This window comes from Zingiber officinale, chromosome 6B, assembly GCF_018446385.1.
Source record: "Zingiber officinale cultivar Zhangliang chromosome 6B, Zo_v1.1, whole genome shotgun sequence".
NCBI lineage: Eukaryota > Viridiplantae > Streptophyta > Magnoliopsida > Zingiberales > Zingiberaceae > Zingiber > Zingiber officinale.
In genome coordinates this window covers 15,845,418-15,917,506 of record NC_055996.1, presented here as the reverse complement: position 1 = coordinate 15,917,506, position 72,089 = coordinate 15,845,418, and the positions used below count along the sequence as shown (strand labels likewise).

General features: G+C 37.7%; 4 protein-coding genes across 5 annotated transcripts; 2 read left to right on the top strand and 2 right to left on the bottom strand.

Moving 5' to 3' along the window:
* Positions 1-31,917: 31,917 nt before the first annotated feature.
* LOC121992099 (transcription factor MYB61-like) lies at positions 31,918-33,785 on the top strand. Of its 2 annotated transcripts, XR_006114807.1 has the most exons (4): positions 31,918-32,350; positions 32,427-32,556; positions 32,628-33,213; positions 33,767-33,785. XR_006114807.1 is itself a non-coding variant. In XM_042546249.1 (3 exons), exons 1-3 carry the CDS (start codon positions 32,218-32,220, stop codon positions 33,157-33,159), a joined length of 795 nt encoding a protein of 264 aa, XP_042402183.1. In that variant the 5' UTR covers positions 31,918-32,217; the 3' UTR covers positions 33,160-33,360. The 2 variants fall into 2 exon arrangements, 1 of the variants encoding a protein (XP_042402183.1); XM_042546249.1 differs by lacking the exon at positions 33,767-33,785 and having other exon boundaries at positions 32,628-33,360.
* Position 33,786: 1 nt separating this feature from the next.
* LOC121992100 lies at positions 33,787-34,416 on the bottom strand. Its single transcript, XM_042546250.1, has one exon. The coding sequence runs from the start codon at positions 34,278-34,280 to the stop codon at positions 33,843-33,845; it is 438 nt and encodes a 145-aa protein (XP_042402184.1). The 5' UTR covers positions 34,281-34,416; the 3' UTR covers positions 33,787-33,842.
* Positions 34,417-34,723: 307 nt separating this feature from the next.
* Positions 34,724-54,580, top strand: LOC121992097 (cytochrome P450 704C1-like). The gene is made up of 6 exons (XM_042546246.1): positions 34,724-35,060; positions 35,135-35,350; positions 35,437-35,724; positions 35,811-36,158; positions 53,662-53,865; positions 53,948-54,580. The coding sequence occupies exons 1-6, from the start codon at positions 34,767-34,769 to the stop codon at positions 54,176-54,178; spliced, it is 1,581 nt and encodes a 526-aa protein (XP_042402180.1). The 5' UTR covers positions 34,724-34,766; the 3' UTR covers positions 54,179-54,580.
* Positions 54,166-55,313, bottom strand: LOC121992098 (dehydration-responsive element-binding protein 1G-like). The gene has a single exon (XM_042546247.1). The coding sequence runs from the start codon at positions 55,296-55,298 to the stop codon at positions 54,516-54,518; it is 783 nt and encodes a 260-aa protein (XP_042402181.1). The 5' UTR covers positions 55,299-55,313; the 3' UTR covers positions 54,166-54,515.
* Between the last annotated feature and the right edge of the window lie 16,776 nt (positions 55,314-72,089).

Genomic DNA, 72,089 nt, shown 5'->3' with positions numbered 1-72,089 from the left:
ACTAGTGCTAGTGGGAGATTATTAGTTAGAGCTCTAGAGCCAATCATATGATGATTGTTATATGGACTCGTTGTATCATATTCTTGTATATAAATAAAGACATTTCTTTATGGTTATTATACTTACTTGTATTGGTGCCAAATAACTAAGTATAATAGCGTCCTTGAGTAGAAGGTTCTTATCTATATCAATCGATTGGTTTAATCGATAGTGAGATGATATAGAGAACACTACTCTTAATCATTCCTAGTCAAGTATTAACATTCAGGGAAAATGTTAATGCGATGAGATTAGCATGTATGTCAACTCGATGACTTGATCTCACAAGTCATGGATATAGAGATATTAAGTTGACACATGTGTATGCATTGGAGAATATATACTGAATGACCCGCCATGAGAAAGTATCATGGATCGTTATATGAGTGTCATATACTTTCTCATGTGGCTATTAGTATGACTATTAGTCCTTAGACCTGAAGTCACCATGGTTCCCTACATAAGGAGTTGCATACTTTGACTTCGTCAAACGTCACCCGTAACTAGGTGGACTATAAAGGCGATTACTGGGTATGTAACAAATTATGCGGAGGGATGTGAGTGATGTAGATGGGATATATCCCTCCTATATAACGGGAGTGACATCGTCATTCTTGATAGAGTGAGACCACTAAGTGCATAACGATGCCCAAATGAGTCAATATGAGATATTGAGCTTATTTGTTTAGAGTGAGTCTACTTGGAGTTCAAGATATAGATTGATTAGAGGATGACACGGTCTATGCCTCACATTGATCAATCTAGATGTCAATGATAGAAGGATATTGTCATATATTGTGAAGAGTCATAATTAGTAGTCACAAGGTGATGTTGGATCTTAACATTCTTGTAACTTGGGTAGTAATGATGTGTTGCTAGATACCGCTCATTACTTATGCTTCTAAATGGGTTTAGGAGCATTTTCAACGTTACAAGAACCTATAGGGTCACACACAAAGGACAATTAGATGGAGAATGAGTTCATATGATGAACCAAGAGGATTAGGTTCATATGATGAACCAAATTAGAGTAAGAATAATCCAAATTAAACTAATTGAGTTGGACTCAATTTGATTCATGTGTCCAATGAGTCTAATTTAGATTATGACTCATTGAATCAATTTAATTTAATGAATAGAGATTCATTAAATCAAATTGACTTGAATCTATGGTTGGATTTGATCAACCATGGGAGATAAATGAGTCAAGTTTGACTTGACTTGAGAGGGAAGGTGAAGGGTCAAGTTTGACTTGACCAAATGTCACTTCATTGGTCAAGTTTGACTTGACCAAAACCACTTGGCATGGGCCGGCCAATCATGGTGTTCCACATCATCAAGGTGTGCCACCTAATGAGAGAGATCAAGAGCCTTGACTCTTGATATTCCATGGAGGTTTATAACCTTCCAATAAGTGGTCGGCCACTTTTATTGAGGAATCAAGAGCATTGTGTGCTCATTCATTCCTTCTTCTTCCTCCTCGCTTCTCTTCTCTCCCTCTCATCCTCCTTGGCCGAAACATCCAAGAGTGCTAGCACACTCTAGGTGTTTTTCTTCCATCTCTTGTCCCGTGTGGATACTTCTAGAGGTGTGTACACTTGAACACACTTGAGATCCGAAGAACCTTGGACGAGCGGGATTTGCGAAGGGCTTCGCTTCAAAGGTATATCCCTTATCATGTAGATCTAAGGTAGATCTAGGATAACAAACATGTACATGAATTTATTTTAATCTTCGCACGGATCCGGTGGCAAGACTTCGGGGTTTCCGCAACGAAAAAAGTAGTTTTTGTGGCCCGAAAGTCTCAACAAGATGGAGATTCCCTTTCATAGTCTTGCTATTCATTTGTGCACGAATCTCAAAATATTTTTGGAAAATGACATACTATAAAGATGCTTTGATACCTCCCAAAATGGACCCGCAATTTCTACGTTTGACAGAGCAGAAGCTTCTAAAGTACATCTTGCATATGAAATATTCTCTATTATCCATGACACAAAGTGCCAAAAAGTAATGTGAGGTGAGGGACCCTTAATATACTTAGCTGGCAAACTGACCAAGCCCCTTCTATAGTCTAATCAGTTGTCGCTTCAAGGAACGACTAGGTTAGATTTGAGGAATGTTGTCGGGGACTCGTCCTTCGCTCAGTCATCCCGGTTAGACCAAGTGTCCAGTTTGTCCGATCGGACCATAGGTCCAATCCGTTAGATTACTTGGCCAAAAATAGTTAATCGTGCCAAAAATAGTTAATCGCGCTATCCCTAGATGATGAAGAGGACTTGGTTCTGGATGGTAATAACTTATCTTAGACTTTCATCAATACTGAGGGACTCAGTGTCCGACTAGCACAAAGGTTTGGTTGGATAACCTCTTGGCCTAAATGATCAATTGCACTGGCCGCCCAAGTGCTAATTCCTCCTTAACTTTGATTGTATCAGCCAATCTCCTGGACTTTGATTTGATTCAGAGATCCTACCTTATTTGCCGTATCAGTCTCCAACGTCGAGGGAGAAGGAGGAGCTACATTCGAGCAATAGTGTGTAGTCCGGCGAAGGACCACCTTGAAACTCACCCATACTCACCGCGCGACATGAAATACTCTATGAAGGAGTAAAGTTGAAGCCTAATAATCCCACCGAGGAATTCTGCGAGGCAGGGGAGCCTTAGCGGTCTGCAGCTGAGGGAAAAAGACGTCAATGAGAGAGCAAAGGAGTTCATCTCATCGAAGAGGAAGAAGGTGAGAGAGGAGGAGGAGAATAAAAAAGAAGTCTTAATATGTAGAGTAGAGTACTAATTAAAGGGTAAAAATGAAGACATTTCCCTTTAATGTAATCGTCCAACAAAGCTAAGGCATGCCCTATCTCTTAAAAGGAAGTATCGAGCGGGTAAGTGGACGAATTTTGCAGGACCAGTCGGGTACCTCTCAGTCTATCGTGACCATCAGTACTTGGTGGGAATCACGGTTTACCGTTATATCTTGGGAAAATAGACGACCCGAGAAAATTTCGAAGCACAGCCGGAGGTGGGGCGAATCTGTTTCAATAAAACCTCGACTTTCACAAACCTCGATCCCTTCATCTGTTCGGTTGCACGCCCATCCGGCCACAAGCTAGCTCGGACTCTTCATTCGCTCGATTGCAAGTTCGCTCGGTCGCTCACTTGCTCGGACTGTTCGTCTACTCGGCCTTTCTGCCCAGACAGCTGAATACTCACTCGGTCACTCGCTCGCTCGGCCACTCACTCATCCGATCGTACGCTCACTCGGCCATTCTGTCCTCGGACGATCTACTTGGTCGGCCAGTCTTCTTGGTCAGCCACTCTGCTGCTTGCCCGCTCGGCCCTTTAGTCTGCCCAGCTGCTCTGCTCCACTCATCTAGAGACTCGGTACTCGATAGTCTCCACTGCTTGACCTGTCGGCCGTCGGGGATATTAGGCCGCCCAGCTTATTCATCCACTTGCCTGCTTGACACTCGTCCGCTCGGACCTGCTCTCATAGCTTCTTATCAGTACAGACTCGGCCACTCTGACTTTGCTGCTCAGACGCTTTGCTCGCTCAGCCACTTCGCGGTCAGCACTTCGTAAAAGCCAGCCTCTGCCGGTAGCCTGAGATTATCTGCTCAGGTCATCTTGACGAATAAGTGAATTTAATTTGGTATATTTAAATTCTTCTAATTTCTAAAATCTCTAGCAGATTCTTTGTCCAACATCTTTCCTTTCGAATATCTTCCGGAGGTGGGGGAAATTTCTTACAATTCTTTATTCTTTACTAGTAACACAAATAAAAAAATAAAAATAAAGATGAAAAATTAAAAACATTGTAAATAGCAATTTACATAAATGAATATCGTTTTGCTCATTTGTAGTTTCTATAGAATACCTCCTGAAAATCTAGAATGCAACAACACTCTATAAAACCTCTAAGAATGGCGACAAAAACTTTCACAAAACTCTTTTTTTATATCCTTAAGATCAGGTCTTATTTTCACTTTTTAATCGACTACAAGCACTCATCAATACATTGCTTCACTGAATTCGATTGTTGCGCCTATAGAATGGTTCTTTCCAATTCAATTTTAACAACAATAATTGTCTGTTACTATTCATTAATCAACTAATGCTCAATCAGTCAAGTTCAAAATATTTTGTTTACTACAACATTGACAACAGTCGACAGTTCCACTCCATCAATCAACTGATGAGTTGATAGTTTTAAACATTTTATTTGCAACTACAATACCATTGGTTGATTGCTCAAATCCATCATTCAATTAAGATACTCGAGTGATATGTAGTAACTCTTAAATCACTCAAAGTCACTCAAACCCTGAATTTAGGATTTAAGGGTCATTAATCATTGTTACTATCTAGTAATCGATTGATACCTATGATTTCAGTCTTATCAAGATTGAATTCTCACTTTGCTTAGTTTTCAATTGACCTTAATCTACTAAGACTTCTTTGCCTAACATCCAGTCAACCTATTAACTTGTCAGAATTTTTTGTTGTCTAGTATCCTATCAACTTTGACCCGTTGAGATTTCACTATTGCTAGTATCTAGTCTACCTTAACCTGTTGACATTTCACTGTTGTTTAATATTCAGTCACTCTTGACCTGCTAGGACTTCACCATTACCAAACATTCGGTCTTCAACTTATTTGGACTTCTCTTTGCATGTTTAACATTCAGTCCTCTATAACCCGTTAGAACTTCTCTCATTGTCAGTATCTGATCCTCTATGATCTACTTGGACTTCACGTCTCATGTCATATGTCCAGTCCTCCATAACTCACTTAGAATTCACCTTTGCCAACTCTCTATTGGATTTTAAATAGTTAAGTGTTCAATCTTCCTTGATCTACATGGACCTCTCATGCCAACTTTTTGTTGAACTTCCAACCGTCAAGTGTTTGATCAATCGTGACTCACTTGAACTTCTCTTTTGTCAACTCCCTTTTAGATTTTTGATTGTTAAGTGTCAGGTCAATCGTGACTCATTTGGATTTTCCACTGTCAATTATCAAGTGAACCTAGACCTACTTGATTCTTTGCTCAACGATCCACATTCAAGTCAATCTTGATCAACCTGAATCAAGGTAGATTACATCGATAATTTCCCTCTCCAACAAACTATCCTTTCTACTTGACATTATGCTCTAGACAACAAACATATTTATTACATATTGAAACTCAACTCAAGTCAACTCGAACTTGGTCAACTTTAATCCGACAATCTTAATGGTACTTTTATCAAAAGTATGATTATAAAATATAAAAATATAAATTATAAAGCATATTAAAAAATAAAAAATAAAACTGATATGAATTTTAACATAAAATTTAAGAACCACTGCTTATGCTGGTGAGCACCATGCATAACTTTTTTTTTTACTTTTATTAAAATTTCTTTAGCTTTAATATTATAGTTCGAACCCTAAATCATGCTTAAAAAAATAAAGAAAAAAAAATATTGTTTGTGCTAACAAGGTGAGCACATGAGGTAAGTAGGGGAAGATGTTAGAAATAATAAATAATGCTTGTTTTTAAATAAACATGATAACTTAATGTGGAAAAATAAATCAATTGTTACGTCCGGCCATTGATATTTGAAGAACGCTTTGCACCCCTTTTGATGCTTAATGCTTTAGAGCCTTCTAAATACTCCAAACTTCTTCTATAGATAGTGTTATTATTCTTGAAAGGTATGTATGTTTAGGGACCTTAAAGACCACTATTTATAAGCAATCATTACCATCATTGAGTCAATACTTAATATTGTAACAAATCGTGATGAAATAAGCATAGCATATTAAAAGATATGATAAAATAATCATACCATATTAAAAGATATGATATTCATATTAAAGTAAGATTTCAATTAATTATGCACATTTAAATCTTACTATATGACCTTTTTATTAAGACAAAAGATTGTGAATAAATAAAATCTTAACAAATATGTGTCACTTAATAAGGAAAGATTCATAATCAAAATAAAATATTTCCAATATTCACATATGTATTTCATCATTCACTAAATGAGTGTACACGATATATGAATCATGGTGATAGGTCATCTAAACATGAGTATTATCCTCCATGTATTTATTACATTGTGTCATGTTTCTTGACTAATATATCTTAATGAATAAATCTTATATTTATTCAAGGTCCAACTTTAGTGATATTTCTCAAATTAATTAATGTGTACACAAATATGAAAAAAATATCATAATTGAGTTTCATTGATAGCAAATTGTTCTAACAACAAAAATTACATAAGGGAACCAAGTCCCATCCTCACTTCTTGATTCCTAAATTTCAAGGATGGCATACCTTTAGTAAAAGGATCAACAATCATCAATTCAGTGCTAATGTACTCAATAACAACTGTCTTATCTCTAACACGTTCTTTTATGGCTAGATAATTAATATCGATAGGCTTAGTTTGACTCCCACTTTTATTGTTCGTAGCCATAAAAATAGCAGTTGAATCGTCACAATATATCCTCAATGGCTTAGAAATAGAATCCACAATTCTATGCCCCAAAATGAAACTCTTCATCCAAACACCATGCGAGGTCACCTCAAAATAAGATACGAACTCAGTCTCCATAGTGTAGGGTCTTTCGGGCCGCAAAAACCACTTTTTGTGTTACGGAAACCCCGAAATCTCATGCCACCGGATCCGTGCGAATATTAAATTTTTCATGTACATATTTTCTAATCCTAGATCTACTTTAGATCTACATGTTTAGGAGTTTATACCTTTGATGCGAAGCCCTTCGCTTATCCCGCTCGTCCAAGAAGATGCCGAATCTCAAGGGTGTCAAGTGAACACCCCTCTATGTGTATCCACACGAATAATTAGGTGGAGAGGAAACCTTAGAGTGTGCTAGCACTCTTTGAGGGTTTCAGCCAAGGAGGAGGAGAGGGAGAGAAGAAGAAGCAAGGAGGAATAATAATGATCAATCATGAAAATAAGAGTAAAAAATGGCTTAAGTATTTTCATCTAATGAAAATACTTAATGCTCATTAACACCATTAATGAGCCTCATTAATGAGCCTTAATGAATATTTAATGAATATTCATTCTTCATTAAATGACCATTTTAAAACTCATTCGAAATTTGAATCTAAAATTCAAATTGAATTCCATTTATCATTGAATTCAAAATTCAATGAATATCATCATTAAGCCTCACTTGAGTCTAACTCAAGTCTAGCCTCACTTGAGTCTAACTCAAGTCTAACTTAATCGAGTCTTACTCAATTAATCTAATTTGGATTACTCTTAATCCAATTTGGTTCATCACATGAACCTAATCCTCTTGGTTCATCATATGAACCGAATCTCCATCTAATTGCCCTTTGTGTGTGTCCCTATAGGTTCTTGTAACGTTGGCAATGCTCCTAAACTCATTTAGAAGCATAAGTAATGAGCGGTATCTAGCAACACATTATTACTACCCAAGTTACAAGAATGTTGAGATCCAACATCACCTTGTGACTACTAATTATGACTCTTCACAATATATGACAATGTCCTTCTATCCTTGACATCTAGATTGATCAATGTGAGGTATAGACCGTGTCATCCTCTAATCAATCTAAATCTTGAACTCCAAGTAGACTCACTCTAATCAAATGAGCTCAATATCTCATATTGACTCATTTGGGCATGGTCATGCACTTAGTGGTCTCACTCTATCAAGAATAATGATGTCACTCCCGTCATATAGGAGGGATAAATCTCATCTACATCACTCACATCCCTCCGCATAATTTGTTACATACCCAGTAATCGCCTTTATAGTCCACCCAGTTACGGGTGACGTTTGACGAAGCCAAAGTATACAACTCCTTATGTAGAGAACCATGGTGACTTCAGGTCCAAGGACTAGTAGTCATACTAATAGCCACATGAGAAAGTATATGACACTCATATAACGATCCATGATACTTTCTCATGGCGGGTCATTCAGTATACATTCTCCAATGCATACCCATGTGTCAACTTGATATCTCTATATCCATGACTTGTGAGATCAAGTCATCGAGTTGACCTACATGCTAGTCTCATCGCATTAACATTGTCCCTGAATATTAATACTTGACTAGGAATGATTAAGAGTAGTGTTCCCTATATCATCTCACTATCGATTCAACTAATCGATTGATATAGGTAAGAACCTTCTACTCAAGGACGCTATTATACTTAGTTATTTGGCACCAATACAAGTAAGTATAATAACCAAAACAAATGCCTTTATAGATATATAGGAATATGATACAACGAGTCCATACAACAATCATTATATGATTGACTCTAGGGCTCTAACTAACACATAGTATAAGTGATAGTCAACGTCTGTTTTGCACTTCTCCAAGACACAACTCCACCGACTAGCATAAAAATATATCCAGAAGTTGATTTTCATGAATCAATTCAGCCGATATAGTCTAAAGCAAAGTAGCCAATCACTTCTAAATTCTGAGCACTTATAAATACAAGCATGTAGTCTTTTATCCCTTGAAGGTTTCTCATCACCTTTGTAACTTTCCAGTGGTCTATACCTAGATTACTTTGATATTTTCCCAACATACCAACAGCAAATGCAATGTAAGATCTACTGCAAACCTGAGCATATATCAAGCTTCTAACAACAGAAGTATAAGGAATGTTTTTCATTTGCTCTCTTTCAAAGTCATTTTTCGGGCATTGATCCATATTGAATTTGTCACCTCTCACAATGGGAGCTATTTTTGTTGAACAATTTTCCATCCGAAATATCTCTAAAGCTTTATTAATATAGGTTTTTTGAGACAAGCTTAAGATTCCTTGAAATCTTTCTTTGTATATATTAATGCCAATGAAATAAGAAGTATCACCCATATCTTTCATATCAAAGTTCTTAGAGAGAAATTGTTTTACCTAATATAGTAAACTCTTATCATTGGCCACAAGTAAAATATCATCCACATAGAGAATAAGAAAATAAATCTTACTCCCACTAACTTTCTGGCATATACATTGATCTATGACATTCTCCAAAAAACCAAATGAAGATATGACATCATGAAATTTCAAATAATATTGACGGGAAGCTTATTTCAATCCATATATGGATTTCTTGAGGTTGCACACCAAGTGCCCACCATTACTAGAGAAAAAACCTTCTGGTTGTTTCATATAAACCTCTTCCTCTAGATCTCCATTAAGAAACACAGTTTTCACATCTATTTGTTACAATTCTAGGTCAAAATGTTCAACCAATGTCATAATAATGCGAAAAGAATCTTTCTTAGAGACAGGAGAAAATATCTCTTTGTAGTCGATTCCTTCCCTTTGAGTGAATCTTTTAGTCATGAGTCTTGTTTTATATCTCTCAATGTTGCCCAATGAGTCCTTTGTTTTGAAAACCCATTTACATACTATGGTTTTTGCATTATCGGGCAACTCAACAAGATCCCAAACTTCATTAGATGCCATAAAATTCAATTCTTCTTTCATAGCATCATATCAAAATTTTGATTCACTACAACTCATAGCTTGTGAAAATGTTTCAGGGGTCATTTTCAAATCCAACATTCAAATCGATTCTTGTAGATACACAACATAATCACTAGGTATTATTGATTTCTTTATTCTAGTAGATCTTCTTAAGTTATCATCTTGAGGAACTTGTTGTCAAATCGGTTGAGCAATTCCTTGTTGTTCCTCATTAACAATTTGATCGACTAGATTTTCATCAATATTTTATGGAATCTCCTCAATTGGTTGTCTAACACCCATTTGTTCTTGAGGGGTGTGAATGACAGTCTATCCATAACTTAAACAAGATGGTTGATCATTAATGTGATCTTTCTCAAAAACTATGTTTTGAGAATGATCACTCTCACTAGTCAAGTCATTCTCAAGAAATTTTGCATTTCTTGATTTCATAATTCTAGTGCTATGAGATGGACAATAAAATCTATATCCCTTGGACTTTTCAGCATATCCAATGAAATACTCACTTATAGTCCATGGGTCAAGTTTCTTTTCTTGTGGGTTATAAACTCTTACTTCGAATAGACATCCCCAAATACGTATATGTAGCAAACTCAACTTCCAACCTTTTCATAACTCAAATAGGGTCTTTGAAACAACCTTAATTGGAACTCAGTTTAATATATACATTGTTGTTTTAACCGCTTTAGTCTACAAGGATTTAAGAAGTTTAAAGTTATTGTGCATACTCCTAACCATGTTCATTAAAATTTGATTTCTTTTTTCAGCCACACTATTCTGGTCTGGTGAACCATGCATGGTGTATTATGCAACAATCCCATTTTCTTGAAGAAATTTTGCAAATGGACCAAGTGATTATCCACTTTAAGTATATCTACCATAGTATTCTCCACGTCTATCTATTCTCACAATCTTAATTTATTTTTCACATTATTTTTCTACCTCCGCCTTAAATATCTTAAATTCACTTAATGCTTCAATCTTATTATGAAACAAGTAGATATACATATATCGTGAGTAATCATCAATGAAAGAGATGAAGTATTTCAGATCAAGCATATCCATATCTAGACAACATATATCTGAATGTATGATCTTTAATATTGCAGTACTCCTCTTAGCACCGCTTTTGGATTTGTTAGTCTGCTTTCTCTTAATGTAGTCAACACAAGTCTCAAAATTAGCAAAATCTAAAGTATCAAGTACTCCTTCATTTACTAATCTTTTTATCCTCTTTATGGAGATATGCCCTAATCTCCGGTGCCACAAAATAGAGGAATCCTCATTTATAACACATCGTTTAGTACCCAGTCGAATATGCATAGTGGTATTGCTATTATTTTGCAAAGATATAGAATAAACGTTATCAATTATTGTACCATTTCCAACAAGATTGGATTTATAAAATAAACTCATAGAGTTATTTAAAAATTTTAAAAGAGTATCCAAATGGTACAGGATTTGAAATAGAAATTAATTTTCTTACAAAATCAGGAACATAAAATGTTTTACAACTTTAAAACAAAACCACTATCTAAAATTAAAACACATGTTCCAATTTCCTCAATATGTGAGCATATATTGTTTCCAGAATAGATGCTCCGTTCACTTCCTACTAGCTTCCTTAGGTTTTGCATACCCTGTAAGGTATTTGTTATATATATTGTAGAACCAGAATCAATCCGCCAAGCATTATAAATTGTACTAACCATATTAGATTCAGTCAAATGCGATAGAAATACCTTTCTTTTGAAACCAATCCTTAAATTTAGTACAATCCTTCTTCATATGCCCATTCTTTTTACAGAAGAAACACTTGGATTCCTTTTTGACGTCAAGTTGGGATGGAATCTTCCCTTTCCCTTTTCCCTTGACTGTGGCTTATTTTTGGGGCTTCCCTTGTATAGTCATAAGAACATTATCACATATTTCCATCAACAACCTTCCTTTCTCTTGTATGCACATGGTCGGTAACTCATTGATTTACCACTTATCCTTATATGTATTGTAGGAAATTTTGAAAAGACCATATTGATAAGGAAGAGTGCATAAGATGTAGTGCACAAGGAAAGTTTCAGATATTTCCACCTTGAGTGTCTTTAATCGAGCCTCTATATCCCTTATCTTCATGATGTACTCTCGCACACCTTTCATGCTAGTGAGCCTTAATGATGAAAATTCCATTATTAAGGTGTTAGCAAGGGTCTTGTCTGAAGTTGTAAATTGTTCATCAATTTCCTTAAGTAGGTCCTTGACATTTCCATGCTCCCTAATTAAACCACGAATATCAGTAGAGATTTTGGTCTTTATGAACATTATGCAGAGACGATTACATCACTCTCATTTTTTATAAAAGTCAATCTCATCAGGAATGCTAAAATCATTAATAGCAAGTGGTTTATCTTCCTTATACTCAATATCCAACCACCCCAAGTGAAGGAGAATTCTTTCATTCCAAACTTTATAGTTATCACCCTTGAATTTGGGGATATCACAATGCATATTAGAGAAATTTGAAGATTGTGTTGCATAAATGAAATACGCGCTTATTAAAAAATTGAGGAAAATGTCATGTTTACCAATATAAATCATGTTTAGAGAAAAAAATCTAGTGACATAAAACTTTCCTATGAGATAAAGTTTAATTTAATTAGATTTTACTATAACTTTATAATAAAACTATCTAATTATATTTTCTTTGACTCCTGTGAATAAATCTGTTGATGCAGTAAGTACCAATCATTGAACTTAGATTTTAATGAATAACAAATGGATTAAAGTTAGATGTTATATTATCTAACCTTGTTACTAAGTGTGCAGAACTTAACAGATTTAGAGGACCTGACACCAGGCTGAAATCCAGCTAGGTCTATTGGACTTGATAGTTAGTTGGGAGTCTAGATAGATCAAAGAGTGACTCGATATCTGGTGATAAGTCCGGCCAGATCCGTGGGACCTGATAGCTAGTAGAAGTCCAATTAGGTCTGTGGATCTGACAACTGACGGAAAGACCTAGTGGGTCAAAGGAGTCAAGTGATTCTGTATGATAAGTGAAGTAAGTCACTAGAGGAGAGTGATCTAATAAGGAGGAGTCTAATTAGGGATTTCAGGCACTGGTCTAGCTTAGATCCATTTTAGAAGTCTAAGCTGAGACTAAGACTAGGTCCTAGTCTAGAGAACATGATCTAATTAATAATTCTTATACTCATGCTAACTCTATTTTGCAGGTTCTATTATTTTTCTGTGCACTAATATATCTCTGTAGGAGTTAGAAGCAAAAGAAGCCTCGGATACTATTCACCCGAGGCACCTCAGATTGGTTTGGGGGTGCCTCGAAGCAGCTGGCTGAAGCCTCTGCGCTGGAATCACAGAGGCACCTTAGTGGTAAGGAGGCACCTCAGTGCTAGAAGCGCAGAGGAACCTTAGGAGGAAGAAGGCGCCTCCCCACGTAGATAAAAATTGCGGTCGTGAAGGATAGAGCCTCGGTGAATCAAGGCACCTCTAGTGGGAAGGAGGCACCTCCGCGCGGATAAGAACCACAGTCTTCAGTGAAGACTAGATCAACTAGAGGAGCCTCGGATCATCTATAAAAGAAGGTCACGAGTAGCCCTAAATAAAATACCTCTTCTACAAGCTACTACGATCAGTAGCCCTAAATAAAATACCTCTTCTATGAGCTACTATGATCAATCTGTGGCCCCAACTATGTTATACTGCTACTGTGCTACTGCTTTGCGACATCCTATAGTTGTCAACAGAACGACACTAATACACGAGCTCGATCAAGTTCACGTCTTTTAAGTGTTGGTAACAAATTATTTTTATTGTGCATTTCCTTTATATACTTGCAAAAAGAAAAGTGTAAGATTGTTACACTTTTCTTAATTCATGTACTCGATTCTCTTTTCCATCGGTTCCAAAAAGGTTCTTTAGTGGATTTCCCAATGATACGATTCAAGAGATTGTGGGTTTTGGAGTAGGAGTCATCGAAGTCTCTAAACTAAGTAACTGACTGAGTTTTGTGCTTTTCGCTTATATTTAGTTTTTCTGTTGCACTTGTCTTTAAGTTTTAACAAAAGAACTCTATTTTTAAAATACACGTGATTCACCCCCACCCCTCTCACATGCACACCGATCTCACAAGTGGTATCAGAGCTTCGTACGCTATGAATTCGTGCAACCACCAATCGAGCAGGGGGTTCTCTTATTTTCTTTCTTTTTAAGCCTCGTTCTTTTTTGAGCTTTTCGATCTAGTTCAAAGTGGTGCGATCACCTCTTTTGGACAAGTTTTCTCATTGCAAAATACTTTGAATTGGTGCAACACCAATCGAGTCTTCTTATTTCTATCTTCTCCTACACTACTAATCCAAGACCGAGTCTTAGGATTTCTTTGTTAATTTGTTTTTTTTACAAGGTTCTCTTTCTAATGGTCCAAAACGAATGTTATAGTACTGCTCTCCCTCTACTCTTCAGCGGAGATGATTTCCCCTCCTGGAAGACAAGAATGGAAGTATATCTGAAGATTGATATCAATCAATAGTTCACCATTCGATGAGGATACAAGGCGCGAGTGGACAAAGCAACAAAAATACCTCTTGACTTAGAAAGTTGGAACCCAGAGATGAAAAAGAATGTGCAAATTGAATTCAAAGTTGTAAATATGCTTCAATGTGGACTGGCCAAGGAAGAACTTAACTGAGTTAGATCGTTCAAGAATGACAAGGAACTTTGGAAAAAATTGATCGCGCTACATGAAGGCACAAGTAATGCAAAGGTAATAAAGTGTGATTTATTATTAAATAATCTATTTAATATTAAAATACAGGATGGAGAAACAGTAAACCAACTATACACGAGAATCAAGGACATTCTGAATGAGCTCTATCTAATTGACCACATACTAAAGAACAGAGATGTAATAAGGTACCTTGAATTCTTTTCCTCGAAATGCACTATGAGCATATATAGTGAATGCCCATAAAGTTTAAAGGAATTTTAATAAATTAAAATTAGATGAGTTATTTTGTGAATTTGAGCTCCACGAATATACTAACTTAAAATAGGGTGAGAAAGGTATTACTTTTCTTACAGATTCATCAAAAGAAGCAAAGACCAGAACCCAACCTGAACCAAAGACTGAGTTTGACTCATACTTAGATGAAGAAGAGAAACTGGTAAATATGGTAAAGAAAATGTTTACCAGAAGGAAGAAGGATTTCAGCAAAAAGTGTTAGGACTAAGGGGAGCTAGAGGGGGTGTGTGAATGGCTCGCTCGCTTTGATGAAGATGGTTTTACAGTGGAATACTTGAAGTGAAGAACTTTCCAATGATAACACGAGGATTTACTTAGTATCCACCTCCTTGAGATAACTAATCCAAGGATCTGACCCTCTCTCACACATACACTATGAAAGATCTCCTTCTCGGAACCAATCCGGAAGTGGAGAAGCCTCATATAGGCTCACACATGAAGAAATACAAGAAGAAGAGGATGAGAAGCTAATACAAATAAAATCTTACAAAATTACAACAATAAAACCCTAACTTGCACTCTTTTTGCTTGAAACCATCTTTTGATCAACTTGAAAATGCACCAGCACTTCACTCTAAGTCTCCAAGAACTTGCCATGTATGGTTGAGAAACAATGAGTGAGAGTTATTGTGGAGAACGGTCATGAAAAATCCTTTTCTAAGATTACTTCAGGCGCCTTAATCACTTAAGCTTCCCCTTAAGCGATTACCACACTAGCAACATACTTAGAACCTGCATAATAGCTCTTTTTTAGAACTCTAATCAATTGGTGAGTCATCCCGATTCAGAGAGCCTTAATCGATTAAGCATTTTTAATCAATTGTCTCAATTGATTCCCTCTTCTCGTAACAAAACACTATCTAATCTATTGACCCAATCGATTATCAGTGGTTGAATTGATTAGGTCAATCGATTCAACCTTATTTTTCATGAATTCCTTTTTGCGAGTCTCTTAGCCGTAATCGATTGGTCCAATCATTAAGCTAAGCACAATCGATTGACTAATCGATTCAGGCTCTTTCTGAGTTCTAGCAAGAACCTCCTAATTGATTATCTAATCGATTAGCTTAGGGCCAATAGATTTCTCCAATCTATTGGTTAATCCTAACTTGCTTAATCTAAGTTTAGGGTTCCCTTGCCCAAAACTAGGTTAACTGTGACATGTTGGGACTTCTCCACCAAGTGTCTGGTTAATCCTTTGATCCACTTGGGCTTTTTTCTTCATGCCAAGTGTCCGGTCCTCCATGACCCACTTAGACTTCCAAACACCAGGTGTCTAGTCAAACTTTGACCCACCTGGACTTTTTTCTCATGCCAAGTGTCCGGTCCTCCATAACTCACTTGGACTTCTAAACACCAGGTGTCCGGTCAATCTTTGACCCACCTGGATTTTTCAATGTCTGGTTTCACTCACTAAGACTTTTCTCCACCTAGCTTCACTCACTAGGATTTTCCCATATGGCTTCACTCACTAGAGTTTCTCATTGCCTAGTTTCACTCACTAGGACTTCCCAATTGCCTGACTTCACTCACCAGGACTTTCCAATTGCCTGGCTTCACTCACCAAAACTTTTTAGCTGTCTGGCTTCATTCACCAAGAGTTTTCAACTGCCTGACTTCACTCACCAGGACTTTCCAAGTCTGGCTCCACTTACTAGGACTTTCCATCTATCTAGCTTCACTCACCAGGACTTTCCATCTTCCTGACTTCACTCACCAGGACTTTCCTCACCGTCTGACTTCACTCATCAGGACTTCTCACGCCAAGTGGCTAGTCAACATTGACTCACTTGGTTTTTCTTCTTCTTCCAATCATTCCTTTGGTCTTGCCCTTGCTTAACCTCCAGTTAAAACTTTTCTAATCAAGTATTCAGTCAATCTTGACCTACTTGACTACTTTCTTATATAAAATTGGTCAATCTTTGACCAATGGATAATTGCACTTGTAATTTTCATATATTATCAAATATTAAAACTCAAGCTTGAGTCAAACTAGTCAACTTTGACCCAGGTACAAGTGCACCAACAAAAAGGACATTCAAAAGATTATCAAACCTAACCTCAACAAATCAAGCATCACTTGCTACGGATGCACCAAAAAAGGGCACTATAAGAATGAATGTCCAAATCTCAAGGAGAACAAGCTGAAGAAATTCAAGAAAGAAGAAGGCCCTCAAAGGCAACTTGGGACGAGTTGTCCTTAGAGGAATCAGACAATGATGAGCTGAAGCAGAACAACTACCTTGCACTCATGGCAATCAAACTTGAGTCAGAAAGTGAGTCAGAATAAGAACATGAGTCTGAGTATAAGTCAAGCCACGAGTCTGTATTCATTTCCAAAGGTTCTGACGAGGTAAAATCTAACTTAACTGCTAAATTTTTTAAAAATATTTCATGCATGAATAAAAAATTAAGTAAATATGAAAATGAAGTTAACCTGCTCCTTAAGGGAAATCAACACCTTAAGAAACAACAAAACTCCAAAATTGGAAACTCTAACTTAACTCAAGTTGAAAGACTTAAGGAAGAAAATACTAACCTAAAAATTGAAATAACAAATTTCAAAGAACTATTAGAAAAATTCACAACTAGATCTAAGTACCTAGATATGATACTTGGATCCCATCGAGCTATGTATAATAAATCCGGACACGGATATAACTTCAGCTCAACCAACAAAACTTTTATTTTATTAATAAGCCAAAATAAAAATCAAACCAAAGCTTTGGTTCCAAAAGCTTGTCTAACCAAGCATGTAGGGTCAAACCAATATTATATACCCAAAAATGGAATCTACTACCTAAAAACAAATCGAGATAAACCTAATAACTCAAATTCAAAAATTACCTACAAACTCAAATCTAATAAATCAAATCAAAACTTAAGCTCTAACAAATCAAATCAAAACTTAAGCTCTAATAAATCAAATCCAAACTTAAACTACAAATTTAACTCAAATCCAAACTCAAACTACAAATTCAACTCTAACAAAACAAATCTAAACTCAAGTTATAATCAGGTTTACTACAACTATAAAATAAATCGACATAAACCTAAAACTTAAAATAAAACCCAAGATCAATAAATCAGGGGAGGCGCCAAACTAGCTAACACCTCCAAAATAATAATCTACTCAGCTGGGTAATTAGGTTTATATTAAAAAGATAAGTTGACTCTAGTCCAACCATAGTACCAGGGTGGGTGAGATGATAGTACATTAGAAAAACTTGGTATAGGTGTTAGGGTTGAAATATGCTAGAGGAGGGGGGGGGAGGTGAATAACTCGTCGCGCTTGATTGCTTGCTTCTTTGATGATGATATGTAGCGGAATGAACTCAAAGCAAACTTACAACGCTAACACAAAGGATTTACTTGATATCCACCTCAAGAAGAGGTGATTAATCCAAGGATCCACATACGACACGCTCTCCACTAATAAAAATGCTCCTTCTCGATCACAACTGGAGGTGGAGAAGCCTCGTACAAACTCACACAACAATATACAACATCCACAAGAAGAAAATACAAAAGATACAAATGGAAACTCTTTCTTCTTACTTACTTGTTGCTTGTTATGCCTCTTGAACCTTGGAAGTGTAACTACACTTGTCTCCAAGAGCGTTCAAGAACTGGCTGTAAAAGTGTGGAGAGAGCTCGTGAATCGTCGCTAAGATCGCACTGTCATCGCTGGAGCAGAATTCCTGAAGAAGACGCTCGCCAACGGCTATAACCTACGCAACGGTCGGATCCCAATTGATTGAATGACTCTCAATCGATTGGGGAGGTTGTGAATCGATCGGCTGATCGATTTAGAGTGCCTCTATGCTCACTGGAAAATACCTGAATCGATTGCTTGATCGATTCAACCTCTATCGCGTGATTTCCAGCTCCCTAATAGATCGGTCGATCGATTAGAGTTGCCCAATCGATCGGCTAATTGATTGGGAAAGGTTTTGTGCTCGCGACAATTACTCTCAATCGATTGGCCAATCGATTGGGCCAAACCTTTTTCGCAGCACACATCCAATCGATAGACTGATCGATTGGACTATGGTTCAATCGATCAGTTGATCAATTGACCCACCTTTAACTTACTTAAACACAAGTCCAAGGTTCCCAAACCCAACATCCGGTCAATTGTGACCTGTTGGAACCTCATGCCTAGCATCCGGTCAACCTTGACCTGTTAGAACTCCTTCACCAAGTGTCCGGTCCCGATCAACCTAGACCCACTTGGACTTACCGTCTTATGCCAAGTGTCCGGCCCTCCACGACCCACTTGAACTTACACCAGATGTCCGGTCACCCTTGACCTATCTGGATTTCCTTGTGCCAAGTATCCGACTTGGACTTTCCAACACCAGGTGTCTGATCAACCTTGATCCACTTGGATTTCCACGTGCCTGGCTTCACTCACTAGGACTTTCCATCTGCCTATCTTCACTCACTAGGACTTCCCATCTGTCTGGCTTCACTCATCAGTATTTTTACCTAGCTTCACTTACTAGGGTTTTCACATATGTCTGGCTTCACTCACCAAGACTTTCACACTGCCCGACTTCACTCACCGGGACTTTCACCTACTTGACTTCACTCACCAGGACTTTCACCTAGCTTCACTCACTAGGATTTCCCAACTGCCTAGCTTTACTCATTAGGTCTTTCACTTGGCTTCACTCACCAGGATTTTCACAATGTTAGGCTTCACTCACTAGGACTTCCACCTGCCTGGCTTCACTCACCAGGATTTCCAAACTGTCTGGCTTCACTCACCGGGAATTTCAACTGCCTAACCTTCAGTTAGTACTTTCACCTGCCTGACTTCACTCACCAGGACTTTCACAATCAAGTATCTAGTTAACCCTTTGACCTACTTGACTCTTCTTCACATCTAACTGGTCAACCTTGACCAGAGGGGAATTGTATCAATAATCTCCCCAATCAGGCGATTGCATCCGAAATCTCCATGTATTGTCAAACATTGAAACCTAAAACATCAAGACTCAGGCTTGAGCCAACTCAAGCCTAGTCAACCTGGTCAACCTTGACCCAGGGGATATTGCACCAACACTAGGGAGTCAGGTAGGGTAAGGCATACCCTATTTGATCTACTTAGCTAAGTGGAACTAACCAATGCTATCTCGTCACATCCTATACTAGTTAGACTAAGGTTTATCAATAGGAAGACTGAATGTTCAATTTTTCAGAAAGGCTTTGTCTAGAAGTGGTTGTTGCTCCAATATCCAAGTAGGTCCTTGTGTCTCGCTATAGCCTAGAAGCTAATTTTTAAATATACATTTAATTAACTGACGATAAAATCTAGGGGTGTAAATGAAATCGACCCGAACATGAAAAAAAAATCTAAGGCTCAAATTTTGCTTGAATTAGTTATATTCGAGTTCGAGCTCGATTCAAAGCTTGAAAAGTTTACAATTTTTGGCTATGATTCGGCTCGAATCATAGCTCAGGTTCTAGTTCGGCTTGAAAGATTCGAATATGTGCGTGAAATATTCGAACTATTGCTCAAACATACGCACTCGAAAAGCATAAAATTTATTTATTTAATATATAATTATATTATATTAATAAAATATTAAGGCTCGTGAGCGACTCGTGAACTATCAAACTAAATAATTTGGACTTGTGTTTGTTGGTGCAATTTCCAATAGGTCAAGGTTGACCTAGTTGACCAAGAGTAAACCTTGGTCATGGTTTCGATGTTTGACAATACAGGAAGACGTGTAGACATGGACAATGCAGGTGCAGTTGTCCATGCGGAGAGATACTGATCAGGGTCTGATCAGGTTGAATGAAGAAGAGTCAAGTAAGGTCAAGGTTGACCGGATACTTGACTGGGAAGTCCTAACTGGGATGTTAGGCAGTTCGGAAAGTCCTGGTGAGTGAAGCCAGGCAGTCGGGAAGTCCTGGTGAGTGAAACCAAAAGTCCTGGTGAGTGAAGCCAGGCAAGGGAAAGTCCTGGTGAGTGAAGCCAGGCAGTTGGTGAAAGTCCTGGTGAGTGAAGCCGGGCAAGGGAAAATCCAGATGGATCAAGGGTGATCAGACATCTGGTGTTGAGAAGGTCAAGTAGGTCAAGGGAGTGATCGGATACTTGACACGAAGAGAAAAGTCCAAGTGGGTCAAAGGGATTGACCGGACACTTGGTGGGGAGTCTTAGTAGGTCAAGGGAGTGACCGGATGCTAAGCATGATGTACCAACTGGTCAAGGTTGACTGGAGGTTGGTGTGGGAGACTTGGGACTTGGTTTGGGCAGAAACCAAGCTCTGGATCGATCAGTGGATCGATCCAGCGATACGCTGGGTATCTGATCGGTCTGGTGACCGATCAGATAACGATCAGTGGCTTATCGAGGCTCTTCTGATCAGAGACGAGCCAACTCTCACAGAGAGTTGGCTGATCGGTCTGGGGACCGATCAGCCTAGAGCCTGATCGGTCCACAGACCGATCATAGCACGATCAGTGGCTCTGTGAAGATATGGCTGATCGGTCTGGGGACCGATCAGACTAGAGCCTGATCGGTCCCATGACCGATCAGAGAGGCTCTGGACCGATCAGGGTGGAGCCTGATCGGTCCAGGTCCTAGCCGTTGCGACACAACGGCTAGTTCCTGTGTCTTCTTCTTCGCAGGTTATAAAAGGATTGAGGAGCTACTGTTCCAATGTTACTTCTTCTCTTTTTGCTCTTCTTCCTACTGAGCTGCTGCTGTGCTCTTGAGCTTTGTTGAGTTCCGAAGCTTCGTGTGAGCTTCTTCGACTGGGTTCCTGCTGTTGTAGGCATCTCGTGAAGTTGCTGCTTCAACCAGTCGACGAGATGGCAAGCGTGTTTGTTTTACATTCATATTGTCTTGTGCTTCTTTGTATTTTGTGTACTTCTATCTTGCTGTTGCAAGAGTTATTGTGGCGAGGTTTCTCCACCCACAAGGAGTATATATTAGCCGGTTCTCCGGGGACTCATCCACCGACGGATTGATAGGCTTCGTCCACCTTACGGACACGCCGAGGAGTAGGAGTTTCATCTCCGAAACTCGTTACATCGACGCGTATTGAGGTTTGATTTCTTGTCTTCGTTTCTTGTTTTTATTTCCGCTGCGCTAACCCTAGTTTGTAGAAAGAAACGCGACGATTTGGGGTCGGCTATTCACACCCCCCTCTCTAGCCTCCGTACGAAGGATCCTAACAAGTGGTATCAGAGCAAGGTTGCTCTTCGTCGGATTAACACCCGGGGGAGCACAAGCTAGAGAATGGATCGACTCGGAGAAGACATCACGATTCCACCCTTCTACGAGTGCTGCGACTTCGCGTATTGGAAGGTAAGAATGAAGTATTTTCTTATGACTAACCTAGCAAATTGGAATTGTGTACAAGTAGGTTTTATTCCTCCGGTGGATAGAAAGGGAGAACTTCTCAAGAAAAAGAAGTGGACGAAAGAACAAATCCACCAATCCACAACCAACGACGAGGTAACGAAAATCCTTGAATTTTCATTACCTAGTGATATCTTATGTAAGATAGGTGGATACAACAATGCCAAGGAGTTGTGGAACAACTTGGCTAAGTTCCATGAGGAGAGCTCTAATTCAAGTCATGAAGAGGAGTCAAGTGAGCCAAGTAGCTCACATCATGGAGGTAAGGAATTAGAAGTTGAGGGCTACTCAACATCTATGGAAGAAGAGGAGGAGAGTTCTTCTTCAAGATTGGTGCAAGAAGAAGCTTCTACCTCCGAAAGGGATGAAGAAGAGAGATTACATCCATTCTCAACCCTAGGTAACTCAAGCATTTCAATTTCAAATAAATTGCATATATTATGCTTTGAGTGTAGGGAGTATGGACATTACAAGAGTAAGTGTCCAAAGAGGGTTAGAAAGACTCCACCGGCGCCAAAGGTCAAGGAAGCTGGAGTCCCAACACGCAAGGGCAAGGAGCACGTGGTGTGCTTCCAATGCAAGCGAAGGGGACACTATAGGAGCCAATGTCCGAGGGGGAGGCAACCTCACAAGGACAAGAAACCGAGCACATCGATAGGGGGAGCTAAGGCAAACCCTAAGGTAACCTTTAAGGCTCATTATTGCAATTCTAATAAGACACATGCTAGTAGTTTTATTGCAATTGCTAATAATGATAAGCATGATAACATTAGAAATCGATACACATGCTTAGGTGCCAAACATGTGAGCCTAGATAAGGATAACACTAGGAAAGCCAACCCTAGAATTAACCCATCTAAGGCTAAGGAAAACCTAGGTAGGAATCCCAAATCAATTAGACACATGCCTAGGAATACCTCAAAGAAAAATTAAAAATTAAAAATTGAGGTATTAGAGAAGGAGAATCAAGTCTTGAGGTCAAGACTTGATACTTTGGAAAAGGCTCTTAAGAACTTGGAGAAGTCATCTCTAGGGTTTAAGGGTCAAAAACCAATGTCCAAGGACAAGAAAGGTTTGGGTCACAAACCTAAGTCCCAAGTGGTCAAGCCCACTTATCACAATGTTCCATTCGATTATGGAACAAAATCTAGGGCTAGGAAGACCATCACCAAGGTCACAAGGGGAGTCACCCCTAGAGTTGATCTTGATGAGTCCCAAATGACCAAGGCTTTAAAGCCTAAGAGGGTCATTAGGAGGGTTGCTAGGGAAGTCATCCCTAGTGAATACTTAGTGAACCCAATGAGCTCCAATAGGTATTGGGTTCCTAGGAGCGTGATTCCATCACGCTAGATGAGTTAGGGTGTGCCAACCTTACTTGGATAGATAGTTAATCTATTCATAGCAAAAGGTGGCATTTGAGGAATTTTCAAGGGGTAATCAAGCCTTGAAAATGAAATTAACAACTATTCCTAAGGTGATTAGAATGTGCCAATCAAATTTGAGGAGTTTTCTAGAGTCAATCTAATTGGCACATAATGATCTAAAAGTCTTGAGGATATGATTTTAGGTCTATCACACTTAGGAATATAGAAATTATAGCAAAATGATCAAAATTATCAAAAATGGCAACTAAGGCTAGAATTAGGTATTTTCTATACCTTTATATGTTATTTGCCATGTATTGTTTGTCATATGCCATGTCATGACATCATATTTATTTTATGATCATTTAAAATGTCATGATAATGCTTAGGTTAGTTAAATGTCATGCTTTATTTAAGTTTCATACTTTATGCCATGACATCATGACATTGGCACATGTTATTATGTATGATATCATTTTATGCCATGTCATCATTTCTTGAATTTGTAATCAATGAAATTGATTTAAGGTTAAAAACACAATTTGATATGGAGATCAAATTCATGTTTAGAAAAATGCATGAGAACTTAGATTAAGCTAACCTAAACTCATATCTCACACCAAAATTGACTTGGATGTGTTTGATACACCTTAGATGTGTGTGAGATATTAGGATGATGAGTTAGGATCAAGGTGCATAGTTCTTGTGCCTAGATGAGCCTAATTCTAATTGGGGATCATAGGGAAAGCTTGTGTACAAGTCATGTACATTTAGCCCAAAGATTGTGGTCCTAAATTAAAGGGTTTAAAATCATTTCAAAATTGTTTTGAAAAACCTTGATGAAGCTTTTCTAGTGATAGCCTTCATCATTGAATAAGTTGATACAAAGATAAGTTAACTTTGAGCTATTTCAAAGACTTTTGAACTTTGTATCAAGATTGAAAAATGGAAGTTATTTTCATATAAAACTATTTTTCCATGATAGTATATGTTATGAGGGATGTATCCTCAAAATTTCACAATTTTTCGAATTTTCTGTGATTTTCTAGAGGTTTCTGAATTTCGGGAGAAGAAAAATTCAGAAATCAGAAATCAGAGTTGTGGACCGATCAGGAGGTTCCCTGATCGGTCCAGTTCTGTGTGGATCGGTCACTGGACCGATCCAGAGGGAGCCTGATCGGTCTGGTGACCGATCAGCGTGTGCCAACTTGCTGAAATTCGACTGGTTGTCTAAAATTTCAGCTCGGGAAGTGGTGTTTTAGGTTTCTAAAGGTTTGAAACTCACCAAGACATTGTTGGTGCAATGGTCAAGGGGGAGTTACCTTTAGGGGGAGTTTTACCTATTAGTCAAGGGGGAGTTGACTTTTAGGGGGAGTTTTTACTCCTAAAGACTTGAGTGATATGGGATTATCACTAAGTTGATTGTTGAATTTAGTATCAAAGAGGGAAATTAAGGGTTTCAATGAAAGGTATGGGACTTTCATTAGGAAGAAACTCTTGACCTTGATTCACTCCTTTTGATGTGTGTCAAAAAGGAGAAGAATGTCTAGAGAATGTTCAAGGAAGAACATTGGAGTTAGTGGGAGAGTTTGTTGATCATGACGAGTGAAGTCGTGAACAACGATAACTTACTCTTCAGGGGGAGAGTTTATTGATGTGTGCCAATAGGGGGAGAATGAAGGGTTTAAGTTAGGCCTTCATTATCTAAGAAGGAGGTTGCCTTCTTAGAAGGAGAATGTAAGGTTGTAACTTATGTTTCATTACCTAGTGGCATGAGGAAAGTTGAGGCTATTGGATTAGCCTAACTTAAAGGTATTGTCAAACATCAAAAAGGGGGAGATTGTTGGTGCAATTTCCAATAGGTCAAGGTTGACCTAGTTGACCAAGAGTAAACCTCGGTCATGGTTTCGATGTTTGACAATACAGGAAGACGTGTAGACATGGACAATGCAGGTGCAGTTGTCCATGCGGAGAGATACTGATCAGGGTCTGATCAGGTTGAATGAAGAAGAGTCAAGTAAGGTCAAGGTTGACCGGATACTTGACTGGGAAGTCCTAACTGGGATGTTAGGCAGTTCGGAAAGTCCTGGTGAGTGAAGCCAGGCAGTCGGGAAGTCCTGGTGAGTGAAACCAAAAGTCCTGGTGAGTGAAGCCAGGCAGTGGGAAAGTCCTGGTGAGTGAAGCCAGGCAAGGGAAAGTCCTGGTGAGTGAAGCCAGGCAGTTGGTGAAAGTCCTGGTGAGTGAAGCCGGGCAAGGGAAAATCCAGATGGATCAAGGGTGATCGGACATCTGGTGTTGAGAAGGTCAAGTAGGTCAAGGGAGTGATCGGATACTTGACACGAAGAGAAAAGTCCAAGTGGGTCAAAGGGATTGACCGGACACTTGGTGGGGAGTCTTAGCAGGTCAAGGGAGTGACCGGATGCTAAGCATGATGTACCAACTGGTCAAGGTTGACTGGAGGTTGGTGTGGGAGACTTGGGACTTGGTTTGGGCAGAAACCAAGCTCTGGATCGATCAGTGGATCGATCCAGCGATACGCTGGGTATCTGATCGGTCTGGTGACCGATCAGATAACGATCAGTGGCTTACTGAGGCTCTTCTGATCGGTCTGGAGACCAATCTCTCACTGAGGCTCTTCTGATCGGTCCGGAGACCGATCAGAGACGAGCCAACTCTCACAGAGAGATGGCTGATCGGTCTGGGGACCGATCAGACTAGAGCCCGATCGGTCCCATGACCGATCAGAGAGGCTCTGGACCGATCAGGGTGGAGCCTGATCGGTCCAGGTCCTAGCCGTTGCGACACAACGGCTAGTTCCTGTGTCTTCTTCTTCGCAGGTTATAAAAGGATTGAGGAGCTACTGTTCCAATGTTACTTCTTCTCTTTTTGCTCTTCTTCCTACTGAGCTGCTGCTGTGCTCTTGAGCTTTGTTGAGTTCCGAAGCTTCGTGTGAGCTTCTTCGACTGGGTTCCTGCTGTTGTAGGCATCTCGTGAAGTTGCTGCTTCAACCAGTCGACGAGATGGCAAGCGTGTTTGTTTTACATTCATATTGTCTTGTGCTTCTTTGTATTTTGTGTACTTCTATCTTGCTGTTGCAAGAGTTATTGTGGCGAGGTTTCTCCACCCACAAGGAGTATATATTAGCCGGTTCTCCGGGGACTCATCCACCGACGGATTGATAGGCTTCGTCCACCTTACGGACACGCCGAGGAGTAGGAGTTTCATCTCCGAAACTCGTTACATCGACGCGTATTGAGGTTTGATTTCTTGTCTTCGTTTCTTGTTTTTATTTCCGCTGCGCTAACCCTAGTTTGTAGAAAGAAACGCGACGATTTGGGGTCGGCTATTCACACCCCCCTCTCTAGCCTCCGTACGAAGGATCCTAACAGAGTTCACATTGAAAAAAAGTTCGAACATATTCGAGTTCGGATCGAATTCGATAAGTTCGAATACGAATCAAATATTTAACGAGCCGGCTCGAATGGCTCGCGAACCAGCTTGATTCGTTTACACCCTAGTTAAAACTGAATTTAATACAAAGTCAAACGATCTTCAAAAATAAATCTATAATTAATTATCTAACAAATTATAGGATACCCTCGATTGAAAACATAGATCGGGTGAGATAAATAAGGATATTAATTAAACGTTAATTTAGGTACACTTTAAATATTATTGAATATTTTAAAATTAATTAAAAACTCTTTTAAAACTAATTAAACTTTTTTAATTAAACCATTTTAAATTAAAATAATTAATTAACTTAATCAACATTAACTAAATCCTTTAAAATTTTAAATTAATTTATTAAATGTTTAAAATCAATTAAACTTAAGTTAAAAAAAACTTAAATTTTTAAGTTAACGGTTTAAATTAAAACTCAATTTAAAACTTAATCTAAAACTTAATTAAATTAATTTAACACTTAAACTCAAATTTTAATTTAAAAACTTAGATAAAATTAATTAAAAATAACTAAAAACTTATTTTAAAAACTTAATTTAATTACAACGTAATTAAAAACTTAATTATAATATTAAACTTAATATAATTAAAATCTTAAACTTAAACTAAAAATTAATTTAAAGTTAATTAGTTAAACTTTGTTAAAACTTAATTACATTTAACTTAAACTTAGAGCCTAATCACGACTCCTACCTTTTTTAGGAATCTAAGTGAATCTTGAATAGTAGTTACTCCAGACATATGACTGGGGATCACACCAAATTTATGAAACTAAAATCTAAAAGCCTAGAAATAATTACTTTTGGAAACAACGACAAACTTAAGGTAATTAAAATAGGTAATATTGAACTTGAATCTAATTTCTTTATTCACAATGTATTACTTGTTGAAAAGTTTAAATTTAATGTGCTTAGCATTAGTCAATTATGTGACTCTGGCTATAAGGTTATGTTCTTATCATTTGAATGTTTAATTAAACACATAAAAAAATCTTAACACAAAATTAAAAGGATATGCGCATAATAATATTTACACAATCAACCTAGTAGCTTTTCACTTAAATGTCACTTATACAAAAAAGCGAAAACCTGACTATGACATAAAAGATTATCATACACTCACTTTAGGAATATCACAAGATTAAATGACTTAGTTAGAAGTTTACCAAAAGTACCTAACATTGAGCCAACTATTTATAATACTTGCCAACAAGGAAAATAAATCAAATCAACTTACAAACTGACTAATCAAATTCAAACCAATTCTATGCTAGAATTACTACACTTAGATTTATTGACTCACATGGAGTTAGATCAATTAATGGTAGTCTATATTGCTTTTGTAATAATTGATGATTATTCAAGATTTACCTGGATAAAATTCTTAAGAAACAAAGATGAAACATATAGTAATTTTGTAAACAAACTGAAAATGACAAGGAATTAAAAATTAAAAGAATTAGGAGCTATAATGATGGAGAATTTAAAAACCATAAGTTTACAAAATTTTGTTTAGAAAATGGTTATTATCATGAATTTTTATGTCCCAAAACATCTCAATAAAATGGAGTAGTTAAAAGAAAAAATAAGACCATACAAGAAGTCACTAGAATAATGTTTAATGAATATCAACTATCCAAATACCTCTGGGTTGAAGCTGTGAGTACATCTTGCTATGTCCAAAATAGAACAACAATTCACAAAATACATAATAAAACTCCCTATGAAATTTATCAAGATAAAAACCTAACATTAATTATCTTAAAGTATTTGGATATAATGTTTATATCTTAAATACGAGAGAACACTTAGGAAAATTTATATCAAAAATTAAAAATGGAATCTTTGTATGGTACTCACTAAATAGTAGAGTCTACCGAGTTTACAATAAAAGTACCCTAAGAATTGAGGAAACCATAAATATAAAATTTGATGAAACCTCTATTCATCAAATTATTTGATTGATAATTATATCAAGACGAAATTAAAAGTTATTCAGATACCAACTATTAGAACTAATAGATCAAGTTTATTTTTAAATAAACATGATAATTGAATGTAGAAAAATAAAACTATTGTTACCTTCAGCCATTGACATTTGAAGAACCCTTGACACACCCTTTGATGCTTAATGCTTTAGAGGCGTCTAAACATTCCAAACCTCTTATATAGATGATGTTGTTATTTTTGAAAGATGTGTATATTTTGGAACCTAAAGGCTACTATTTATAAGTAATCATTAACATATTGAGTCAATCCTTAATAGGTAAATCATGATGAAATAACCATATCATATTAAAAAAATATAAAATAATAATCATACCATATTAAAAGATATGATATTCATATTAAGGTAAAATTTTAATTAATTATACGTATTTAAATTTTATAATATATAATCTCTTTATTAAGATAAAAAAATTATGTATAAATAAAATTAATATGTGTCAAGATTCATAATCAAAATAAAATATTTCTAATAAAAGATTCTTAACCACTACATAATTTTTAAATTCCATAAAATATTAACATTTTATATTAAAACAACTACATTTATAGGCTCCTTACATCTAATGAAATTATATGTATTTTATCCAAAACTATTTTTACAAATAAAAAACTAAATATAAAGATCTAAAAAATTAAAAAAATCAGTAAAATCTTTAAAAAAAAAACCTAAAATGTTAGAGATAAAAAAATGTAGTAAAATAAAAAAAATTCAAAAGACATAAAATTTTAAAAAATAAACTTCTTTTTTAGAAACCTTAGATAATTTACTGTATTTATAAGGATATTTTATGAATTTCTAAAATTTCCTAAGTTCAATTTGATAATTCTAAAATTAAATTACTCAAAATACTAAACTCTAATTTTCTTTTCCCACCCCTCTCACTAGTTCAAGTCGAATCTAACACGATATATCCTAATTTGGATGGGCCACCATGACACATATAGTTAGAACTTAGAAATCGTACTAAATCGAACCTGATCACAAATCATCCTCATCCCAGCCGATTCGATACCTCTACATCGGCATCATCATGAATATCTAATAACCATGAAACTAACACCACACTTTCTTTTTTTCCTTTCCAAATCCGCAACATATCATTAATTAAAGGTGGCAAATAATTAGCTTAATCACTTGGTCCTTTAATTATTTTGCCATGCAACCACCCTTCTTTCAATCAATTCGTGGTCCTCAATTTAATTAATGCCCTTTTGGATCATCATGTGCCTACTAAGCTCACTTTCTACTTCCCAACAATGCATGATAAAGGAACCAAAAAAGACATTACTTTAATTTTAATAAAAGCTACATAGTCGACTGAGTCAAGTGAAGAAATCAACTTGCTTTCGGAGCACAAACCTAGCAAAAGGTGACTCGTCTATTTCAAACGTCCTCCATCGTCAGGATGAGATAAAGATAAAGAAAATAAATTACTATAATCGACCGACTCTTTACGTCGTAGAGATTTTATTTTTCAAAAAATTATTTCTCTGATATTCAATTCATACTCTTATATGACAATCTATCATCCAATTATCAATTCATTTATGCTCATGGGGGCGCTTTCAAAGCACGCATAGGGTAAAAGATGACTCATTCATCCCAAGTATTCCTCATAGTCAGTCTCACAATAACAAGATGAAGAGAATAAATCACGATGAGTGACCTCTCTAAATGGAAGAGATTTTATTTCCTAAAGAATTGATCTTGGGGATTCTATCTCCGTTCACATGTGAAAATCTACCATCAAGTACTAATTCAGCTATGCTCGTGGGACACTTTCATAGCAGACATTGTGGCAAAAAGTTGACAACCTTCACCCTGAGGCCCTTTCAAGACCGCCCAAGCATAGAAAGGGAGTAAATTACGGAGGACATTCGGCCAGCCGAGTGACCTCCTAGGTGAGAGCGCCTAGCACAAGTAAATCCCACGATTCAAACCCTAGATCTATTATGATAACTCCTCATTCGAGTACCAACTCGGCTACGCCTGTGGAGATAATTTTATAACACACTTTTTTTAGTTTGTACTAGGCATCCAGCTCACTCCGACTACTTGTGGAGGTGACTTGTCCGGCCCCATAAAAATTTTCTATCGGCTATTAAAATAAATTAGAAAGTGATTGCAGCGGACATCCATCAGCCCATCATTCTTAGATCACCGCTCATTAAAAGAAATTCATTTGTTAATTCACTGAAGTTGAGAATTGGTCCTTAAATGCCTCAAAAATTGATAAGGTGCCCTGCTGCTGTATTATCCCTCGGGGCGAAGCTTCCAGAGCATGCATTGGTGCAAAAAAGATGATCTTGCTTACCCCAAACGGTCCAGCATTGTCGGTCACACTGTAAGATACAAGTAGGTCAATCACAGAGACATTTTGCCCTGACTCAGTAGCACTTTGTATAGAGAGATCAGACACTCAATGATATTTTGGACTCACTTAAAATTGATTCCAAGAGGTAGTTACCAATTGCACCAACATGGAGGCTCTTTGACAGTACACCTTGTTTTTAGTTGGCACCTTGTAATAAATTTGATCTCCATTTATTACATTATCATCCTCTAATTAATTAGACATCTCCTCCTGTGGATAAATAAGAAACACAAAAAAGAAAAGAAAAGAAAAAAAAAAGGCTAATGATTAGATCAAACATTGTCGATAAAAGATGGCTAACGGCCAATCAAACAATGAGCCTCTGCATGAAAAGATGGCAGAGAATTGGATCGACCAAATACTGCAAACAGTCAATTTGTACACGCAGTAACAATTTAAAGAGACGTGTGTAGATTTTAAAGAAGAAATTAAATGGCAGAGAATTGGAAGGTAGCTAGTGGTGTATTAACATCCAAGGCATCAAACAAATCTGCTTGGGTTCAGTTTAAGCATGGTGTGCAGCCCCATGCAAAGTGTAGAAAAGAGAGAAATCGACAAGAAACTGCATGAATTATTGTAGGGCCTTTTATTGTCGATAGGTGAAGTTTCTACTGTGCAAAGATGGTGAATGAATGAATGAATTGAATGAATAGGAAGTGATTCTGACAGGAGATCACCTGGGAAATGAACCATCAGCCAGGAGCTCCTTTTGTCAGAGAATCTACAAGTAGTAAATGAGATTTAGAACTGGATTCCTCCATGCCCAAATCCATGCTCACCAAATAATCCTCTCATCTCGCAGCTGCGACGTTTTCTCTTCTCAGACTTGTCAAAAGGTCCTTGCTCGATTGTTGCCCCACCACCATTACGCCACCACACCCGCAGCTCAAGAGTTAGAGGCAGCCATTGATGGAAAATGAAATAAAGCAAAAGAACACACAAATCCAATCGAAACCACTTTGACAGTGACCTTCTGCTCTTTCTTCCTCCTCTTGCTTTAAGCTCACCCAGCTTCCTCCTCATTCTTAACTCGCAGTGAATGGGGAGGCACTCCTGCTGCTACAAGCAGAAGCTGAGGAAGGGGTTGTGGTCTCCTGAGGAGGACGAGAAGCTCGTGGAGCACATCGCCAAGTATGGCCATGGGAGCTGGACCTCTGTCCCCAAATTGGCAGGTCCTGGTTCGATTCCGGTATGAGATTTGAAATGCACCTTGAGTTTCTCATCTGATGAACACTTGCACCGTTTCAGGTCTCCAGAGGTGTGGGAAGAGCTGCAGATTGAGGTGGATTAACTATCTGAGGCCTGATCTGAAGAGGGGCACGTTCTCTCAGCAAGAGGAGGACCTCATCGTCCAGCTCCATGAAGTCATGGGCAACAAGTACGTTTTTTGCTCGCTCCACTTGATTTATTGCTATCTTTTCTTCACGATTTGGCGTTGGTCACTGTCAGGTGGTCTCAAATTGCAGCCCGGCTACCAGGGAGGACGGACAACGAGATCAAGAACTACTGGAACTCGTGCATCAAGAAGAAGCTGGTGCAGAGTGGCATCAACCCCAGCACGCACGCAGTCGAGGCCATGTGCAGTGACTCCTCCGCCCCCAACTCTATGAATCACTTCCCCGGGAACTCTGAACCGCTCCCTCCGCCTGTCATTTCTCCGATCTCGAACACGATCCCCTCGACCAACTTCCCCGGCAGCCAGTTTGAGCTCCCAAGCTCTGGCGTTCTCTTTGACAGTGGCATCCTCCAATGGCTGGATATGCTGCCAAACAAAGGTGTTCCAGTCCACTTGAGTGCTGAGACAGAGGATTTGAAATGGTCAGAGTATCTCAATGGCACCGCTCTGTCCATAAAAGACTGGGAGAGCCAAGCCCATGGTTTGCATGGGTCATCGAGCAAAGAAGAAAGCCAAGCATTCTCAGAGAGTGGGTTCAGTTATTGGCACGAGATCCAACCTCCTCCTCCACCTCCTCAGCTTTAAATATGCAGAAATTGGAACATGAAAGGGGAAAGCAAAAGTTGTCATAGTCGACAGGTGTGTCTCACAGATTTTTCCATTTATATATATATATAAAGGGTTTGATATGAATATTTAGAGAAAGAGAGAGAGAGAGAGAGTGGGACTTGATCTGAACTCCATTGAAGATAATAAAGCTTGCTTCAGTTTGCTTGTGTGCTGTAACTTTTACGAGCTGAACAATCAAATCTCTGTTCCAACTGTGATTCATGCTAAATAATAACTTAAAGACAGATTGCCATGCAAGAACTCGACCCTGCTGTCGTTAGATGAGTGATTTCTCAATCATACAGATTGTCAAGGGCCAAAGGATCTTTTTATAGATATCTTCTCCATTATTAATCAAATTTTACTTGGTCCGATTCAATAATTTTATTATGATTCTAGTCCCAGTGAAGACTGATTCGTCTTCTCTTCTTCTTATTCTTGATCGAGTTCCTCAGAAGATAGATTCTTCCTTTTATATCTCTTTTTCTTGATAGGCATTCTTGTTCATGGAGATCTTCTTCCGGTTTTGATTCTTGTAGAGAAATAGAGGATTTGATTAAATTCTAAACAGAGTTTTATTTAGCAATCATACATGATCACGAAGTTTTTGACAAGGAAAGCAGAGAAGATGTTGCCGCCGCCGCCGCCTACCAATTTGGCTAGCTCCTGGCGGCGGGGCCTCCGGTGCGAGCGCCGGGGTGCGGAAGAAGCTGGAAGGCGAAGAGGCGCCGCCCGCTGCTGCGGCCGCCGGCGAAGGCTGCCCGGAGCTTAGCCCAGAAGAGGCGCGGCAGCCTGCGGGCGTCGCGGAGGCGGGCCCAGACGAGGCGGCGGACGCGGCGGCGGGGCTGCTCGCGGCACAAGGGGTAGCTCCGGAGGAAGGCCCGGCGACGATCCACATACTCCCCCTGCTTCTCCCACAGGCACGCAAAGTCCCCCCGCAACAGCGCCGTCGACGCGCCTCCGCCATCCCCTGCTCCTCTCTCCGCCGCCATCTGCCTTCGAATTACGTAGATTCCGTTGGATCTTGGCGCCGCTAGCTTCGTCGTCTCAAGTAGATTCTGGCATGGCCGGGGTTTAATAGTAGGCCGCCCGACCATCGTCAACGCCACCGCAAAAAGATTAAAAATATGTTTTTTTTCCCTTCTTTGTTTCAACTCTCAACTACAATCTTGTAAAATCACAACTAAACTAAGCATAAATTCTCTCCTTAAACAGTTCTTTCCTCTTACTCGAATCTATTTTCGATTTAACTTTTGAAACAACAAAGGATGCAACTGCGTATAAAGAATGAATGCACCTAATCTTAGGTAAACAAACCAATCCATTCTTCTTTGCATGTCACTTGGCCAAACTTCACCAAATAAACACGTCATGTTTACCGAATCGAAAGTATAATCTAATAACTTTTGCCCATTTAATACTGAAACGTCTTTCTTTTTTTAAAATTTTTTCTGACTTATTGATGTGAAGTTTTGTTTGTTCACGGTGGAAAATCTGTCTGTTTGTGTTGTCACCTTGCATAATTTATTGTAGTAGATGAGTAACTCCGGTGAGGATACTTTTCGATCCTTGAGTTCCTGTCCATGGAGGATTTCTTCTTCTCCTATGCCCCCATTTCTTTTGCAGCCACCCTTCTACTTGTGTTCTTCTTAGCTGCCTCCTTCCACAGATTTGGGAAGAAGAGAAGACTTCCTCCTCTTAAAGGTTCAATCTTGCACCAACTCCTCTACTTCAGTAGGATCCATGACTACCACACCGACCTCGCCGGCGAGAGCAAGACCTTCCGGCTCCTCGGACCCAGCAGGAGCTACTTCTACACCGTCGATCCCCTTGTCGTCGAGCACGTCCTTAGAACCAATTTTGCCAAATATGGAAAGGTATTTGTTCTTCAATTTATTATATTGATCAGTGTGTTTGTATCCGTAATAATCTTGATGCGATGAACCAACAGGGATTCTACAACTACCATACCCTCAAGGATCTTCTCGGCGACGGGATCTTCGCCGTTGACGGAGAGAAGTGGCGGCACCAGAGGAAGCTCTCGAGCTATGAGTTCTCCACAAAGAATTTGAGAGACTTCAGCGGCGACGTTTTCAGGAAGGCTGCGGCCAAGCTTGCCGCGGCGATTTCCAATTCAGCTCGCTCCAATGAATCCGTGGACATCCAGGTCAAGATCACAAAACAGTAGTGTGGAATTGTTTCCCAAATGCTAGTTTGCTAGAACGTACACCTTGTGGTTTTGATCTGCTGCAGGATCTGTTCATGAGGTCGACCATGGATTCTATATTCAAGATTGGGTTTGATGTAGAATTGGACACTCTTTCTGGATTGAGCAAAGAAGGGATGGCCTTCGCGAGGGCGTTCGACGAGGCGGGCGATCTCGTGCTCTGGCGCTACGCCGATCCTTCGTGGATGATCAAGAAACTGCTCAATGTTGGATCAGAAGCCACCCTGAAAAAGGACATCCAAATCATCGACGAGTTCATCTACAAGTTGATCTCCAATAAGAAGGAGCTTCTCTCTGAGCAGCAAAATCAGACTGTGTGTACTCATCTTGCTTTGACTTGTATAATATTTTAGCAATTTCAATCAAATTACTACAATCTGCATCATCGATCGATCTGTAGGTTGGGAAGCAGGACATGCTATCAAGGTTCATGGTGGAGAAGGAGAAGGATTCAGAGAACATGAACGATAAGTACCTGAGAGACATCATTCTGAACATAATAATAGCAGGAAGAGACACCACAGCCATCACGCTTTCTTGGTTCTTCTACATGCTCTGCAACTGCAAGCATTCTTCTTTACAGGACCAGTTGGCTCGAGAAGTTGAGGATTCAACTGCAGCAGATCACTGCTGCACGGACAGGGCAGCTGGTTTCACTGAAACCCTCACAGAAGCATCCCTCAGCAAGATGCAGTTTCTCCATGCAGCACTGACTGAAACCCTGAGGCTTCACCCTGCCATTCCTGAGGTGAGAGTCTCATTCCATTAGGGTTTTGTGATAGTTCTACTAAAAACATAAGTCGCATGGATTCTAATAACCATATAAGAATTCGTATATAGGAAATACAAGAATATATGAGCATGAATCTTCGTTTTATCGAGAACATGGCATAAAAAAATAAATACATAAATACTATTGATACGGTGCGTGAGTGAGGGGTCGGATAGCCGATGTGGTTAGGAGTCAAGCCCATGAGGAGGTCAGAAGTCAAGCTTATGCGGAGGTCAGAAGTCAAGCCTACGGGGTGGTCAAAGGTCCAGCCTACATGGTGGTCAAAAGTCAAGATTACATGACAGTAAGAGATCAAGCCTACATGGCAAGTAGGAACTCAGAAGGTAGGACGTACAGTTCAGGAAAGGCGGAGGCAGACTAAGGCTTACAGGTCAGGAATTACAGAACAAGATATGCAGGACAGAATTAGGACGTACAGATCAGGATAGGCGAAGACGGACTAAGGCTTACTCAAGCTTACGCGGAGGTCAGAAGTCAAGCCTACATGGTGGTCAAAGGTCCAGCCTACGTGGTAGTCAAAAGTCAAGATTACATGACAGTCAGGGATCAGGCCTACATGGCAAGTAGGAACTCAGAATGTAGGACGTACAGTTCAGGAAAGGCGGAGGCGGACTAAGGCTTACAGGTCAGGAATTACAGGACAAGATATGCAGGACAGGATCAGGACGTACAGGTTAGGATAGGCGGATACGGACTAAGGCTTACGGATCAGGAATTACATGACAAGATATGCAGAACAGGATCAGGACGTACAGGTCAGGATAAGCGGAGACGGACTAAGGCTTACAGGACAAGATAGGCAGAACAAGATATGTGGGCCAGGACCTACAGTTTAGGAAAGGCAGACTAAGGCTCATAGGTCAAGATTTACAGGATAAGACATGCAGAATAGGATATGTGGACCAAGACATACAGTTCAGAACTTACAAGACAAAATATTGAGCTAGGCCATGCATACAGGACCAGACTTAAGGAACGACAAGCGGGGGTCTCGAGTTGCGGGGCAGCAAATGCAGGTTTGAATTTACCAGATTCACCGGGTGGCAAATGCAGAGCTGGACATACAGATCTGGATTTATGGAGCGACAAACACAGGCTAGTGAATGCAGGTCTGTGCTCACAGATCAAGGTTTGTAGGTACGGGGACCTAGTCCAGGGATAACAGACCTGGGTGGGCACGCACTATACAACAATCAAGCCAGGGAATCTTAACCACCCGTCAGAGAATAATCATCGCATGTCAGGGAATATGCTAACGGTCTAGGGTTTAATCCCCCTCGATCCCTCCTCCGTCCTATAGGAAGATGTCATGTGTCATTCACCGCCAGGCAACTCTTGACACCCGACATTCCCTGACACTTATCAGACTCTAGAAGTACCCACTGCCATATAAAAAGCAGTGCTTTCTCCCTTATGCAGGTACGCTCACTGATCCTTTCACATTCGTCTTTTACATTTCGTCCTTTTGTTCCACTATGCTTCTGGAGAAAAAGTAATTGACTTGAGTGTCGGAGGGCCTGATCCGGGGACTTTTCCCCTGGTTTTTGGTCTCTAATGACCAGGGTGCTCGTCTGAGTGTGTGTAGGAGATCTCCACCTCGTCATCCTAGTCATCGTCTTCCGTCATCCTCCTGCGGTAATCCTTGCAGGAAGTACAGCGTCAGCGATGCATCTCAACGACGTCGACAACAGCACAACAGGCCCCCGTCCGACTCAGATTCCGGACGGGATCAACTGTAATTACGAAGAACCTGAACATAGCGGAATTATCATTGTTCTTCGTGTAAAGTTCGTCGATCCGACAATCTTATAGAAGAAGAAGGTTGGTCTTCCGGAGGAGTTAGGGTTGACGGCGTCGAATCCTCTTCGTCAATGGGGAATGAAGAAACATTTCAAAAAGATACCCTAATCCTTTGGGAATCAACCCATTATATAGTGTACATCCATTATCAGCCCATAGATGATAATAGATGCGGGTAATGAGTTCTATACATATGAGATCCACATCCAATAACTCGAAAACTCAATAACTTTCATATCACTTAAATAAGTTCGGATCATATTCACATGTACAACTTACAAATAAGCTCACCTATAGAGATAATTATATCCAACAATCTCCCACTTGGGCTAATATGAGTTGTATGTTAAATGCAAATAAAACTGTAGTTGATATCAAACTTTATTGGTACAAAATATCTCTGTAAACAATCTGATCTATTAACTTTATTCATATAGGAGTAATCATAATACCAATGTCATTAATGACATAAATCAAGATGTGGATGTGTAGAGTGGAAATTACATGAAATATGATCAATACATGTCAATTTCCAACTAGTCCTAAGATGACCTCAAAAGAGATCAGATCATATTTACAAAATACTTTATGTTATACTACAATAACAAATCATGATCCAAACTATATGATTCCAAAAAGAATCTGTATCATATTTACAAACATCAAATACTGAACAAGAGTAAATGATGATATTACAGTCAAAGTGTCAAACAAACATATAAATTCTCATTAATGTTTTGAACTTTAAGTACGTACAATAATCAAAACAAAATGTTTATATTTATTATCAAATCTAGAGAAATAAGATAAATACAGACTCCCACTAGATGAGTTCTTCTTCCATAAGAAGGACTTCCATATCCACAACATGCGCATGAAACACCTTAGGCACCAAGCCTTTGGTGAGTGGATCGGCCAACATGGAATCTGTGCTTATGTGCTCTACCATAATCTGACTACTCTAAACTCTTTATTAAACCACTAGAAACTTAATGTCAATGTGCTTTGACTTCGACGAATTGCAGTTGTTCATGGTATAAAGTTTTACGACTTTATTATCACAGTAGATCCTTAGTGGTCTATCAATGCCATCAATGATCTGTAATGCTGTGATAAAGTTCCACAGCCAAATCTCGTGATTAGATGCTTCGTAGCATGCTACCAACTTTACCTTCATAGTAGAAGTGGCTACTAGCATTTGCTTGATGCTCTTCCAAGATATAGCCCCTCCAGCTAGCATGAAAGCATAGCCCAAAGTAGATCTCTTGCTATCCAAGCATCTAGTAAAATCGGAGTATGAATATCCAATCACCTCCAGATGATCTGATCTCCTATACATGAGCATATGTCCTTTTAGTTCTTTGCAAATATCGTATCACACTCTTTATCGCTTTCCATTGCGATGGTCTTGGGTTACTTACATATCTGCCTAACATCCCCATTATAAATGCTATATTTGGTTGAGTACAAACTTATGCATACATGAGACTTCCCACTGCTGACGCATATAGGAATTATTCCATCTCCTTTATTTCAAGTTTAAGCTGTGGACACTGCTACAGGCTGAACTTGTCACCTCTTGACACAGGTGTGTCACCAGGTGTACAGTTCTACATATAACATACCTTGTTGGATCAAAAGCGCTAGAGGGGGAGGGGGGTGAATATCGCTCGTGGCTTTCACGCGTTTCAGAATCGTAAAACAATCGAGAATTAGCAGCGGAAATAATAAAGCACAGAAGGACTCAAGTGATTTTACTTGGTTCGGAGTTTTAGGCGACCCCTACTCCAAGGTCCACGCTCGTTGGGCGTTTACTTTAGACAATTCACTATTAAAGCGCAAGGTTACAAATATGTATTACAAAACAATAATTAAAAGGCTATACCGACAACAAAAATATTAAAATTGGAACTCCAGGTCGTCGGGGACTTGCAACAGCACTTCAGAGCGTCTCTTGAGCAACAAACAATAGCTGGATTACTTGTGAACTTGCATTTGAAAGGTGCTACTCGAACCCCCTTATATAACCTACTGGAGGCGCCTCAAAGGTTCACTGAGGCGCCTCAAACCCGCGGAGTCAACCACACGGATAAGCGCTGAAATCTTCTTCGTTGATCCGATTGAAGGCGCCTCCAAGCTGTCTAAGGCGCCTCCAGCTCAGTCTGAGGCACCTCCAGCTTTGCTGTGCGCAAACTCAGCTCCTTTGCACCCAAGGTTCCTCCAAGCTCCATGAGGGCACCTCGGGTACTGCTCATCTGAGGCATAACTTTGTTTTTTAACCCTGCAAGACATGTTAGACCATACAAACACAACATATCCTGCAAAACAAAGTTAGCATACATTAAATATGATAAATAAAATACTCGATAGTCACCGAACTGTCCGGTTTTGACTTCGGATTTCTGACCAAAAATCTTAGGTCGAACCGATGTCTACTGTTTCCTCTTCCGGGGAACACGTCCTCACCTACTCTTTTGTCAGTTCGGTCCTCCAGACCGACTGGACTTTTGCTCAGCGTCCGATGCTTCCGGTCTTCATGTTGGACGTCCGGTCCACGACCCGTCCAGACTTCTACCCGGTTCGCAACACCAGGATTTTAATCTAGGGTTACCGCCCCTTAGGATTTTTGCCCGAAGCTTCGACCCGCCAAGGCTTTCCGTATAGGGTTACCGCCCCCTATGACCTAGGGTTACTGCCCCCTAGGGTTTTCCCTTTGCCTAACTGCAGCTAGGACTTTTGCCTAAGTAAACTTAGGACTTTCCTGCAATGCTCATTCAAGATATCAGATAACAAAACACCTTAACTTTGAACCCTTTGACATAATCAAAACATAGGTTCGATCATTAATGTTTCCTGTACCAACAATCTCTCCTTTTTTAATTATGACAATATAGTTCAAAGTTAAGAAAATATTACAGTAATGTTAGGAATTTAAAACAAAGGAGTAAATGAGATAAGAAAAGAAAAATTCCTTATATTCTCTCCTTACTTAACTTTGATCTCTCTCCCCCTTTAACATAAATCAAAAAGAAATTACTTAGGAAGAAGGATTCTATTTTTCATGTAATTTTTAGCCCCCCTGAAGAGTAGCTAAATTTTAAAAAATGTTTGAAAAACACTTAGTTAATTTTGAAAGTGTTTTGAAAAATCTTAGTATTGTCAACAAAAACTTAGCTTCTTTAAATAATTATTTTGAGAAACACTATGCTAAATTCTTTTGAAAGCTTTTTAAAATAATTTTCAAATGATTTTGAAATAATTTTCAAAGTATTTTTTAAGTAATTTTTCAAATAATTTTCAAAGTATTATTTTTTAAATAATTTTTCAAATTATTTTGAAATAATTTTCAAAGTATTATTTAAATAATTTTTCAAATGATTTTGAAATAAGTTAAAATTAAATTGTTTAATTAAACATTGAATAAATTGAATTTGTTCAACTAAGTTAACCCTAGGTCCATCTCACCCGATTCTAAGTTATCAATCAGGTAATCTTAAGTAATTTTGTGAGATAGTTATCTTTGATTTTTGATTATTTCTAAGGATTAATTTACATTTGAGTTAAACTACGGTTTTCCAATTAGTCAATTAAATATGTCTTTCCATGATTGGTTCCCAGGTCAGGGCGAGGCTCTAGGCCTTCTTGGGTATGGGATCATCCACCCCTTCCTAGACAGAACCGTTCAAAAAATATATATTTAATTTTCTTTTTGAAACTCCTAGATTTAACTAGCAAGTGTAAATTACGCCTAGATCCTTAAGCAATCCTAGTCTAAGCATGTATATTGCAAGGAAAATAAATAAACAAGTATCAATCAATTTTATCTATTTATTGAGATAGTTTTTCTATTGGCTCCCCCTGGATCATAGCCTCGATATGGTCTATCAAGGAAATGGATCTGATCCTTGGGGACCCAATAGTGACCAAGTCCAACTTGATTAACCAAGTTGGACTTTGGCACCCATGCTTGGACAATTTTTCTTTTATTTCTATTAACTAAGGATAGATATGCTTTGTATTTTCTTTTGGTTTTAAACCCAAGTCCGGATTTGTTGAAAATAGCTCATTATTTTCCAAGAATTAGATCAAGATTCTTAGAATCCGGGGTGAACCGTTTCAATGTGTCCTTGAGTTCTTTAATTTGAGTTTTCAAATTAGAATTCTCTTCCTCAAGTTGTTGGACATGAGTTGAGTTTCCATTTTGAACTGGCTCAGTTAAGGAACTCGAGTCAATCGCTTCCTTAAGGGATGTTACCTCCTTTAGAAGTGACTTGACTCGAACGTTGGATTTAGCCAACTTCTTTAATAAATAAGGCACTAAATTCTTTAATTCATCTAATTGAGTTTCGGCGAGTAGCAAACTTACAGTGGGGTTCGGTCCTTCAAAAACGGATGTGGATCCGTGGCTTCGCCCGGACTCGGTTTCAGACTCGAACTCGGACTCGGTTTCGATGATGTTTGCTTGCATTGGTAACGCGAGGAAGCTCGACAGTTCTTCTTCATTAGTCTCGGATTCCTCTGATGACTTGGACCAAGTTACTTTCAATACCCTCTTTCTCCGTTGCTTTTTGTTTGGGAAATCCGGCTTGTAGTGCCCCTTCTGGTTGCAGCCGTAGCAGGTGACTCCGGACTTGTCCTTCGTGTGTGTTTGAGTCGCCTTCTTATTTCTACAGATCCTTCGTACGAGCCTTAATAGCTCGAAAACAATCTCGTCGTCATCTTCCGATTCATCTTTGGTTTCGGGTTTGGTTTTGTGCTTTGCTTTAGTTTCCCGGGTTGTGTTTGTACCTGCAACCAAAGCAACACCTTTCTCGACCGGACGTGCATTAGTCTGCTCATGCAATTCAAAATCAGAAAAAAGTTCATCAAGTTTAATTAAAGATAAATCCTTGAAAACTTTGTAGTCATCTACCATTGATGCCCATAATGTATTCCTCGGAAAGGCACTAAGCGCGTACCTTATTACGTCGTGATTTTCTATTCTCTGGCCGATTGCGTGAAGGTCGTTAAGGAGGTCCTGGATGCGCGCATGCAGCTGGCTCGCCGTCTCACTTTCCTGCATTTTGATGTTATATAATTTATTTAAAATTAAGTCGTGTTTATTTACCTTAGCGTCGGAAGTGCCCTCGTGCAGCTCAATTAGCTTTTACCATAACTCTTTTGCGCTTGAGAATGGTCCGACTCTATTTAGTTCTTCTTTTGTTAACCCGCATTGTAGCATGCAAGTTGCTTTGGCGTCGGCTTCAACTTTCTTCCTTATGCTGGTATCCCAGTTGACGCATGAAACTAGTTCTCCAGCGTCGTCACGTGGAAGTTCGAGACCGGTCTGGATAATAATCCACATCTCGACTTGCGTCTTGAGATGGTACTCCATCTGGTTCTTCCAATATCCAAAGTCTTCGCCGGAAAAGAGTGGCGGGTGGACTATGCTAAAACCTTCTTGGAGAGCCATTAAAGAATCTAGCACACAATAAAATGAAAAACAAATCCCAGGACTTGATCCTAGATTAGCAGTGTGGGATGTATGATAAAAGTAAACGAACTCGAGTGGTATTGCACCAACTTCGAGCAAAAAATCGATTCGAACGAGAAAATAGATCGGATTATAGCAATTATACTAATTCCGATCGACTCTGGAAAATTGAAAAGACCATGAAAACATTTGCTTAACTAGTGGTTGCACCAAATCAAAGCGGTCCCGCTCTGATACCAATTGTTGGATCGAAAGTACTAGAGGGGGAGGGGGGGTGAATATCGCTCGTGGCTTTCACGCGTTTCGGAATCATAAAACAATCGAGAATTAGCAGCGGAAATAATAAAGCACACATAAGGACTCAAGTTGTTTTACTTGGTTCGGAGTCTTGGGCGACTCCTACTCCAAGACCCAGGCTCATTGAGCGTTTACTTTGGGCAATTCACTATTAAAGCGCAAGGTTACAAATATGTATTACAAAACAATAATTAAAAGGCTATATCGGCAACAAAAATATTGAAACTGGAACTCCGGGTCGTTGGGGACTTGCAACAGCACTTCAGGGCGTCTCTTGAGCAGCAAACAATAGCTGGATTACTTGTGAACTTGCATTTGAAAGGTGCTGCTCGAACCCCCTTATATAACCTACTAGAGGCGCCTCAAAGGTTCACTCAGGCACCTCAAACCCGCCGAGTCAACCGCATGGATAAGCGCTGAAATCTTCTTTGCTGATCCGGTTAAAGGCGCCTCCAAGCTGTCTAAGGCACCTCCAGCTCAGTCTGAGGTACCTCCAGCTCTGCTGTGCGCAAACTCAGCTCCTTTGCACCCGAGGCGCCTCCAAGCTCCATGAGGGCGCCTCGGGCACTGTTCATCCGAGGCATAACTTTGTTTTTTGACCCTGCAAGACATGTTAGACCATACAAACACAACATATCCTGTAAAACAAAGTTAGCACATATTAAATATGATAAATAAAATACTCGACAGTCATCGAACTATCCGATTCTGACTTCAGATTTTCGACCGAAAATCTTAGGTCGAACCGACGCCTACTGTTCCCTCTTCTGGGGAACGCGTCATCACCTACTCCACTCAGGAGAGTTTATCTTTTGTCAGTTCGGTCCTCCAGACCGACTGGACTTTTGCTCAACGTCCGATGTTCCGGTCTTCATGCTGGACGTCCGGTCCACGACCCGTCCAGACTTCTACCCGGTTCGCGACAACAGGATTTTAACCTAGGGTTACCGCCCCCTAGGATTTTTGCCCGAAGCTCCGATCCGCTAAGGCTTTCCGCATAGAGTTACCGCCCCCTATGACCTAGGGTTACCGCCCCCTAGGGTTTTCCCTTTGCCTAACCGCAGCTAGGACTTTTACCTAAATAAACTTAGGACTTTCCTGCAATGCTCATTCAAGATATCAGATAACAAAATACCTTAACTTTGAACTCTTTGACATAATCAAAACATAGGTTCAATCATTGATGCTTCCTGCACCAACATACCTTATACGCATCTTTTCAATATAAGTCTATTGTGAAAGTCCAAGAATGTCTCTTGAACGATCATGATAGATCTGTATGCCTAAAACCAAGGATGCTTCACCAAGATCTTTTATTTTAAAATTACCAAATAGAAATGACTTAGTTTGAAGCAACAGACCCTTATTATTACTCGCAAGCAATAGATCGTTCACGTACAAAACAAGTATAAAAAACTTGCTTCCACTGAACTTGACATATATGCACTGATCAATGGGGTTCTCTTTAAAATCATATGAGACAACCACTTGATCAAATTTTCGATACCACTGATGGGATACCTGTTTTAATCTATAAATGAACTTTTTTAATTTACATACTAGGTGCTCTGAGTCCTTAGACTCAAAGTTCTCTAGTTGCACTATATATATAGACTCCTATATGTCTCCATTGAGGAATGCAGTCTTTATGTTCATTTGATGTAACTCCAAATCATAATGAGTTACAAGTACCATAATTACCCTAAATGAGTCTTTCATCGATATAGGTGAGAAAGTCTCCTTGTAATCAATGTCTTCTTTCTGAGTGAATCTCTTGGCAACAAGACGAGCCTTATACTTTTTGGCATTGTCCCTTGAATCCCGCTTGGTTTTAAATATTCATTTATAACCAACGGACTTCTTACCTTCAGGCAATTCGATAAGTTTCCAAACGTCATTGTCTGTCATAGACTTCAACTCTTCTTGCATAGCGTTAATCCACCTTTCAAGGTTAGAGCATTGTTTGACTTCTTGGAAAAATGTAGGATTACTTTCCAACCCTATGTCAAAATCTTACTTTTGGAGATAAATATAATCACGAGAATTAATGGTTCTCCGTTCCCTTGTGGATTACCTTAAAGGCACTTCTGTTTAAGGTGGTTGAGATAGTTGCTCATTAATATAAGGCAATACTTCAATTTCAATGGCAGACTCCTCCAATTGTATTGGAGATGTAATGAAAATATTTTGATTCACTACGCTCACTGGATGTGTGATGTCTATAATGTACAATATGATAATCATACCGCTACTGATTGCACTAGTAGTGACCATAGGAGGATTGCCAACACATTACTCAAAAAATATTTTCCTGACCTTATCACTCCCACTGTCCTCAATGAATTTGACTTTTCCCGTTTCAAAAAAGGATCTATTAGGGGGATCATAAAATTTATACCCTCTTGACTTCTCAAAATAACCTAAAAATTACAGCTAACTGTTCTTGAATCCAGTTTCCTTTCATTAGACTTATAAGGCCTAGCTTCAGCTGTACAACATCAAATGTGTAAATACCTAATGCTAAGGTTTCTACCTGTCCACATCTCGAATGAGGTTTTAGTTACTGCCTTACTAGGTACTCTATTGAGTAGGTAAACTGTAGTCTTGAGTGCTTCATTCTACAAGGACTCTGGTAGAGAAGTGAAAGCCGACATACTTCTTACCATTTCTTTTAGGATTCGATTGTGATACTTAGCTACACCATTCTTACTGGGTGTACTAGGCATGGTATATTGAGACACAATCCAACACTCAGCAAGGTAGTTTGCAAAAGGTCTTGGACATTGTTTACCTGATCCATCATATCGACCGTAATATTTACCTCCATAGTCGGATCGAACGACTTTAATTTTCTTACCTAGTTGAAATTCAACTTCAGCTTTGAAAATTTTGAACATGTCCAAAAATTACGACTTCTCATGAATAAGGTACAGATAGTCAAATCTAGAATAGTCATCCATAAAGCTAATAAAATATATATGTCCAAGATGCTTTAGGGAATAGTCCACAAATGTCCGTATGTATTAACTCCAAAACGTCACTACAACAACTAGCCCACTTATTCCTTTTGTTAATAGTCTTCTCCTTGATACACTCTATGTGGACATCAAAGTCTAACATGTCAAGAAAATCGAGAATTCCATGTGATATTAATATTTCTAGGCGTTGTTTGGATATATGTCCTAAACGCCTATGCCCAAACATGGAAGAATTCTCATTAGTCAATTTGCATTTCGTACCTATACTATACATTATTACGTTGTCAACTGTAGAAATAAAGATGTTCAATTTATAAAGCTTATCTGATAGGACCCGTTGGTCGGCTAAAAGGGGGGTTGAATAGCCCTGCACAAAAATAGAAACAAACAAACCTTTCTCGGCTTATAACTTAAACAAACACTTGCATAAATAAAAGATAAACTGGAAAACAGAGGCACCAAAGTTTTACTTTATTACAATCGGAGAGTTTGTAATCCAAGGAAATGGAATGCACTAATATCTCCTTCAGGCGGAGAAGCCTCTTTACAGCAATGAAAGCTCAGAAAGGAAGAAGCTAAATGAAAATTGAAAGTGTACAAGTGTTGTTACTCAAGATGCTTGTTGTATTTAGCTTCTGGACCAAGGCTATATTTATAGCCTTGGTAGGGGCGTCTGGAAGGGTTCTAGGCGCCTGGAGTGGGATAGAATTATATCCCCGACACAACAGTCAGCATCCACGTCAAATGTGGATAAAAATAGGTTCCGGGCGCCCGAACCCTAAAAGTCAACAACGTTGAGTTTTTTCGATCCGGAGCCTCTGCTCCGATGTTGCTCGCCTCGGTCTGGGTCTTCCACTCTGGCTCCGCTCGCTTGGGTGATTTCGGCCATCCGGAATAGGGCTCACCCAAATCCAACTTCTGACCTTCTTGAGCAACCTTCCGCTCCGGCTTCTCATCCCTCGGAAACACCTCGCGTCTCCTTCTTGTCCGCCTGCGTACTCTTCCGCAGCACCTCGTCCCTCGGACGCATCGAACTCGTCAGCTCTCTCCAGTGTCGTCGTTCTCACTAGCTGCATCTTTTGCTCGACTTCTTGTGCTTCTAAACTCTTACACACTTAGACACAAGATTAAACATAATAGGACCTAACTTAACTTATCTGATCACATCAAAACAACCTTGGGGTACTAACAATCTCCCCCTTTTTGATATAAGCAACCCAAGTTAAAATAGAGTAAACAGCTATAAATTTATAACACTAAATTTTACAATAAAGTGCAAAAAAAAAAAAATTAAGCTACCGCCCCCTAGACTTAATTCTCCCTTTTCTCCCTTTGATCACATAAAAAATGGAGTACAAAAAAAAAAAATCTAAGGGTAATGTTTATAAAATTATGATTTCCAAATAATTTTAGAAAATTTATCAAGCTTTTTGAAAATACTGAAAATACTTTTGATAACACTAAAATTTTTTAAAAAAAATATAAGTAAAAATTGTGTGAAACAATCAATAATTTCCTTAGTAAACAAATTTAAAAAAAAATTGTAGAAATTTTGATAAAGTAAATCTGATAGTTAGAAAAAAATTTAAGTAAAAAATTTCTAAGTAAGAAAAAAATTTCTAAGAAAATTTTTTTTCTAAGTTTTTAAAAAAGATCTGTGTAATATATAAAATACATTTTGGTAAAGCACAAGTTAAAAAAAAAACTTTAAGTTAAAAAAAATGAGAAATTTTATTTTTAAGTTAAACATATTTGCATAGAAAAATTTTAGAATTTCCAAAAATAATTAAATAACTATTCAAATCATTATCTAATTTCAATTTTAATATTTTAACAGTTAATCAATTAAATATTTTATTTCAATATTTGACTTCCAGACTGTGGCGAGGCACTAGACCTTCTTGGTTATTGGAGCAATAACCATTTTCTAGACAAAGCCGCATAAGAAAATTAAACGTCTAATTTTTTCGTTGAAAGCGCTAAGTCAATTAAAGTTCAAGTTAAGGTTTACTTGAACTTTAATTGGCCAGCTAGAAGATGATGCATTAAAGCTAGAAAATGACAATTTATAAAAAAAATAAAAATTTTGAAAAATCATACATGGACATATAATGCAAGTTTTAGAAGATATAATTTAAACTGATATTTTAAATATCACAAAGGATAAATTAGGAAAATTTCAAAGAAATATGTTCCTAAAAAATATTTAATTAATCCAGTTGGCTGGAACCTATATTGGATTAGAAGGGGGTTGAATAGCCCTGCACAAAAACAGAAACAAGCAAACCTTTCTCGGCTTATAACTTAAACAAACACTTACATAAATAAAAGATAAATTGAAAAATAGAGGCACCGAAGTTTTACTTGGTTACAACCGGGGAGGTTGTTAATCCAAGAAAATGGAACGCACTAATATCTCCTTCAGGCGGAGAAGCCTCTTTACAGTAATGAAAGCTCAGAAAGGAAGAAGCTAAATGAAAACTGAAAGCGTACAAGTATTGTTACTCAAGATGTTTGTTGTTATTTAGCTTCTGGACCAAGGCTATATTATAGTCTTGGTCGAGGCGCTTGGAAAGATTCCAGGCGCCTAGAGTGGGATAGAATTCTATCCCTGACGCAATGGTCAACATCCACATCGGATGTGGATAAAAATAGGTTCTAGGCGCTCGGACCCTAAAAGTCAGCAAGGTTGACTTTTTTTGGTCCGAGCCTTCTGCTCCGGTGCTGCTCGTCTCGGTCCGGGTCTTCCGCTCCGGCTCCGATCACTTGTATGATTTCAGCCACCCGGAATAGGGCTCACCCGAACCCAACTTCCGACCTTCTCGAGCAACCTTCCGCTCCGACTTCTCATCCCTCGGAAATGCCTCGCGCCTCCTTCTCGTCTGCCCGCGTACTCTTTCGCAGCACATCGTCCCTCGGACGCACCGAGCCCGTCGGCTCTCTCCCGTGTCGTCGTTCTCACTAGCCGCGTCTTTTGCTCGACTTCTTATGCTCCTAGCTCCTGCACACTTAGACACAAGGTTAAACATAATAAGACCTAACTTAACTTATTTGATCACATCAAAACAACCTTGGGTACCAACATTATCAACTAAGGAACCATTGCCAATTAAAACTGAATTAAAGAAAATACTAAATATTTCATTTCTAAATGAACAAGAATAACCTGATTTGTCCAAAAAAGGGAATTGAAATTAAGTTCCGTCTGAAAGACAGTACAATAAATGTATTTTCTAAATTCAGAAAGACATCAGTTCTTAAATTAAGCCTAAAAACATCTATGAACTCTACTTTAGCCTTCTTGTCATTCCCCATATAGATGTCTTTCACCATCAAGTGGATGATGGCTCCTAAGATAACACTTATATGAATAGTAGCACCGGTGTTTATCCACTAAGTGTCAGTGGGTAGTATAGCTAAATTAACTTCCGAACTAACAACATTTTGAAAACTCCCAGAATCTGCAGTCTGCTTTAACTTTTCTTTATTGATCCTCTGTCTCTTCTTGAACCTTAGCTTAAGATCTAGATGTTAGGTGAGCACTTTTAGGTGTCTCACGCCTCAGTCTCTCCTTTATGTTTTCTTTTCTAGTATACCGCATGGTTACCAACTTCGTAAGAAGTGTGGTAGTGTGGATCTTTTCATTTGAGATGAATCGGTCTGTCAATTGGTTTAGAAAACTCTTAGCATCTTCTCCCTCAGTTATCGACTCTTTATTTGGTGCTAATATGGATAGCCTCATGATACTTAGACTCATGCTATTTGATTTCTCCCGCAATTGAAATTCATTCCTCTACTCTATAGTGCTAGCACTTGTCAGAGGTGCAAAGCGATCATTCCTTAATGCATAGTCTAAGTCCATACAGCTTAAGACTACAATCACGTATTTTTTTTTCCATTCATCAAAATTCGAACCAGTTAGTGTTGGGATGTTATTAATATTGGCAGTTACAGATTGCACTGAAATTAAAAAAAGAAATTTATTTAAGCTCACGATTTAACTAAAGCCAAGAACATATAAGCAACATAAAATTATGCAAATAAAATAAAATTTTAAATACACATAAATGAGTTATTTATTAGATACCAAATACAACATAATATATCTTCCTTTGGGCTGACACATTATTTGTTAGTGATATTTTATGATATAACTTAAACTTTAATTGGTCACACAATATGTTTTCCTTTAAGCCGACCCATTGTGCGTATAATATGATACTTTATATGAGTTATATTTTGGTCCATAGCTCATAACAACCATAATCAGCTACATAATATGTCTTCCTTTGGACTGACATATTTTGTGCATAATCTGAATAAAATAATATTTTGTTCCTATCTTGTACATATATCTAGTATAAAAATAACCTTCCTTTGGGCCGATTATTTTTATCATAAATATATATCTACCAATACAAAATACACTAATCCTACCTAAGATATCTTCCTTTGGACTGATATAGTAGTTCAACTTAATAGCACGTTGTGTAGATAGACTCAAGAAAACTCTAAAAACTTAATTCGAATTAAAATTACTTCATAATATAAAATTAAATTTATTAATCAATTGATACCTTATAATAATTGATTGGTATAATCTAATAAATTATCTTAATCGATTAAAAATCTACATATAATTATATATAAAACTCTTTTGTAACAAGTTAAAAGTTATTTTAAGATCTATAATTAAATAGTATTATTTAATACTATTTAATTTAATTTCTTAATTATTTAGGTATTAAAAATTTAATGGTTTTTGTTTTTTCAGTTCATTGTTTCAACGAAACCATCATTTTTTTTTTAACGTCTTTCGTTCAGTGTTTCACATTGAAACAGTGAAATGTGAAACAGTGTTTTTTAATTTCTGTTTCAATTAAATCAATTAAAAAAATCTCAATTGATCAAATTAATCGATTAAAATTGACGTAATAATCATGAATTTAAAATTATTAATTAATTGAATTTCAATCTTATTCGATTAATTAAAAATATCAATCAATTAGTTAATTGATTCCAATCGAATTTAATTTTTTCCAAAATTTTAGACTCAACAATCGATTGCTTGACTAAAGCAATTAATTGAACCATCATACTTTTACCTAAAATTAGGTTAAATAGCAATGATTTCCGTCATTTTTCGTATTCTTCACAGAAACACAAAAAACTTAAAAAAAAAGTCTATCATAGTTTTCTCTTACATAATTTTCGATGATCAAAAATTTGTATTATACTAGGAAAACTTGATCTAGCATATAAATAATAAATCGACAAAAATTTTAAATTTTATTGCCAATGAAAAATAATAAAACAAAATCTTGCTCTGATGTCAATTGATAGTTCTTGTTAAAACCTAAATTGCATTGATTCTAAGAACTGTATAAGAATTCGTATATAAGAAATATAAAAACATATAAGCATGGATCTTCGTTTCATCGAGAACATGGCATAAAAAAAATACATAAATACTGTTGATCCCGTCTGGAATCTGAGTCAGATGAAGGTCGGATGAGGTGTCGTTGGTTTTGACGGAGGAGAGACTATGAGGCGGCGATCGTGCGGGCTTCGGCAAACAGACCCCCACGTGGCTATGAAGGACTACTGGGCCTGAGCCGGCGGTACTAGGACTCTGCGCACACTCAGACAAGCACACAGAACGTTAAAGACCAAAAACTAGGGAAAAAGTCCCTGGAGCAGGTCCTCTGACTCTCAAGTCAGGTACTTTTTCCCCAGAAGAATAGTGTACGAAGGAAAAAGAAAAGTAGACAAGTGTGCGAGTGAGCGTACCTGCGCAAGGGAGATAACGTCCCTTTTTATATGACAATGCGTACCTTCTAGAGACTGACCCCTGTCAGAGGGTATCAGGTGGCTGAGGACACGTGGCCTTCTTCTATAGACTAGAGGAAAGTTCTGCTTGCAGGTGACTCAAACCGCTGAAATATTCTATAACATGCAACAGGTATTCTCTGATAGGTGGTTATGATTCCCTGACCTATTGTCGTTTAGTGCTTATTATCCTGTCTGGGAGTGATCTAGGCTGCTCTGGCCGATCCGCTACGTGTTGATGAACCGGTTGGATGGATAGGGGGCGATCAGAGTCTCTCTCTACCAGCTTTTATGATTCAGGCCCGACCGAGAGTGACAAGTCTGTTTACGCGAGTTAGCTTAAGAAAACCCGACCAGTAAAGCCAGGTCGAGTTTTGCCCTGATCACGCGTCCTGTCACATACCTGGTTTCCATACCGTTAGACCCCGCCCTGGCTTTATACATTGGGTGGCCCCCAGTGGTCCTACTCCGCATATTAACCGCCACGCCCTCTGACTTCTGACTGCCACATCCCTTAACTTTTGACTGCCACATCTCTTGACTTTTGACGGTCATGTCCCCTTGATTTTTAACTGTCACGTCCCCTTGACTTCTAACGACCTGACCCTACCATCATGCACCGTATCAACTGTAATTATAAATAACCTAAACGTAGTAGAATTATTATTGTTCTTCGTGTAGAGATCGTCAATCCGACAATTTTACGGAAGAAGAAGGAGAAGAAGGTTGATCTTCCGGAGGAGTTAGGGTCAACGGTGTCGAATTCTCTTCGTCAATGGAGAACGAAGAGACGTCTCAAAAAGATACCCTAATCTTTTGATGGCCAACCCATTATATAATGCACATCCATTATCAGCCTATAGATGACAATGAATGCGGCTAATGAATTCTATACATATGAGATCCATATTCAATAATCCGAAAACTCAATAATTTTAAGTTAGATCACTTAAATGAGTTTAGATCGTATTTATACGTGCAACTTATAAATAAACTCATCTAATAGCGATAATTATATCCAACATTTTGAACGTGATGTGGCCTCACTGACTTCGCTGTAGTGTTAATTGCAATGTTGAAGGATCCAAAGATATGCTTCTGTGATGATACGCTGCCAGGCCGCTTGGATATAAAAAAAGGAGACATGATCTGCTACTTGCCTTACTCCATGGGCAGAATGAAGTTCTTGTGGGGAGAGGATGCAGAGGACTTCCGGCCGGAAAGATGGCTCGACGAGAATGGAGCTTTCCAAGCTGAGAACCCCTTCAAGTTCACTGCATTTCAAGTAAGCAAACTGAAGGCCGGCCGGCCACTCGATCAATTAGTATAACAAATTTTTATTCATTCCTGTTCTTCCATTCCCACAGGCAGGCCCAAGGATTTGCCTCGGAAAGGATTTTGCTTACTTACAGATGAAGATTCTGTCAGCAGTTCTCCTCCATTTCTTCAGGTTCGAGCTGAAGGATGAGTCGAGGAATGTGCGATATAAAAGTTCGATTACTCTTCGAATAGATGGAGGCCTTGAGCTTCTTGCAAGCCACAGGCAAACCCCTGATATTGTTTATGAGGAAGAGGAACATCTGTGTTTTAAGAACTGATCTTTGCATTTGGACATGGTGTGTATTAAACAATAGACAAATGTGTATTAGACACGTATATAAAACTGAGAGCTAAGTATACAAATCTCTCAACAAAATATCTCCTGCTGCCGTCACCTGATAGGCCAGCCGGCGGCTAGGGCCCATCAGCAGCCATGTGGAAGATTTGCTGGAGCCCACATCAACTGATAGCCTTATCCACATGCACTGGTCTGATGCGGAGACCATTCCTCCTCCGAGAAGAAAATTACTAGAAGGAATTGGGAATTCAGCCATCTTAGATATCAAATAGAGTAGCTTAGATTCGCTGATGTACAGGGCGAGATCTTGCATATCATCAAATAGAGTAGCTCCAGAGTGGCACATCGGCCCACGTCTCCAGGTCTTCCCAATTGTTCCCGCCGTGCAGCGGCGGCGCCACCAGCAACTCCTCCGCCATGCTGGCGTAGTAAGAGTACCCTAAATCGATGTCATCGTAGTTCATCAAATCGATTGCGCTGGCGGTCGGAGTTGCTTCTTCCCGCGAGGCCGCGGTAGCGGCCGTGGAAAACTTCGGCGAAGGTGTGGCCGCGGAGGAGGAGGCGGCGCGGGGCCGAAACTGCTCCGCCGCCTCCGCGGCGGCCCTGGAGATATCCCTCGGGCCGGAGAAGGAGGACGGGACCTGGATGAGCCAGGCGGAGTCGGCGAAATTGAGGCAGGCTGCGCGGCCGCGGAGCATCATGGCGGCGGCGTCGTGGGCGCGCGCCGCCATATCTGCCGTTGGGAAGGTCCCTAGCCAGATCCTAGACTTCTTGTTGGGTTCCCGCACCTCGCACACCCACCGCCCCGCCGTTCCCCGCCGCCGGACGCCCTTGTACACCGGGTGCCGCGTCTCCCTGAATTTGGTCCGCCCCGCCGGCCGCTTCGGCGGCGCCGACGACACCGTCTCGTAGTCCCACGTCTCCCCCGCCGACGGTGAGCCGGAATCCGAATTGAATCCTGAATTGAATCCCGAATTGAATCCCTCCATGCTGGCTCTCTCTGCTTCGAATTGACTCTCTGTTTCTTTCTTTCCTCTTTGGCGGCTGCTTCTGCTTGGTGTTGGGAAGACTGGGAGATCCATGCGGAGGCGGCCACACATATATATAGCTATCTCTCTCGTGTCCGTTGCGGCGGGGAAGCAGGTAGAAGGGATGGCACTCGCTCTCGACGCGGAGGACAGCTGGAGCAAGTCAAGTGCAAGCAGGTAACCGTTTGCTTACTCCACGATGATTCTTGGGGAGTTATGGGATGCAGTGGGCCCGGGGCGGTTTCATCGTCAACAATTCAATTCAAATTGGGACGTGGCGTGCGGTGGCGCGTGGTGAGCCGAAGGTAGACACCTCCGAATCCATCTCCGCTCACGTGTCCGTTGGCCGTGAGCTGGCCTCAATTTAGTACGGAATAATAACAAATAGGAATAATTTACTGAGATCCGGTGCAGAAGGACACGTGGGCGGTGACCGACCATTTGTATCACATGGAATCTCTTCTTTTTTTTTTTAAATAAAAATAAAAAACACTCCACTTTTCCAAATTATCCTTCCTTGCTACGGTCCAAAATGAATTATTTCATTTTAATAAAAATTATTATACACAATTATTATTATTATTATTAAAATTATTTAATTTTTTATAATAAATTTAATTTGACCAAAATTATTTTAAAATAGTTATGCAACTACTCAGCAGCTATATATAATTATAAAAATTATTAAATCACTATTACACCATTATAATTAAATCTTATAAATCTTAAGATTTTGATTATTTTAAATTAATCAAAATCACTTTAAAAAAATATAAAAACTACTAAATAGTTACTATACAATTATAAAAAAATTATAAAAACTGCTAAATAGAAAACTACTAAATAGTTACTATATATACAGTTATAAAAAAAAATTATAAAAACTACTAAATAGTTACTACATAATTATAAAAAAAAATTATAAAAATTACTAAATAGTTACTATACAGCTATTTAAAAAAAATTATAAAAACTACTAAATAAAAAAATTATAAAAACTACTAAATAGTTACTATAGAGTGGTAGAAGTTACTAAAATAACTAATACATAGTTATAAAATAAATTCTAAATCTTAAAATTTTGAATTCTAAATTTTAAGTTTAGAATACTATTGTATTAACATACTCTTTATCGACTTGTTTAAAAATATTTAAACTTTGTCAATTTTAAATTGATTAAAATCATTTCAAAATAATTATAAAAATTACTAAGTAATTGTTATAGTTATCAAATAGCTGCTATAGTACTATAATAATATTTTATTAACTACCTATTGTAGCTAGACCCGACCCCGGGCCGGGTCTGGCCCGGACCCGGCCCGGGCCCGTAACCGGGTCAACGGGCCGGTTGCCCGTTGACCCGGTTCGCCGGGTCGAACCGGAACCGGCCCGGCAAGTTGCCGGGCCGGTTCCGGTTCATTGGATGTAAAACCGGCGGGTTGAACCGGCGGTTCAACCGCAGAATTTTTGAGAGAGAGGATGGGGATTTTTTTAGGTATTTTTTCAGATCATTTGACCGTTTTTGATCAATTATTTGTTACTATCAAAACTCTATAAATAGAGAGCTTATTTCATCATTTTCACACACATCTTCTCTACTCTTAATCTCATTTTCGTATTCTCTAGCGCTTTCGTTTTCAATTACAATGGAAGAAGGCCGTGGAGGTGCATCATCTCGAGCTCGGAAGGGAAACCAAATAATGAATCCGGAGGAGGACCCCAACATTCAATCCATCGATGATGAGATCGAGCATCTTTCAACACCCGACACACAAGGAAGTACCGATGCAATTACTTCTAAGGTTGGAACTTCCTCCTCTAAAATCTTCTATTTTACTAAACATTTTGAGAAGTCACTCTTCTATCGGGAGAAATGCGTCAAAATGTAAGCACTATAATGCTTCTACAAATTCCAAGCCGTGGCTATGGGTCGTTGAGAGACATGTAGAAACGAAGCACCCGACGGAATATGGACTCGACCGTTCTCAAACACAATTATCAAGATTTTCTTTAACTAGCGGTAGTACCGATTCCGGTTTATTTTTATATTCGGATAATAAATTAAGAGAATCATTAGCTAAATTTGTTTCCGTAGAACATCTTTCTTTTAGTTTTCGATCAAAATGCACATTTGAAGATTTTTGTAAAGAATCTCTTAATCCATGTGCTAAACGTGTTCCTAGGACTACACTTACTCGTACAATTAAAAAATTAGTAAAACAAGAAAAAAAGAATTTAATTGATGAATTTAGTAAATTAGATAATAAAGTTTCTTTATGTTCCGATATTTGGAGTGATCATTGGCAAACACATTCGTATATGGGTGTGACTTGCCATTGGATCGATAACTCTTGGAATCTCCAAAAAAGATTATTAGCTTATAGAGTTTTTGATGAATCACATAATGCTCATAATATCGCACAATTATTATGTTTAATTTTAGAAGAATATGGTTTAACTCATAAAATATTTTCAATATCATTAGATAATGCTAGTTCTAATACCGCTTGTATAGATGATCTAAAATTTGTTTGTCAACCTATTATTGGAGGTTTATTTTTCATATTCGTTGTGTATGCCATGTTTTAAATTTATGTGTTCAAGATGGTTTAAAATTTTAGAAAGTTATATTAAACCAATTAAATTGCAATTTCTTATTTATGGTCTCATCCATCTATAATGAAACAATGGGGTAGGTTTTGTAAAATTAATGGAATGAGACCTAAAAATTTCCACGTGATGTACCAACACGTTGGAATTCAACATACCAATTATTACAAGATTCATTTCAATATAAAGAATTATTATGTTCATTTTTGCACAAAACACTAATGCTAATATATATTTATTTTCACAACAATGGAATATCTGTAGTAGTATTTGTGAAATTTTAAAAGTATTTAATGATGCCATCGAACAACTTTCCGGTGTTTATTATCCCACTGCTCAATTAGTTTTAGAAAATTTTTCTAATACAGTATTAGTTTTAAATGAATATATTAATAATGAATCTTTATCTCCTTGCATCTTAGCTATGAAAACTAAATATGAAAATTATTTTTATTTTATTCCTGAAATTTATTTAATTGCATTTGCTTTAGATCCTAGATTTAAATTAGAAGTTTTACAAGAAATGTTAACTTTATATTATGATGCTTTAATTCCAATTAAAGATTCTTCTTCCCGATCCATTAATATTATATATAATGTTAGAATTTATTTATATGATATTTATAATCAATATTATGCAAAATATGGAACACAAATTAATATTTCTGAAATTCAACAAACTACTAGTAGTAATTTAAAACTTACAAAGCACAACTCTTATTAAAAGAACGGACAAAACATCCACGAGGATCCTCAAGTTCCACACAGGAACTTGAGAATTATTTTACGACTTCTTTTGATTTTAATGAAGCAGATAGCGAAAACTTCGATATCTTAAAGTGGTGGTCACAGAAGGCTCAAAGCTTTCCCGTTCTCTCCGTGATCGCAAAAGAAATTTTAGCTTGTCCAGTGTCAACTGTTGCTGTGGAGCAGACGTTCAGTGCCGGCGGCAACATATTAGATGAACGACGATCAACTTTGTCTCCCGACTCATTGGAAGCCCAAGCATTACTGGACGATTGGACCAGAGCGGAGAAAAGAATCCAAGGAATGCAACTTTCAGATGACGAAGTTGAAGATTTTGATACTGAAGGAACAAATACGACAGGAATAGGAAATGGAAGTGAATGAAAATGTAAAAGGATAAAAATGTAAAAGAACTACGTGGGCTTTGATTCCCCTAAAGGGATACGTAGGCAACTTAAATAAGTGCAAGCCCTTTTTTTAATAAATTTTAATTTCTAATTTTTAATGTTTAATGTTTAATTTTTAATTTTTAATTTTTATTAACATATTAATCTTGAACCGTGACGAACCGTGACGAACCGTGAACCGAACCGTGAACCGGCGGTTCTGAACCGTGAACCGTAACCGTCTTGGGCGGTTAAGGTTAAGGGTCGACCTGCCTGGAACCGTCGAACCGGCGGTTCCGAACCGTCAAACCGTCGGTTCCGAACCGTGGTCAGGTCTAATTGTAGCTATTATACATTATAGTAGCAAGTAGTAACTAATATGAAAAATATAAATATTCTCGGAAAGCATAATGCGTTTTTGATTTATTTTTTTAAATATCCATCTGACAATTTGATAAATCTAGATGTCCTTTTTATTTTTCCCAAATAAGTTTTTTACCTTTACTTTGGGCAAAAAATGTATATTTTTTATATTAGGAATCTTTTTTTGGATAATTGGGGAAGGATTTAGAAGAGGATCTATGCGGGCGGGCGGCGCCCTTTTGCCGTTGGTGCAGTTACAGGTCGGGGAGTTTGCAACCAAATGCTTTGACTTTTCCGTTAGTAGTTTATATGAAATAGATTTTGACCTGCCCTAATACACTTGGATATTGAGTTCCTTGTTTACTTAGATCAAAGAAGACAATAATGAGGGAAGGGAGTGAGACAAAAATTGACTTTTATAATTGAAGGAGCAGACAGTCAAAGCAAAGCAAAGGGTATCGATCAGCCATGCCTGGAATCTCCAGCTAAGTGACAGTGGTTTGTTTACTAAAGTGGAGTAATGGGGGATGAATCCCAAGCTAGTGACAGTTAGATTTCAGTTGCGCTGCCCGCCCACAGGTCCCAAAGACCACGCGCTTTCTTATGTTGGTCAGCGACGGCGACCGTTGGAAATCCAGAGTGCTGGCAACGGACGTCACTCCCTTCTAGTACTCCTTGTCCCCCCAAAGAAACACCCCCGAAGCTTCTGCCCACCACTCTATTATCACTACAGCTGGCCCAGCTCAGCATCTTGCTGGTAATAAAATATTATATCATTTACGAGCATAGATCGATCAATTCGGATATGCTGAGTCAATTGATTAAGACCAATGGACTTGGTCAACGTTAGTTTTAATATCAAATCCTTCCACCACGTAGTCAACGTTACTGAATCTATTACTGCATGGGCGGTGGCCTCAGTAGTCACTTCCACACCACCGACCGAATCCCTTACTAGATAGACACAATGGATTCAAAATTTTATTATTAAAAAAATAAGATATTATATATATATATATATATATATATATATATATATATATATATATATATATATATATATATATATATATAAATATAATACTATCAATAACAAAGAATATTTTTTAAAAAATAATCTTTTTTATTCGGATATTCAGATAGGAGTTTTGAAGGATATTTTATTAATTATAATTTATATATATAATTTTTAAAAGATACTATATTAATAGTTAAAAATAATAGATTAGTAAAATTTATTTAGAGCATAAGGATATTATTACTATAACTCTATTTTTTATAGTAGGAAATGATTTTATTGAACAATATAATGTAATGATTTTTTTTTATGATATATATATTAAAGGCCACCTCAATTTTAATTCCTGAATCTTAAGGATGTTAATTCGGATGGATCGGATCGGGTTGGGTCAGATTGAGTTTTTTTTTTTACATCCAACCCAAACCCGACCTAAACCCGAGTTCAACTCAAAATATCTAAACCTGAACCCGAACCTGAACCTGAATCTGAACCTGACCAACCCGATCAACCCGAACCCAACCCAGATAATCTGAAAATCCGATTCAAAACGACTTTTTTGAACTATTTTTCCTATAATTCTTTACTTTTATCTCAATACTCTATCATTATCATACAAACATGATATTAATATACATAAAAACATCTTAATTTTCAAAATAAAATTCGATTTAATCCCAAAAAACTCACTAAACCCTATATTTAAGTCAACCTGGTCAACCCGAACCCGACCCGACCCAACCCGAAAATTTTTAACACTCCAACCCGAACCTGACCCGAACTCGAAAATATCCAACCCGAATCTATTTTTTTTCGGGTCAATTCGGATTGGATCATCGGGTCGAGTTCATTTTTAACACCCCTATTGAATCCATTGTTGGCTAGAGGAAATCGGTTCAAAATAGAACCGAATCAATTAAATCAAGCTTTTTTTTAAGGATAAATCGGATTGATCAAATTTTACAATCAAATCAAACAAATAGAAATTAATATAAAATTGATTAATTCAATTGTTATCAAATAATCAGACTTTTCTTACCAATGGATGAATGATATTATCAATCGATTGATATTGAATAGTTGAATTAATCATATTTATTATCAAATTGAGTAATTATTGTTCGATTCAGATATAACAGTTAGTGTTTACAATATAATAGTTTATTAATGATGTTTCAATTTATATAATTTAAAATCAAAATCAAATGGAATAAATTTTTATTCACACTTGCATAAACCTCTTTGAAAGTTCGGGCTTCAAAGAATCAAACACCACTAGAAATAAAGCGATCGTTGCATTTGCATGTTCTTTCTGTTATTCTTTTGTGCGACAATAAAGGATTGTTACTCTATTGTATGAAACAATAAAGACTTACAATAATTTGCTGAGAAGAACTCAGAGAAGACACTTGCTGCCGTGAAGATCTCCACAAGATGCTTATTATTGCCAAGAAGATCATCACATAGAACATTCTCAAAAATCTCCACAAACCAAATTCCTCTTTCCTAACCGTGATTTTCACTGATACACTTAGACTCTCCTTTATAGGAGGCTTGAGGAAGATAAAGGGGAAGGAGTGCCCCTTTGTCATCTTAACAGATGAATCAAATGAGGAAGATAAAGGGGAAGGGGCGCTCCTTCGTCTCCTCAACGTTCAACATCTCTCACTCATCCAAACTAATTCATAAAAAAGCATCTAGTCATAAAGGCTATGGAGAACATTCAATTCATACGTCAGGAAAATTAATCCGTGCAACAGCAAACACAATGAGTAATTACTACTAAGAAAGTTGTTACACTTAATAGCTCTATAGAACGAATTTGAGACATTAATATCTTGTCTTTACCCTAGATTAAATCATTTATATCATTATGAACATCTCTACTCCCTCATAATGACTATTATGTCGAGAGCATGTTCAACATCTCTAATCAATACAATTATTCAAAATTATATTTCATGTACTCAACAAAAAATATAACTGGTACCAGCGAATAAGCCAAAGATATAAATCAATCGTAATCTTCCCTTTTAGCTAGAATCTATTTATTCTAATAAGTTATTTTCGTAGTTATACTCCATAGACCAAATCACTCATAGTTAATAGGAAACATGCCAAAGTAGCCTACACTGATTAGAACTTTAAGTAGACAGCTAAATAGGGTAAAATTGAGATTAAGTTATAATCTCAAGGGTCTCACATAGTAGAGAAGTAGTGATCCATTCTCTTACTACCTTTATTGTTGTCATAGCACATGTGATATGAAACATATGCTACGATATTTTTCTCTTAAAAAAAAGAGTGCATGTTTTTTCTTTTCAAAATTTAATGTCATATCGATTTTGATCTAGAGATACCTAATGTCTAATGCTGAATTCAACATATGAATTACAATATGACTTTAAGCAGATTCAGTAAATGGTGTGTTCATTTACTCTGATCATTATATAAATGATCTTATCTTGACATAATTATCAAGGTAACCTTAACTTATTAGTATATCTCTATTTATAGCTACATAAATCGTCTCATAAGTAACAGTCATACCTCTATTTATACTTAACAAATAGAGATGTTTGTCCATGTGAGTAGACCAATCTCAATCTGTCAATATGTTTATCAAGTTTTTATTCAAATATAATAAAGACATATATATACTTAATAGATCATAGCATTTTCATATATCTAATTGTCTTTACAATATGTTACATTCTTTGAAGTCAATGGCTTAGTAAAAGAATCTGTAAACATAACACGTATAAGGATATACTCAAGAATTATTTTTTTTTGTCCACAATATCTCTTACAAAATTATACTTATAATTTCCCTTGCTGTGATATTTGAGATCTTTAGAAAAAGGTATAGCATTTTAACTGTCACAGTATACTATATATAACAGGACTCCCACTGTCCTCAGTAATTTTTAAATGTCTCAAGAATCTTCTCAACTAGATAGCTTCTTGTATAGTCACTGCGCAAGCCACATACTCAGCTTCTATTATCGATAGTGTTACACAAGTCTGTTTCTTACTGTTCCATGAGATGGTGCCACCATTTAGTAAGAAGGTATAGTCAGATGTGGATTTTTTGTCATCAAGGTCTCTCGTCCAATCTGCATCTATATAGCCCCTCAGGCTCATATTTAATCTTTGGAAATAAAGACAATAATCTGATGTTCCTTTGAGATATTTGGATATCCTATTCACCTCTTTCTAGTGTCTCGATTCTGGATTTGACTAGAAATTACTAATTAAACCAATGACATAACTTATATCAGGATGAGTACACAGCATCGTATACATTAAACTACCAATGAACTGCATATGATTTTTCTTTATTTCGGCTATTTCTTTAAGAATCTTAGGATACATACTTTTGCTCAGAATAGTACCTTTCATTGCAGGTGTTTGCTCAATATTGTAATATGACATATTGAAGTGATATAGCATCTTAGTTATATAAGCCTCTTGAGACAAATCCAAAGGCCTTTTTTTATCAATCTCTAATGATCTTCACTCCTAAAACGTACTCAACTTCTCCCATATCTATTATGTCAAATTGTGATGAAAGTCACAATTTGACTTCTATCACACATTTTATGTTACTTCCAGCTATTAGTATATCATCAACATATAATGATAAAATGACAAACTTTTCTTTTTCCTTTCTCAAGTAAACACAATGATCCTCATTGATCATTTCAAAATCACAAGATAAAATAACTTCATTAAATCTTATGTTATATTGTCTTAACATTCGCTTTAGCCCATATATCGACTTTTTAAGTCTATATACTCTATTCTCTTGGCTTTCAACAATATAATATTCTGGTTGTGCCATATAAATTTCCTCATCAATATTATCATTAAGGAGAGTCATTTTTACATCCATCCGATATAACTCCACGTCCACATATGTTACTATAGTTAGAATAACATGTATTAATATAAACTTTACAACTGGTGAGAATTTCTCTTCAAAAGTAATACTCTCCATTTAGGTATATAACTAAACGAGTTTTGTATCGATTAATCGATCTATCTGCTTTCCTCTTGATTTTGAGAATCTATTTATTCCCAATAGTCCTTATCTTGGAGGAAGATCGACTAAATCCCAAATTTGATTCTTTCTCATAGACTCTATTTTCTCATCCATTACAACTTTCTATTCTTCTCTAACTGAGCATTTTAATGCTTCCTCAACCATTCAAAGTTCCTCATCATAAACTAGGAGATTTATCAATGTCTCATTCTCAATATCAAACCTTCTTCAAGAAATAATATGATGACTACTTCTTCATAGGTTAGACTATTGAGAAACTGACTCATTCATCGACAAGTCACTTTAACTAGGTTGACTAGATTTAAGTATCTCTCATGATACCTAATTTGTTGATAAAAAAACATTATCCTCCTCCTTTATTGCAAATAGAGGAATCGTTTTATCAACTACACCTCATGTTGGGAACTCAATTTCATGAAAAGTAACATCTCTTGACTTTATTTCAAAGATGGTTCCATCTTGTTACTCACCAATGAAGACATAACCTTTAGAAGTCTCAGAATACCTTATAAAGATACACTTCTTACTTATAGGTTCTAATTTTCTATATTTGTGAGTCTTATCATGGGCGTAGGCAGCTAACCCCCAAGATCTCAGATTAATCAAATCTGATTTTTTGCTTATCCAATGTTTATATAGAGTGGATGAAATAGATTTAGAAAGTACTCGATTAAGTATATAGGTTACAGCTAATAACATATCTCCCTAGTAAGAAATTGGCAAATTAGTTTGAGCCATCATAAACCTAGCCATATTTAGAAGAGTTTAATTTATTCTTTCAGTAACCCTGTTTTACCTTGGAGTTTCAGAGATAGTGAGTTGTTTAATAATTCCTTTATCATTACATATTATCTTGAACTGATTAGACAAATATTTACCTCCACATCAATGCATAAGGTTTTAATCTTATGCTCTAATTGATTCTCAACTTTGTTCAAATAATGTTTGAAACAATCTAATGCTTCAAATTTATAAGAAATTAAATACACATGACCAAAATGTGTGAAGTCATCAATAAATGTAATGAAATATGAACTTCCATTTCTAGCCTTTGAAGGATCAAAAAGGAGCGATAGAGGGGGCGGGGGGTGAATATCGCTCCTTAAAAAACTTTTTCTTTTTGTCAAAACAATCAGATCAAAGTAAAGCAATGGGAAATAAAAGAAGACTTAGGTAGTTACTTGGTTCAGAGCCTATATCGACTCCTACTCCAAGACTCACGATCCTTGATCACACCATTGGGTAATTCACTATAATTATTCTTTTTAAAGATTCGGAAAGAAGCAATTTGTACAATGCAAATAGTAGATAGTAACACACTACTATCTTCTTGGAATTTAAGTAATGCAAGCTAATTCAAAATATACCGACAAACAATAAGATGCAAAACTCATCGAAACTTCTTGATGGAGCAGCTTGCTTGTGAAGATGGACCGCAGAATGGCAGGAACACAAGCAGAGAATTAATTCAGAACAAATGGCAGAGTTACATCGGCTCGAACCTCGAGCACCCCTTTTATAAATCTTATTCGGTCGACCGAAAAGTATTTCGATCTACCGAAAATTATTTTGGTCTACTGAAAAGTATTTCAATCTACTAATCCTTTAGGACGACTGATTCTCCTATCGGTCGATTGAATCCTATACTTTCCTTCTTTGTTGAGATCCGATCTTCATACATTTATGAGCATTAATGGATCGATCGACCGATCAGTGTTGTTTCCCTGTTCGCCGAGATTCTTCATTAATTAGCCATTAATGATATTATTGTTTGGTCGACCGATCCCAGAGTTTGGTCGACTGATCAGCCGACTTCCAACTTTGCTTCTGATCGATCTAATCCGTGTCATGTCGACTTGGTTTGGTCGATCGATCTACTAGTTCGGTTGATCAATCAGACTGGCTTCCAACTTTGGTTCTGATCGATCTGATATGTGCCATGTCAACTTGGTTCGGCCGACCGATATGCTAGTTCAGTCAATCTATCAGTCAACCTTGTTTAGTTCCTGCAAAATAAAGTTAAGACAAATACTGTTGCAAAACAAAGTTAGCACAGTATAATATATGAGTAGTAAGATGCATAAGTAGTATTTGACAGTAGAACTGTCCTGATCTCAACTCAGAAATCTTCTCAGTTTCTTCAGTTGGATCAGAAACCTAGGGTTTATTCCTTTACGGAACACGACATCACTGTTGCTCTTCTCCAATTGCTTACCTTAACATACCTGCCAAACATAGTCCTCCAGACCTGTTTGGACTTTATCTGCTCAGTGTCAGATCCTTGGTCCATTAAGGTTTTTCTTGCAATACTACATTAGCCAACAATAATAATAGTAATACAGAACACTATGGTAAAACTAAACTTAGATTTACCAAGATCCATTGCTCTTGTAGACAATGCGTGGTTGATCGAAAACCATCCAAACAATCTTGCTTGGAATTCACTTCTCTAAGACTTTTCGTTACCTAAGGTTATCTCCCCCTAGAATTTTCTCGATATGACTTCACTCACCAGATTATAGAGTTACCTCCCTCTAGGATTTTTTCTACCTGGCTTCACTCACTAGGACCTAAGGTTACCTCCCCCTAGAGTTTTCTCCACCTGGCTTTACTCACCAAGACTCAACATTAGATCGATCCACCAGGGATTCGATATCAGGTCCTCCAGACATATCGAATCCTTCTATCTGGCTTCCACGATCTACCAAGATTTCTCTTCGCTAGCCGCAACTAGGACTTCCCTTGTCTAACTACAGTTAGGACTAGTCACTTGGTTGACTTCTCACTCTTGCTTACCTGCGACTAGGACTTCCCTTGATCAAACTCCATTAAACATATTTATCAGACATTAAAATCTTAGAGGTCGATTGCACCAATAACCTTCACATTTATTGGACCACAAATATCTGAATAAATTAATTGGAATGTTAACTCAGCTCTAATAACCTTACCAAATGAGTTTCTTGTTGCTTTTCTAGCAAGACAATTCTCACATATAGACAAATTAATTTTAGCATGAATGCCTAACAAGCCCTCTTTGGCTAATCTACTTATTCGTTCTTGTCCTATATGTCCTAGTCTAGCATGTCAAACTTCAGTATTAATATTAGTATCACTAGTAAGAGCAATGTTTCAAAAACAACCATTATTTTCATAATTATTATTTGGTTCTACATCAAGAATCATGAAACCATTTATTACATAACTATACTCAATTAACATAGAGTTAATTCGAAGTTACATACAATGACTATAAAAGTTTACACAATAACCTAAATCAAGAAGACTAGTAACGGAAACTATATTTTGTCAAATCTCAGGAGCATACAAGACATCATATAGAAACAAGGCATGCCCACCATGTAGGTTGAGTTTGCAAGTGTCAATTTCTTTGACTTTAATCCTTACATTATTTCCCACATATATCTGTTTGTTGTCAGCGGGTACTTGACGGTACTCCACATATGTAGCTCGATCATGAGCTACATAGTTCATTGCTCCTGAATTTATAATTCACAAAGGATAATAATTAGCTATCAATACTGAACTAGTAACATAATACTCATGAAAAGAAGATAAACATGGATCTACCTTTTTTTTTGGCTCAGTACATTCCCGAGTAAAATGACCCTTCTTACCATAGTTATAGAAAATCAACTTGCTTTTAGGTTTTTATCCATACAATTCTTTTCTTTCTTCTTGATTGGGTCTTGCCCAGTAGTAGAACCAACTTCTTTTCCCTTTCTCATTCCCTTTCCTTTCTTAAACAATTCTCTCTGTCTCAAGTTCTACATGGCATGAGATACAAAAGCTTGTCTAGATATCCTTGCAGATCAATCCTATCTACCTTAAGTTCTACATGCATTATTGGAATGTATACTAAAAGTCTAGATTTTTGTATAAATATTTATTAAAAAATAAGAAACACATTGGTCAAATGTTTATATTTATATGCTAAGTGTAGTTGTTCAATTAATTTATATTGTAGATAATATGGTGTGTGGTGTCACACACAAAAGATCATATTATCAGTTCCTTATAAGTTATAAATAGTAGCTCACAACCAATATAGAATGAGACAAACCATTGGAGTGGTTGTAGTGTAATTAGGTATTAGTTTATCTTAACTAATAAATTACACTAGTACACTATGAGTGTATTGAGCAGGACCATTTGAGGTAGTTTCTTTTTATACTGACTATATACAAGAACAAAACCTCTGTTATTATGGAAGTGTGTACTCTTAATCATGATATAATAACAAGCACGTATATTTAATATTTATTTCTTTAATTTATCAAAGGGTGTGATTTATCTCGTTAAATCAATAGGCTCGATAAGTTGGGAAATGATATTATTTATATGGTGTGTTGTTGATTATAGAATGAAACTGTGTCCTAGTAATCTAGGTTGATGATGTCCCCTTGAAGAGCTCATAAGGATTATCATGTAAACCCTGCAAGTAGACTTAGTCCGACATGACGATAAGTTTGAGTGGTACTACTCTTGGAGATAGATATTAATTAAGTGAGTTGTCAGTAACTCATTTAATTAGTGGACATTCAATATCTTAAACACAGGGAGACTAACACACTCATGATAAGAAGGAGTCCATATAGTAATATGGGATTGGTGCGGTAGTGCAATAATAACTCTTTAGTGGAATGAGATATTATTGATGAACTCGAGTTGGGTGTTCGGGGCGAACACGGGAAGCTCAAGTTCATCTGGAGGCCAAAACCAATTCCTCCTCTCGGTCCCTGTCATAGCCTCTTATTTATAAAGTCTTATACCCACCTAAACTCAACTTCTTACCCACCTTGAGGTGGCCGGCCAAGCCTAGCTTGGAGCCCAAGCTAGGGTCGGCCAAACAAAGGTTAGATGGGATCAAGTGGTGGCCGACCCTAGCTTAGGTGGCCAACCACAATAAAAATAAAAGAGAGTTTATTTTAAAAATCTTTCCTTCTGTGGAAGTCATGATTTTAAAAGAGAGTTTTAAATTAAATCTTTCCTTTTATAGTTTCTACAAAGGATTAAGAAAAATGTTTGATATCTTTCCTTATTTGTAGTTAAAAGGAAGATTTTAATTTTGGAGAAAACTTTCCTTTTTGTAATCATCCATATGTTTTAAAAGAGAGATTTTAATTTATAAAAGTTTTCTTTTATAACCAACCATGAAGGGAATTTTAAAAGAGAAATTTTTATTTTAAAAATTTCCGGAAACAAATTAGGAAGTTTTAATTTTGTGTTAAAAACTTTCCTTATTTGGAGGACTTGTAGGGGTCGGCCACAAGATGGGTTAAAAGGAAATTTTAATTAAATTTTCCTTATTAGCCATTGGCAAGGAAAATAAGGAAGTTTTAATTATGTTTAAAACTTTTCTTATTTGCCAAGACCAAGGAATATAAAAGAGAGGGTAGAGGTGCCTCACCTTATAGACAACACATCTATTTCTCTCCTCTCCTTTCCTTGGTGGTGGCCGGCCCTCTCCTCTCTTCTTTCTCTCTTCTTCTTTTGTTGAGGCCAGCGGCACTTGGAGCTTTTATTTCATCTTGGTGGCCGGTTGCTTGTGGAGAAGAAGAAGAGAAAGAAAGCATCCCTTGGAGCTTGGTTGGTGGCCGAAGTTCTTCATCTCTAGGAGATTGTTGGTGGCCGAAACTTGCAAGGAGAAGAAGGAGGCTTGAGTGGATTCTTATCTTGGTAAATCGTCACCCACATGATGTCCGAGATAAGAAGAGGAATACGGCAGAAGATCGTGAGGTCTATAAGCTACAAAAGGTATAACTAGTTATTAGTTTTCGCATCATAACTAGTTCATCTTTTGTATGGATTTTGAAATATCAAACACAAGAGGCTAACGATTCTAGATTTCAGATTTATGATTCGATTTTATATTTCTTTTGTTTTTCGATCTTGTGATTCGATTGTTCTTAATGGTTAAACCTAGGGCTACTATAAGGAGATTAAATATTGAATTTCGTTGAAAGACTTTGTCTAGGAAGTGGTGGATGATCTCATACCCAAGAAGGCCTAGTGCCTTGCCATGTTTAATTTGGAATCCGATCTCTGAAATAAATATTTAATTAAATTTGTAACATGGGTGGATTTGGATTAATAATGTTAAGCATCGTTTGCGATCCAAGTCTAAACCTCTAAGAACAAATAAGTTGAATTTGGAATCAATAATGTTAAGTTCTGTTTGCAATTCCAAATTTAATTTCTAAAGAACATAATAGGTTGTTAGGAGTGGTTCGGGACTTGTACAAAATTTTTGTACAAGGGAACCAGTATGATATTCCGAGTAGCAACCATCAATTGGTATCAAAGCTAGAGTTTGCCTCTGTGTGTTTGGTTTTTAGTTTAATTATGCACATATCATACATATTTTAGGTAGGATAATAGTAGGATGTGCAAATAGATTAACTCTGTGGTTGCAGGCATCCTAGATCCAACTATTATGGCCCTAATGTGATTGTGTGTGATTGGATCCTCGGACATGTCGAGGGCATTTTTGTGTGTGCATGATTGTATGTATTAAATACAACAAGAGCTGTATTAGTTTTAGGATTTTATATTTTTGTTTCGATCTAGATTACATGTACGGGAAATAGGATCGATAAATATAAAATTCTATTTTTGTCGCGGATCGTATCCTTATGAGGTGTGGTACTATTTAAGGACCAGAAGTGCAGCGAAATAAGAAGCAAGATAGATGCGGCGACTAGACCCGATTGTCGTGGCTAAAGATGACAGCAGCTAGGGTTGGCAGTACACGGAGGACAATGATGGAAGAGGCCATAATAGTTGAAAAATTATTTTTCCATATTTATTGCTTTTATTTGCTGTGATGTGTGTGTGCATGATAAAATCCTCAACTTAAATAACTAAGTGGTAGAGGGATTAGTAAATAAATTTCACGGTCTCCATTACTGGTTTGTAAGTGATGCAACAAACTTACGTGTTGGCTCTGAGTGCCTCCCTCTACAACGGATGAGTTTGTTTGCGGATCGCTAGATCAAACTTCCTTTATGGATGGTTATAGGAAATTATTTAGGAGTGTGTGATCTTCTCTAACTGAAGGGGCACAATCATATTTAATGGACTAAGTATCAAGTAATGGTATACACTTAGGCGCATTTAATAGTATCCCCCCCAACAGAGTCACTGCTATTATCTGTGTGACCGAAGAAAACCCAACTATTAATTTGTCATAAAGCTAGGTGAAACCCCCTCTTACAAATGTTTGAATTTGTATACGTCCACACTAACGTGGCATACATAATTCATGGTGTTTGAGGTAATTTTATTTGTCATAAAGTTAGGTTGACAAGATAATAAAATTAATGGGTAAAACCTCCTCATACAAATGTTTGAATTTGTATATGTCCACACTAACGTGGCATACATAATTCACGGTGTTTGAGATAATTTAAGGTTGACAAGATAATTAATGGGTAAGACCCTCCTCTTATAAATGTTTGATTTTGTATACGTCCACACTAACGTGGCATACAAAATTCACGGTGTTTGAGGTGTTGGTGAATTTAAATGATATTGTTTTGAGGAATCAATATTATTTTAAATTCTAAAGTTTTGACCAAATATTTGATCGAAGGCAGACCAACTATTAATTTTATTTGTCATAAAGATAGGTTGACAAGACAATAAAATTA

Excerpts from the sequence above, each read along its gene's own strand:
- LOC121992099 (XM_042546249.1), top strand. The coding sequence starts at position 32,218 with ATGGGGAGGCACTCCTGCTGCTACAAGCAGAAGCTGAGGAAGGGGTTG. Across the intron at positions 32,351-32,426 it reads CTCTGTCCCCAAATTGGCAG|GTCTCCAGAGGTGTGGGAAG; the intron begins GTCCTGGTTCGA and ends GCACCGTTTCAG. Across the intron at positions 32,557-32,627 it reads CATGAAGTCATGGGCAACAA|GTGGTCTCAAATTGCAGCCC; the intron begins GTACGTTTTTTG and ends GGTCACTGTCAG.
- LOC121992100 (XM_042546250.1), bottom strand. The coding sequence starts at position 34,280 with ATGGTCGGGCGGCCTACTATTAAACCCCGGCCATGCCAGAATCTACTT.
- LOC121992097 (XM_042546246.1), top strand. The coding sequence starts at position 34,767 with ATGGAGGATTTCTTCTTCTCCTATGCCCCCATTTCTTTTGCAGCCACC. Across the intron at positions 35,061-35,134 it reads ATTTTGCCAAATATGGAAAG|GGATTCTACAACTACCATAC; the intron begins GTATTTGTTCTT and ends ATGAACCAACAG. Across the intron at positions 53,866-53,947 it reads TCAAGTTCACTGCATTTCAA|GCAGGCCCAAGGATTTGCCT; the intron begins GTAAGCAAACTG and ends CCATTCCCACAG.
- LOC121992098 (XM_042546247.1), bottom strand. The coding sequence starts at position 55,298 with ATGTGTGGCCGCCTCCGCATGGATCTCCCAGTCTTCCCAACACCAAGC.